This window comes from Salvia splendens, unplaced genomic scaffold, assembly GCF_004379255.2.
Source record: "Salvia splendens isolate huo1 unplaced genomic scaffold, SspV2 ctg230, whole genome shotgun sequence".
In the NCBI taxonomy this organism is placed as follows: Eukaryota; Viridiplantae; Streptophyta; class Magnoliopsida; order Lamiales; family Lamiaceae; genus Salvia; species Salvia splendens.
Window position 1 is genome coordinate 1 of NW_024598867.1, and position 58,413 is coordinate 58,413.

Consider the following 58,413-nt stretch of genomic DNA (forward strand, 5'->3'; position numbering starts at 1 on the left):
GACTTCATTTCTAGATTAACAGCACATTCGGCGACTAGTTCCTAATTGATCAACTGGACCTGCTTTTAACACAAGAATCCACTAAAATTCCATTAGTTTCCCTCGAATTATACAAGTGATCTCCTTTAAACCAGTGCATGGAAACCGATTCATCAGTATGCAGACATACTCAACTCGCAACAACACTGATGTGGTGAAAGGAACACATGACGCTCAACAAGACTAGAAGATGGCTATGGATATGTTTCTAAGAAATTATCTCAGATAGCGACTTCGTTGAGCGAAATGCGTGGGAGCGATTGTAATATCCATGCTACAGTTCAGCCACCCAAGAGGGCTATTATCAACCAAATAACTTTGAGGTCAGGCAAAGGATACCAAGGGCTCTTGAGGGGAGTTGATGATGGAGTGCCAAATGCGGGAAATGAGGAAGGTGACAACTTGACACGAGAACATGGTCAGACTATAATAGGAGATGTAGTCCAATTGGGTGATTTGAGGAAGTCACTACCACAAATGGCCGATCCTTTTTCCCTTGATTCGGAACAAGAGATTGCAAATGGGAAACAAGGAAGGATGTTGGAGAGTCTTCTTAGGGGATCCACAATAATGCAGTCAAGAGAGCTAAACTATTCTCATACCGAGGAGAAGCCAAGAAAGGGAAGGAAGCTCCTGTGGATTTAGCTGACATATTCAGCAACATAGAGATAAAGTTGTCATTCCTACAGGCTTTAAACTTCTCCCATTCAGCAAATTCATCTAGGAGTATATAGCCGGGAAGATTACAACTGATGGGAAGATTGTGATTGATGAAAACGTTTCTTCATTGACTCAAAAGGGAGATCCTCCCTCAAAGCGAACTGATCTGGGTATGATCACTCTGCCAATTACTATGGGGATGTGAAAATCGAGCATTGATCAATGTGATCCCGCTTTCGATTTATAATAAGTTAAGAGGAGTGAGTTTAGTGGATACACAATTAGTCATTCAATTGGCTGATCGGTCTTGCATTCGTCCAAAAGGAATACTACAGAATGTCATAGTTAAGGTTCATGATTTTCCTTATCCAGCTAACTTTTAGGATATCCGTATGAGTGAACCGGAATCTAAGGAGTCAAGTGGAGTACTTCTGGTAGAACATGTTAGAGTTTTATATACTTTAAATCACTTTCGAGTGGTTTTATATGTAAAAACTCTTATTCTATTTATTTTATTTCCCAATAAATAAAAACAAATTATTTATTCATAATGATTGCTCTGTTTTACATTTAATGGTTATCTTGCATAATTAAATGTATAAGAAACAAAACAAGTCAGCGGCTTTGATTGAGTAGATCGGTTGTGGGCGACGTTCACTTTAAGGTAACACGATCAGTTCTAAACAAATGAAAACAATAGTTCACAATCTACATAGACTTTGACTACCTATCGTGAAAGATTGCAATATCAGTCCGCATATTCCCAAGCCTTAACGGAATAAGATGACATTGGTGTGGTATAGCACTGAAACGGATCCAACAGAAAGATGAGTCTTTATGCTATCTACCGAAAGACGAGGTCTTGATAACAATATTTCTTGTTCAATATAGTTAGTCTTGATCATACGTTATTGATTATACATTGCTTTGATCTATCAAAAGGTGTGGGTTTTTCGAAATCCAAGAATCCTGTAGAGGAGCGAGGATTGCTATTATGTTGAATCGCACCTCTGGTGAGTCTGGGTTGAGAATATCCCTAAGAGAAGCTTGAAATAAAGTTTTATTATTCGAAACCTAGCTAGTTGGAATTTATTCCAGAATAATAAATGATTTTTCTTGTTGAGTCCTCTCTTGGAATAAATAACACATTATTTAATTATGTCCATAGCAGCCATTAATTATTTAATAGACGTTTATTTCTTAAGTGCGGGAAATAAATATATCAAAAGAGGAAACCCGAATTACTTGTAATTTCAGATTTAGATGGGTAATTCAATATTATTACTATAGTGGAAAAATAATAATATTCCATCTGGGCTTATATTAAATTGTGGGATTGAAACTGCACGATTCTCCCGCTCTTCGGTCGTCAGGCGGCTTGGTCAATTAGAGATGCCCAACTGATCAGTCTACCGAGTGTGTACCCTCGACCTGCAAGACAGAATCGATTTCTCACTCGTAAACCTCAACTGATCAGCTAGACATCGGACTCGACTCAACTGAGAGCTGGAAAATGGTATCAAAACCTTAACACACTACACTATTAACTAGCATAGGGAAGTAAGGATCGATCCCACATAGACGATGCGCTTCAGATTTGTTGAGAAACACTATAGAATAGCTGCTGACACGCCTTACAGTGGGTTAAGATTCTAACTAGGCAGGGTTGACTGACCCACCCACCCCTTTTGATCCAACTGATCAACTAGACTAAATCTGAAAGCGAAATGTTATTGTATGCGGTAAACAAACTGATCAACTAGAATCTAACTACTTTAACTTGAGTGGATCAAGTGAATCGACAACGCCTGCTCAACCGCTAACACCATATCTAACATAATCACCTAAACTCAGTATACATTCTACCTAACAATGGGAAGAAAAATGTGAAATCAGAGCAATTAAATGACCAGATATAACGAGACCTATATGAGACACTCAATCAAGTAATTGGTAATCACAATCCAACATGAACTAAGTATCGCTAACCCGAACAGAGCAATCAAACCCGGATCGGCCGAAAATGAAAACAGGGGTCTTATGCAGTAACAGATCAACTAACACTAGACATCTAATTCTTAAGATTAAGAAACAAGGGAAACTACTATATATACGAAAGCATGAAACTAACCGATCAACTAAACATGCTCACACCTCAATTTGAATTCAAACAGATCTACCACACGCATTTAATTCCACAAACACAGAACTCGTGAAACTCCCGATTAACACACAGATGATTGAATCACAATGAGATTGAAATTAGAATGGACAAATCAAACTCGATTCTGTTCTAATCCAACCATACTCTACACTTCCGATCAGATCTAAAACCATTAACTCCGATTCTCCGATCAAAGTGCACGAAATCACCAATCGGTTCAGAATCTAACACTGTGAGTTAGATCCACCATCGATCGGTGAAGAATTGCAACTACCAAACACAAATTAAACCATCAACACAAACAACAAAGCAATTGGAGATTGGATCGGCAAATCCAACTCCTAAAGTAAATCAGAGCACAATTCAGATCAACAATTTTGGAAGCAAAACAGAACATCCAACGATTCCCAATTACTAAACCAAAATCGAGATCCGAGAACACAAATCAACTTCAGATTCAAAATTAATCCGCGAATAGAACACCGAGCTAAGATGAGAAAATTGAGCTAAGATAAGTGTAACAGCGAGCTGAAAGCGATAAATCTAGCTAATAAAACAGGAACTGAACAATAATTCGGTAATCTAACTATGAAAGCAGTAAAGATAGACTAGTGATTGGACTCTATCGCCTTCTGGCTACCTTCCGAGCTATCTACCAGCTGATTTGAGAATAGGATAAGAGTCCCCTTTCACCCTTCTCTTCTTTCCTTTTATAGAGGCCCAAATCCCTAGGCCAAGTTTTCAGCGCCACGTTTTTACTGATTTGCCCCTTGCACTAGAATTTTCCAAGACTTCAGGATTTGGCTCTGATAGGCTAATGTCATGCATTGGTTATGGGGGTAAATTCGATGATTTCCTGGGTCTAACACTTGTTTTGAGCCAGATTGTGTAGAGGAATCGCCAGGTCGAGGAAATGAAGGAAGGAAACGACCAAGCAGGAGAAATGAGTGTAAAAGGGTAGAGGAGAGTGCAAAAACGCTAGACGGAGGAAGCTCAAGGAAGCGAAGGGCAAAATAGAGAATCCAGGAAGAGCCTAGAAGCAAATTCCCATCTATAAATACTGGGAGCATTCATTCTATCAAAGGCTTCGGTTTTTCTAATCCCAGCTCCGAGCTCCAAGTTCACTCTTTCTAATTCCTCTACACACACACTGCACCATGGGATAGTTCGAGAGGGGGTTCTGTCTTGCTATTTTAGCTGAAGTTTGTGTAACACCGTCCTTGTGAAGGGCGAAGAAACAATTTACTTACCGCTTTCCGTTAATTTCCGCTTCGAACTCTTAGATTCGAAGCTTACTGTTATTATTTTGTGTTGAACCGTCGTTAGTTGTTATGAAAGTTTCCGTTTCCGTTTTAGTTTGTGTTGATGATTTAGTTTGCGTTATATTTACTTGGATACTTTTCGCAGTTGTTGATTGAGTTTTGGAGTTGAGATTTGGACGATCGGAGTGATCGGTGCTGAATCGGAGCAATTTGATTTTGGGTTGTGTTGGGAATTCTCAGTACTATTGAACTATTGTTGGTCGGTGAAATTGGTGTTGAATTGGAGTTGTCGGAAATGAAAATTGTTGTTGATTGTTTCAGACAGCTTGGATCCGGAGTGGATGAAGTATCTGACGTTGAGATCTGTTGAATTTTGCATGGATATGATGTTTGGCTTCTGTTTTCTGTTTTACCTCGTCTAAGTTGTAGATCTGTTTAGAATTCCGGTTAATCGTAGATTTAATTTCCGATCGGTTAAGCTCTGTTTATTTCTGTTGTATTACTCTGTTTCTGTATGTAGCAACTTGGTTGTTGAAAAAGTTGAAGATCGTGGTTAGTTAGATCGGAATTTTCGTTTTGCTGTAGCTTTTCAACCGTACTGTTCCGTTTTAAGAAAATGGTCCCCACTTCCCTGCATGGTTAGGTCGAGTCATTTTGGGAAATTAGTTTACTAGGTCTAGGAGATTACTTGTTCAATTTTACTCCCTGTTTAAATCTCGGTTCACCGTGAATGTCAGCATCATGTTTTCAGTTTCTTAGATTCGCTGTTTGTTTAGTTCTTTTGCATTCCCCAAGTCAAGTAGATAGAATTTCAACTCAAGGTTGCGTGGAAGCAAGCCAAATTGTTCCACAAAGCATCACAAACACGTTTCAGTAGCACTTGAGTCCCTGTGGGATCGATCCTCTATTTTCCTATACTAGTTAATAGTATATGGTTTTGAGGTTTTGAAGTGAGCTAAATCATATCTGACGACCGGAATTCGATAGAATCGAGATCTCCTAGACCGTTTGATCTAGTGAATTCTCTGGGTCTATTGAATTATCGCACATATCAAGTAGCCGCAAGAAAAAGTAAAAAAAAAAAAAAGAACTCTCAGATTTGTGCATACTGTTGGGGTTGGCAGCGGAAGCATGCCAATAAATCAGAGACTAGATCTATTTAGCAGATTATTTAGACAAATTCTATTCGCGCAAATTATCACATGTATCATGCTCATAACTTGAATTAAACATGCTTTGGATTTAATTGAAACCTAAAACATGCTTTTCTACAGGGCAGAAGTTATACCTTCTTGATTCCCCAAAGAATCGCAGATAGCCTTGCTACTTCTCCACGTGTCGATCTTCAATACTCGACCACGGATCTTCTGACTGGTTCCCGAACTGTATTCCGATATCAGTGTGGGCTGATCTCACCGGAAGACTTAGGACTCGAATAAAGAAGACAAAATTCTCACGGAGGAGAGCTGAAGATTTTTTCGGTTTTTGTGATTTTCGAAAATTTCGAAATTTTTTCGGTCTTTGTCTCCTCTTTATTCTCCTATTTATAATAGTTCATATTGGGCCCAGTCAGGGATCTATGGAAGGTTTGGACAAGGCCTCACCCAATAAGCTTAATACTAATTAAATTGAACCCACAATTTAATATAAGCTTATATTGGAATATTATTTTACAGCCACTACAGAAATAATATTGCACTGCCCATCCAAATCCGAAATTACAAGTAATCCGGGTTTCCATTAAAATTAAATTATTTATTTCCCGCACTTAAGATACAAATGTCCATTAATTAATTATTGTCTGCTATGGACTTAATTAATTAATGTCTTATTAACTCCAAGAGTGGACTCAGCACGAAACTCTTATTTATTATTCATAGTGTAATCAAACTCCAACTAGCTAGGTTCCGATAATAAAACCTCGCTTCACGCTCCTCTTGGGGACATTATCAAACGAGACTCCCCTCGTGTGCGTTCCTACATAATAGCAATCCTAGCACCGCTAGATATTAATTATCACAACCCAATATACCAGGCTTATTGGGTTACGAAAAACCCGCACCATTTGATAAATCAAAGGTAGTGTATAATCAATATCGTATGCTCAATGCTAACGTATGTAGATTAAGAAATACTTATTTATCAAGACCTCGTCTTTCAGTAGATAGCATAAAGACACGTCTTGCTATTAGATCCGTTCAGTGCTATACCACACTAATGTCATCTTATTTCATTAAGGCTTAGAAAAATCGGACTGACATTGCAACCTTTCTCGATAGGTAGTCAACGCCTATCTAGGTTGTGAAATTCTTCTTTTTCTTTGTTTAGAACTGACCGTGTTACCTTACAGTGGACGACGCCCACAACCGGTCTACTAAAACAAAGACTTAGACTTTGTTAAGTCTGCTTATACATTTAAGATGTAATAAAACAATCAATAAATGTAAAACATAACAACATTATGACAAAATAATCTGTTTTATTCCTTGGAAAATAAAATAAGAGTTATTACAGTATACAATCACTCGAAACGTGATTTCTAGTATACAAAACTCTAACACATACCAGTCCACTAACAAGAAAACCAACACATCAAACAGTGTCACTTCAGGCTCCAAGCAGTCGACTTGATCAACTGGAATGCGCCCTTCTCTAGATTGATGCTAAATTGGGCAGCTTCACCCAACTTGATCAATTAGACCTGTATCCACATAAGAAATCTGCCAAAAACCGTGAGTTTCTCCAAGTTATGCACTTAACTTCCTCTATAACCAATGCATAGAAACGGACTCATCAATCCTACATACCAACCAAATCGGAAGACTAAATGCCGATTTGAGTACTATGATTCAACGTCGAATACTATCTAGACTAGGGAAGGGGGGTTTTGGTTTTTTTTTAAACTAAGAGTAAAAACAAGTAAGTAAATAGAGACAATTATCTAAACAAAGTAAACAAAAGATGGTTTTCACACAATGGAAAAGGATAGTGTAACGCCCCACTTTTTGAACCCTAATTTGTGAAGCATAAAATTTTTTGCATTAAATGCTTTCAATGCCGTGAAGTATGTGAATTAATGATGAGTGAATTAATTGCATGAATTCCTGTGTGACCTAATTGTATTTTGGAGTTGAGAATTTATTTGAATAGTCAAATCTGTTGAGTATATGACGTGGCTGTTGAATAGTCAAAGATGTTGAACATATGACGTGGCCGTTGAAAGGTCAATGTGTTGAGAATATGAGGAGGAAGTGAAAATGGTTGAAATTGTGACTTGTCTGTGTGAAAATTTGATGCGTGGTGAAATATATTGTGGTGAATTATTCCTTAAGGGTTGAGTGAGATTAAATAGGAGCATCACTTTTTATTTGGAATTTTTAAGACCCCTATTATTGTTGGAAAGGAAATCCTATTTTTCTTGGATTTAATTAATTTCTTGGGATATTTATCCAAATTAAATCTAGAGTCCGATTATTCCTTATTTTCTCCATAGAATTTTCGACCCTTATGCCTTGCACCATGGAGATTCGAAAATCTCCTAATTATGGGAGAAGGAATTATTTTATTATATTATTTGATCCCACATTTATTCCTTTCCATGAATAAATATAAATATTCTAGCAAATCTTACCATATCCTATTTAAATTAGGATTTGAATTTATTTCCTTGTGGGAGGATACATAAAAATCGCATACTCCATATTTTATTGGGAGAAATTATATTTTATTCTGCTCCATGATATTTTATTCTACTTCGTAAAATACCAAATTAAATCATATGCTAATTAAATAGCATAAGAATTCGAATCCCCCCCTTATTTCTCCCCAAAAATCACGCCAACTCCCTCTTCCATATCTTCTCAAATCTTTAATTATTCAATTTAAGATATTATATGTTGCACTCTATAAATACATGAGAAATCCTAAACTTAAATTACAAATCACACGCCTCCCTCTCTTGAAATTCACGCCTCCCACTCTCCCACTCTCTCTCAACTTGTTTTCTATTTTTATTCAAGAATTATTCATCTTTTGAGAAGAATTCAAGTTGAAGCCTCAAGAATTGTTGAAGAATCAAGATTTTACTTTGTTTCTACTGATCGTTTCTATCAAGAAGAGGTATTTGATCTATCTTTTCTCAGCTAACCGATTAAACGGTGTTCTTGAACCCTCATGCATATAGATCGAGTGAAAAGGGGAAACCAATTGATGAATGGGATGCATGTGTGTGTAAGTACCGACGTGTGTGTGGGCCTCGGTGTGCGTGCGTATGTGTGTGAGTGTGTGTGGGTGTGATGTGTGTTGAAAAACACTCATGCGTGACCATGAATTGATGATAGATCTGAAGTTATAGCATGAATAAATTGATGTGATGAGCATGTCTTGATTGTGAATGATAATATAAAACAAATCGAAAGGAAAAGGGAAACGTTTGGGGACATGCATGATTTTGAGTCGTTAATTGAGACTGATTTGTGATACACACTATTTAAAGGTGATAACTTACACTCGAAGTGTGATAGCAAAAGAAGAAAGTACTTGAGATCTAAGCAGTCGAGGTGGGCTTTATTTTAAAATAAGGACAACGCCCTAAATCTTTATTGATAAGAATGAAATTTGTGTTTATCATGCTGCGATTTGATTTGTCGTGCCTATCCCTTGTGGCTCTGCCACTATTATATAATCGAATTTGGATCCTTGTAGAGCCGCAAACTCTACTTAGATTAGTGTACACCAAGGTTAGACCGAGTGCCGGCATACAGGTTGGCCGGTCTAGTGACCTGGTTTGCGGCCGCATTCCTTGTCATGTAGAATGAGGATATGGTAAACGTCGATGAGAAAAATGGTTGCGCGACCTTGATTTTTGAATGAAGTTAATATTTTGGTGCCTCGGGCATTTCTAAAGATAAAACCCCGATGGACACTTGAAAATGGCATGATAGATAAATAATATGTTGATAAAACTATTTTCGGTATAAGTCCACTGAGTATTTTTATAGTACTCAGCCCTGCATGTGTTTTTCCTATATGCAGGTTCAGCGGCGACGAGTGGTTGGCGGTGTTGAGCAAGTTAATCGAATAAGATGGTCGTTATGAAACTCCGAGTGTAGTTGTGTCTTTATACATGACTTCACTTTTCTCTTGGATGCTTCCGCTAAAACATTATCTTCTTGTCGTTGGATTGAGTTTGAAACTATTTCATTTTATGTTCTTGAATGTTGAGACATGACACTAAACTCTGTCGTTTTGAGCATGAATCATGATATCTATTCTTCATTGGATTCCATTGCTAAGCCGTTACTTTTCTCGTGTTAATTATTCATTAATACTTTGGTCAAACCCTTTTTATGAAACCCTAGTCTAGGTTCTTTGTTGCATTTAAGTCTGCCTAAGTCGCGATCGCTGCATTTATTATACCCTAGAAGGGCGGTCATGACAGATAGGGAAGTGGATCCTGTTGGAATGGATCGAGGATATCATCTAAGGGCCATGCTCATCTATTGGGCCGCAAATGTGGTTAGAAAAGTCGGGAATGTCGGCTAGACCCTCTCTCGAGTGCATCTAACGCGTTGGTCAGACTTCTAATGTCGGAGTCTCCTCCCTACACGTCGAAGCCGACTCCTAAGTTCTACGGACCCAAGTCCTCTCTCTAGCGCATGCATCTCTCGATCACATGTATTGCACGGAGTTGTCAACTACACATCTATCCTAATCATGCATTTCTCAATGACACAATCAAGCATAAGATAAATCCAATTGGTAACTAATCAACTAGATTATATAAGTTCAATAGTCAACAAAACCAACAAAATGAGATAGATAAGCATTAAACCAAAGATCAATCCATACAATCCATTCAACTTCACCAATTCCCTATTCAAAGCTTAGCTACTCATGCTACAAATGAAAACAAAAGCAAAAACAAAGTAAATAGAAGAAAACATGGAATAGGAGAAAAATCTAGATCTCCCTATGGTAGAAATGAAGGTGAGGAGCCTTTTTCTTCAATCTCTTGTGGGAAAGAGCTCCAAAGCCTCCAAATCCTCTTCAAACCCTTGAATTCTTGCTCTCTTTTGTGTTGTGGGAGTTAGGGCTCGAAAATGGTGAAGAACCCTTTTATATCTAGAGTGAAAATAAGGAGAAAATGGGGAACAACAACAATCGCCCGGCCAGGTGATCTGTAAGTGGATACACACCCGACCGGGCGTTCTTCACTCTCATGGAATTCACCACAAACACCGGACCGGGTGTTTTGTCCTTTGAGGAACACCCGGTAGGGTGAACTCTCTGGACTCCTTCGCCACAAAACCGACCGCGTGTTTTCTTCCTCCAAGAAACACCCCGGTCGGGTGACATGCTGTCTTAGCCCGATCCGCTCGTTTTGCTCCTTTTAACCTGTTTTAGTTCAAAATTCCAACAAACTCATTATTTCATCTACTTGATAACTAAATGGGTGAAAACCTATAATAAACACCTTAATTCAACAAAACACATGGGTTAACACCTCTAAAACCATACTAAACTATGAGTTTGTCAGCTATAACCTAGCCCCATGGGTTGCTAAACCCAAGGGGAATGATTCAAACTCTCAGCCCTTTGTGATGGTTTCACTTGTGAGTGGGTACTACAACCTAGCCCCATGGATTGCTAAACCCAAAGGGCATGAATTCAAGTTCCTTTCAACATTGTTCTCTTCAATCTGTACATTATTTGTTGTTATGAATGTACATTATAAGATACTATTGATACATTATTTATTGTACCAGATCTAAAACATTTATTAAAAAATGAAATTTAATTCATGTGGTGGTACTATACCTAGCCATGAGTTGCTAAATCCATGGCGAATGATTCAAACTCCCTGCCGTTGGTGATGGTTTCGTTTGTGAGTGGGTAATACAACTGAGACTCGCATTTTTCCACTTTCTCGTGAAATAGGTCAGATCAACCCAGATTGAAAGATCTTAACCATCATACACTTGTGAACAGTTGTAAATAAAATGGTAAATATGCTCCTCAACACAAGACATAACGAAAAAAAACATTCCATAACCTTGAAATAAAACATAATCAAAAGCTTGAGCAGCAATATCCAACCGATCGGCGGAAACAAACAAAACAGATTCTCAAAACTAAAATACTCAAAATACGACAAACTACGGAAATATGAGAAATGCACGATGATGTCTGAGACTCGTGTTTTTCCACTCTCTCTTCGGTCGTTATGCGACTTGATCAAGTAGAACCTCCCAACTGATCATTCTACATCAATCCTGCCAGGCAGTGGCAGTAATTCGCTCATAGACCCCAACTGATCAACTAGAATGTGGACTCGATTCAAGCAAGAATCGGAAAATGGCCTAAAAACCTTAACCCACTACACTATTGGCTAGTATCGGGAAGTAAGGATCGATCCCACAGACACGACGCGTTTCTGGTTTGTTTGGAAACACTACGAGGCGGCTGCTGCCACGCTTCTTAAGTGGGTTAAGTTGCCCACCTAAGCTGGACTAAACCATAGTCCTACTGATCAACTAGATTTAACTAAGAAATGAAAACAGAGATCCTACTTCCTAACTGATCAACTCGCACTAACTACTGAAAACAAGTATGCAGGAACAGGGGAAACATCTATATCTACGAAAGCGATAAACAATTGATCAACTAAACATCTAATTTTGCTTAGTTCAAACTTAAACTGATCTGCTTCGGCAGTTCAATCCTCAACCAAAACAGATCCACATATATTCAGTTCCAACCAGAAAACTCACGATTCACACAAAGACAGTTGGATTTTGACGAAATCGAAATCAGAATGGTTAATCTAACTCGATTTCGTTCCAATTCCACCGCACTCTAACAATTCAGATCAGATCTAGAACCACTGACTCCGATTCCCCGATTTGAATGCACATCTTACCTCAATCAGCTCAGATTCTAACATATTGAGCTAGATCCGGACCGATTGTAGTGCCAACTATCAAAATCCACAAACAATTCACTTATACCAGCTAGAATTGAAGCTAATTCAACAAAGCGAAAACAGAGAATTCTCAATTTGAACACAATTCGATTCCCCAAACGTAATGGATAGTAATTCAAAATGAAACATAGCATTTATCATCCAAATTTCAACGTCTTTAGCTAATAGAATTGAAGACAAAGATCGCAATTACAGAATTCAGAATTCAAATCTAACTACATTTGCTGGAATTTAAATTCTAAGCTAGATCTAAGCTAATTAAAAGAGATTAAAGGCTGCGATGACTCTGTCGGAGTTGCACCGGCGGCCTGGGTCGGCGAGGATCCTCCTCCTGCGGCGATTCCCTCCTCCTTGGCTGAGAAATTTCGTGACCCCCACTCTCGATCGATCCCCTTTCATTTTATAGGGGCAAGGATGTATCTGGTAGGGTTTGGCCATGTGATTTTACGAATATATCCTTACTAGCACATCTCTCAAATGCTGTGATTTTCTCCCTCATTCTGCGGTCGACTTGATCAATATGGCATCCTTTTCAGCTTGACTGCCTTGTTGGTGATTAATTCCACTTGATCAACTGGACCTGCTTTTGACATAGAAATCCACTAAATTCCCATCAGTTTCCCTCAATATGCAAGTGATTTCTTGTAAACCAATGCATGAAAACCGACTCATCAACAACTTATCCCCATGGATTGCTAAACACTTTGGGGAATAGATTTAACTTCTGTCACACATTAAACTATGTCTTTCGTACATTTCAAAACCATATTCGTACATCGATTTCCATATGAAACCAAAACCAAATGATACAAACAGAAATTATATAAGATAATGTACGAAAATGATATAATAATGTACGTCGTTACTTTTAAACATAGTCATCATAAGGACTTGATGTATGAGTTGATATAAAGTTCTGCAAAAATAATTAAATTAATCAACTAATATATTCAAGATTAAAAAAGGAAAATAAATCAATGCAATATAATTACCAAATCATGGGAGGCGTGAATTATGGAATGAAAATAAATGGTCAACATGTCACCTTCGTTTTCTACCCTTTTAATAATATAAATAATTCAAACAAGCATGATTTTCAGCTATTAGATCAACAAAATGTGTGGTTGTGATGAAGCTAAATGTTTGAACAATATTTAACCGAGATGGAGGGAATATGAGTATGTCATCTTAACCTAGATGGAGGGAATATGAGTATGTCATCTTAACCGAGATGGAGGGAATATAAATCTCTATGTTCTATAATAAATGACACACATGAGTAATGGTGTGTTAAATGGGCTTGAGTAACAATGTGTTAAACAGAAAGAGAAAACAATATATTTATGTTAATGTGAGAACTTTTTCTAAAAAATGAAATGTGACATGTTTTGTGGAAAACTAAAAAAGAAAGAAATGTGACATTCTTTGGTGAAAAGCTAATAGGAAAAGTGATTTGTCACCACAAGTATCACGTAGTAAAGAGCTTTCTCTCTCTTGATGCGATTTCTTTCTCGCTTCTCTCACGTACTACCGCACCGTTTTTCACACAGTTCTCTTGCTTCCGTTTTCCCGTTTCCATTCGTTTACCGTTGGTCTGGTGGAAACGTGTTGGTGTAGTGGCTGGCTTCATGGAAGACCCTCCTGATGGGGCATTGGGGGTGAATCCGCTTATTGGGATAGAGGTGGAAATAGAGCCGCCGAAACAGTCATTACGGCGTAGCGCGGCCGAGAACAAGAGGACCTCTACGCGTCCGAAATCGGTCAAATCGATTTCGCCTCGGCTCAGATTGGTGGAAATGAAGAGAGGAGGCCTTCGGAGGCGGAAAAACTTGTCACCAGTTGCCAATGCACTGGGGAAGGACGACCCAGGTCTGTTACCTACTAGAAGATAGGGGATTCGGCACAAATCGAGACTGAACCCTATCCTAAAATTTTGTGAACAATTTGCAAAAGGCGCAAAGGAAGGGAACATTGAATCCCATGCGGAGGGGGGGGAGTAAGGAGGTATCCGGGGAGATGGAAATAGGGATTGTTAGTTCTTCTGATCAGGGTGGTAGATTGGAGGAGGACATTGGGGGGTAGATTGTGGTGGATTCCTCAGGAGGGAACGTTGACGATATGAAGGAGGATCTGTCGAGTAAGACTCCTGCAGATGATGCATATGAGGTGTATGTGAATTTGCCTCAAGGGACCTTGATTGATGTGGGCGCGTTGTTTTCGTCTGAGATTTCCTCAGATGATGAGAGTGTTGAGGCTCCGGTCTTGAATTCAAATGAGTCTGTGATAATCTTATCTGAAATGGATAATGCGTTGGACCTTTGTGAGGCGCATCCTTTGCAAAATATGGAGTTCTTAATGCCTAAGGAGATCCCGGATGTAGAGAAGAGCATTTTGAAGATCGGGAATGGAAATGGAGTTGGTAAATGGGCAACAGTAGAGGAGGTAAATATGCATGATAATCTTCCGGGGGAACAGATTTCAATTGAGGATTTCCCTCCTTTAAACCAAGGTCTCCTTCGATCTGGAAAGAGCAGGGAGGTGTTAGCTTTGGCTAGCCAGAAGGGAACAGGTGAACAAAATGTCTTAAATGGTAGATCTAGGTTGGAAGGTGAAAGCAGCTTCCCTTTCCTCTTGCAGCGTGGTTCCTACTCCTCAAGATCACTTCAAAACAACATCGAGAGTGGTGCTAGAGACAATCAAGGGGCAAAACAGAAGCAGTCGATTGCAAATATCATTAGGTCGGGAGAGAGAGAACCAATTTTCTTTGAGCCTGACAAGATCAGGAAAATTAGCACAGTGGGAAAAACCTCAGGCCTACCCTCTATCTATTTCTTCGGCTTAGATACATCTTTCCTGGCAGAGAAATTGGGACATGCGGTGGTTGGTAAATTTTCACACTCCATACCATCGGCACAACACATTCAAAAGGCGCTGCAAGGGATGAAGTTAGTAGGAGAATATTCATGGAGCTACATTAATGCAAAACATATCCTCGTTCAGTTCAAGGTGATTGCGAACTATGTTAAGCTCCTAAGTGGGCCAAATGGTATGCCAGTATGGTTCATAGATCGTCATCCCATGAGAGTGTTCAAGTGAACACCGGATTTTGATCCGTTTTTTGAATCTCCTATAGCAGTTATCTGGTGTAATTTAGTGGGTCTTCCAATCCATCTATTTGAAAAGTCAACTTTGTTTGCCATTGGGGGTTTGTGGGACAGAGTCCCACAATATTGCCAAGAGTGTAGACATGTAGGACATTCAAAGGAGGCTTGATATGCGAATGGAAAGAGTGAGAAGCCAACAAAAAAAGGACTACAACATTCCTCATGATAAATGGCAACAACCAGAATTGAAAAGAAAGGAAGAAAGTGGGAAACAAATTGAAAAGGAGATTCTGAAGGTTGAGCCTCAAATTGTCAAAAAAGACTTCGTGGTTATTGATAGTGCAGGGGAGGAGGGAACCAGGGAGAGTGTGGCGGCTGCGGAGGTAGGAGGGGAAGAGGTGGAGGTTTCAGGGGTAGTGACATGGGGAGGGGGATGGGAAGATCATCTTTGTTTGATCGGGGAAGAGGGGGAAAGTGGTTTGCTCAGGGAGGGCACGGTGGGAGTTCAAAAGGGTACATAGATAAGATGTATGTTAACCTGGTTCCTCAAAACCAGAAGGAGCTTGGAGAGAAGGTTGAGGACTTCACTCAGAGCTCTTTTTCTAATCCGAAGTTCTTCAAAATGCTGCCAAATGGTGACTTTGACAACGAAGTGTATGAAGATGAGAAGGAATGGGACCCGGATGAAGAACATGAAGAAATGGAGAGTCTAGAAGGAGGGAATCTGTTAGAGAAAAGGGAGGCGGGAGCTGAGGTCCAGAACAATAATAGTACGCACAAGAATGGGAGGTTTGAGACCTCAAGAGAAATTCAACTGTTTTGATATGTCATTTAATATCTTAATTTGGAATGCTCGGGGTGTAGCTAACAAAAGTACACATAGCACCATCAAATATTTAATAAAGGCTCACAGTATTTCGATCATGGCTATCATTGAGCCACTGACTAAACCAAAACCAGAATTCTTTAGCAGGATCTTTGGTCTTCTTTACAAAGGAGTAAATGAAAATGGGCAGATTTGGCTGTTTGCGGAGAGTGGGATGGAGGTCAATGAATGGAATATCTCGGAGCAAATACTTCATGCTCGGATATTCTCAGATGTCCTCTCTAAACCTTTTCATCTGTCGGTGGTGTATGGAAAATGTAGTAGGGAAGCCAGGCTCACTTTGTGGGATAAGCTAAGGGAGCTTGCTGTACAGATGGAAGGCCTTCCATGGTTAGTTGGGGGTGATTTTAATATTTTTCTTTCGGAAGAAGAGAGACAAGGATCCAACAAAAATAGAACAAGTGAAATGGTAGACTTTGCCAATGCTATAAGTGACTGCTAGCTTCTAGACCTTGAAGCTGATGGTGCAAAGTTTACATGGGCAAGATGAAGTATATTTGAAAGGTTGGATAGAGCTTTGATTGGTGAGGGCTGGCTTGACCTGTTTGCAGCAACGAGAGTCACTAATTTACCTAGGGTGATGTCGGACCATTGCCCTTTACTCATTCAGTGCCTGTTTCCAGGCCCACCAATCCGGCCCGCCGTTTAGGTTTCAAAATATGTGGGTCAGACACCATGCCTTCTGGAGTGAGGTCGAGAGAAGTTGGAAAGAGCCTACAGGGGAACAGGGCATGTTAAACTTACAGCTGAAATTGGGGCGACTGAAGAAATGCTTAAAGTGGTGGAATAAAAACGTGTTTGGGAATATTTTTGAAAAGGTTAAGCAGGCTGATCTAGAGGCACAAGTGGCTCTCAAGAATTATGAACAAGATCAATCGCCACACTTGAGGTCGGAGATGAATAGAACTGCAGCGGAATTAGTTCTAAGATTAGGAATGGAGGAAGACTTCTGGAAACAAAAAGCGGCAATCCGTTGGACGGTTGAAGGGGAGAGAAACACTAAATTTTTTCAAGGATGGGTCAAGCAAAAGAGGGAAAAATCCAGGATACACTCTATTGAAGATGAAGGTCAAATCATATCAGGTGATGAAGAGTTGCGAGCTTCGGCTGTCAAGTTCTTCCAATCCTTGTTGTTCTCTGATATTGATCAATTACAAGAACCGGATTTGGAGATTCTGTCTTCTTTGCCTCCTAATACTAATATGGAAGCTCTGGAAAGTCTACCTACGAAACAAGAGGTAAAGAGCGTGGTGTTTGGAATAAATGCAGATAGCGCCTCGGGTCCGGACAGTATTTCTTCGCTCTTTTTCCAATCTTGTTGGGATATTCTTGGGGCCGATGTTACCAAAGCAGTTATAGACTTCTTCAAAGGGTCCCAGATGCCAAAAGGAATTGCAGCAACTATGATCATCTTGATTCCAAAGAAGAAAAATCCTACAAAGTGGTCAGAATACGGGCCGATAAGTTTGTGTAATGTGTCGAATAAAATCATCTCTAAATTGCTGGCAACGAGAATGGCGCCTTTGCTCCCTGTTCTTACTAACCAGAGTGGTTTTATTAAAGGCCGCACGTTGAGTGACAATGTGCTGCTTGCTAAGGAGCTCTTTCACGAGCTTTGGAAATGCAACCCCTCTCCAAATTTGGCACTTAAATTGGACATGGCTAAGGCATATGACCATGTACAGTGGCCATTTCTTATTAAAGGTTTTGAGGAAGATGGGTTTCTCAGAGAGGTGGTTAGGAATGATTGAGAGGTGCGTAAATCCGTGTTGGTTTTCAATTCTGATAAATGGAATGTCGGTTGGCTTCTTTAAATCTTCACGGGGCCTTCGGCAAGGGTATCCTCTCTCCCCTTCTTTATTCATCTTGGCGGAAGATTACTTATCTAGATCCTTGGACCGCCTTATTTTGGGTAATAAGAAAATGAGATCTTGTACAACCCGGTAATCAATGAGTGTTTCCCACTTGGCATATGTGGATGATATTATTATATTCACACAAGCTAGAAGGGCCTCTCTCCGGAAACTCAAGGGATGCCTTAAGCACTACATGGATGTCTCTGGGCAGAAGATTAATGAGGAAAAAAGTTGCTTTTACATTGATAAGAAACATGAAGGATGGGCAGAGGGTGTTACTACGGTGGGAGGGTTCCAGCAAGGTAGTTTGCCTTGTACTTACCTTGGGATTCGCATCTTCCGTGGGAGGAACAAGACAATTTTGTACAAATTTATTCGAGATAAGATCTCACAGAAGATCCACTGTTGGTGTCATAAACATTTATCCTTTGGGGGATGGCTCACGTTGGTTAAAAGCGTTCTTGAAGCGATCCCGATACATATTTTTCAAGTCCTGGAGCCAACGAAGGGAGTGCTCAGAATGATGGAACAGATACTAGCTAGATATTTCTGGGGTTCTTATGACACAACCGCTAAGACTCATTGGATTAAATGGAAGGATGTCTGTAGACCTACATCGGAAGGAGGCCTTGGTTTACGGTGCATGGATGACACAGTTGAGGCTTATAGTTACAAACTTTGGTGGAGATTCCGGGAGAGGAACTCCCTATGGGTAGAGTATATGCACAAGAAATAATGGTCGATTACGTCAACATTGAACATATATAGGTCCAACAGGTTCATCCCCATTTGGAGAAGGATGTTCAAGGCTGGGATTAAGTGCCAAGGAGTTATCAGATGGATGCTTGGAGATGGCAAGGTTAGTTTCCGGGATGACATTTTGATACGACCCGGCAAGGGAGAGCCATAACGAGGTCCATGACGAGGAGTCTACAAGGGATGTTCACCTATTTTATCTAAAAGGTGATGCGGGAGGAGTCGCTGAAGATCACGGAGCCGAAGAGGAGGATCGCGCTGCACAACGAAGGATGACTGGATGGCGGGAAGGACCACCCAGCCGGGTGGTTAGAAGGCCCTAAATCCACCCGGCTGGGTGGAGTAGTGCAGCGAGGTCAGGAGGAGGCCTAAATTGGCCACCCGGCCGGGTGAGTTACATCACCAAAAATACACCCGGCCGGGTGGGAAACAGGGGAGCTAAGGGGTGTGAAGGCACCCGGCCGGGTGTGACTTGCTGGATAATTCTACCCAGACGGGTAGAAGATGCGGAAGTTAGTTAGAGGGCCCCCTTTTTGGGGATTGAAAACCCTACCTATAAATACTTAGTTTGCTTCATTTTCATATTTGGGTTTTTTGATTGACATTACAAACTCAAGAGAGCTTTGCTTACCCCTTTGAGGGCTTTTATCCAATTCCTAGCTTTAGGTTGTTTGCATCCATCAATTCTTAGTGTAGTATGGATCAAATATAGGTATGCTTCAAGGTTTGTGGAGGTCCTTGAAGATCTAGCCATAGCATGTATTAGCATGATGTGAGTCCTTGTGTTCTCATTTTCCATCAATGATATTTGCTCAATCTTCCATGTTATCTTTGTTTGCTTACTTTTCCTTTCATGCTTTATGGGTTGGTTATTGAAAAATTGAAAATCCTATCAAAAAAAATAGTTAGATCAAGCATTGGTTGGGTATTGTTCCTTGGGGATGGATCTCAAAATACATAGATCTTATCACATTTGGCTAAAGGACCAACCGATTAACACCTGTTCAAGGGAAGGAGCTCCAGATTTTGCAAGAGTAGAGGATTTCTGGTCTAATTTTGGCTGGATGGAGGAAGAGATCTTTGACATGCTGGATGAATGGGGAGTACCGAGGGAGGTTTGTGAGGAGATTCTGCGTGTTCCAGCAAACTCATGGGCTAAGGACATTACCTGTTGGGCCCTGACTCCACATGGCAACTTCACGGTGGCCTCAGCCTGGGAACTGATAAGACACAGAGGAGAAAAACTGGAAGTATATGATTTAATCTGGGGCAAAGGCATTAACCCCACAATCTCAGTGTTCCTGTGGCGTCTTTTAGACAACCGAATCCCAGTGGATGCAAAAGTCCAATGGAGAAGGGTCTCTCTTGCATCTAAATGGCGTTGTTGTTCGAGCTCTAATGTGGAGACAAGATTGCATCTATTTTTGAATGGTGAAGCAACTGCTGCAGTGTGGAAACATTTTGAGAGATAGTTCCCGCAAGCTCCGGAGTTTGACGGACGAGGGATCAACGTAGAGGGACGTGTGAGATGGTGGCAAAGACACACGGGAAGCAAGAATAAACATCACATATACATCCTAATTCCTTGCTTGATACTCTGGTATATTTGGACCGAGAGGAATGGGTGTGTGCACCTCGACAAGGTCTTCAAGGTAGATAATATGTGCAAAAGAATTGTGACCCACCTGAGAAACCTGGTGCTGGCAGGGCACCTCGGGCCAGAACAATGGAAAGAGTATGAGCCGAAAGTAGATTTCATGGTTGAACAAGTCATGCGAGGCAGAGCGAGAAAGGTGGAGAAAGTACAGTGGAGACCGCCCGACTGGCCTTGGGTGAAACTCAATACAGATGGTTCTTTCGAGGGGCTAACGGGTATGGCCGGGGGGGAGGTATTGTGAGGAATCACTTGGGGGAGACAGTGGAGACCTTCTGCTCTCCGGCGGATGCGACCTTGGGGTTTGAAGCTGAACTTAAATCCATGTTGGAAGGAGTGAAAATAGCCAAGAAACATGGAGACAAGTAGTGGATTGAAACTAATACTGAATGGTTGTGTTCAATTTTGAGGAAGGGTCAGTTAGGCCCGGTAGAAAACGGGCACACCATGGCACGGGTCATCATGGAATCAAAGGAGACACAATGGAAAATATCGTATATACGGAGAGAAGGCAACAGAGTAGCAGATTATCTAGCATTGATGGGAAAGGATTGCAACATACTAGAGAGATTTGAGGGGAGCTCAATCCCGGCCCGAGCAAGAGCTTTGGCGAGGCTTGACCAGCTCGGCATGTCGAGTTTTAGATTTTGAGGATAGGTTCTTTTTGCTTGTGATTGTTTTTTGTTACTGTTCTGCAGAGGATGATGAGAGTTTGTAAGTCTCTTTTTTTTGGGCCTTCCACTTTTGGGAATGGTCTTTGTATAAACTTTGTTTAAATGATATATATGGGATGAGGATCCTACTCAACCCTCCACCGTGAAGGTGTTTACTAAAAAAAACCAAGTTATATATGTCCCTAAGCTTGCGTGTTTCTAAAAATTCTTTATGTTAAGCTTATGACATAGATTCACCTTCGGGGTTTTTAAAACAAAAACAACTAAAAAACTATACTCACGATCCACGGACGTCATCCCCCCAAACTTATTCAAAACTACATAAAGAATAAGTTTGTAAAGTCAATTGGGACGCGAGTAATCCTAAGAAAGCAATAAAGATACCTTGGAATTTTTTGCGTAGAGGTTGGATGGGGCAGAAGTTTGAAAAAATTGAAAATTGCAGCTGAATTGCGGTGAAAAGTGGCAGCGGGTTGCTGCACACATTCATCGGTCGCTGACGGTGGTCAGAACCGTTCTAGCCGGTTGTCCAGCGGAGCGCTGAGCGTGAGCCAGCGGTCGCTGGTGAGAGTCCAGAACCTGCAAAAAATTCCAATCAAGATTAAATCTAGCTTAAAAACATAACAACAAAGAAAAACTATAGAAAAGACATTTAAACTCAAAAACTTGTAGTCACAAAGGGGAAAAAAATACAAATGCTCTTTTAAAGTCATGAGCTTGACTTTTTTTTTCATCACTCTTGAGAAGGTGGAGGAAAATGAGTATTAAGCTCGTCAAAGGCGCCAATGAGGTATGCAATCTCTCCTCTTACCTCGGCCGCCATCCTTTGGAGCTCAGCAATTTGTTGGCGTGTTTGCACGTCTTGAAGCCTCTGAGTATCCCAGAATTGTTGTTCCGCATTTCTCCAATCTTCTTGACCCGCCCAACCTTGACGATTGAAGGCGTTCTCATGCCTTTGCTCCTCCCAACGATTGTCTCAAGTGTCGGACATATTTTGCATGTAGGAGAACATCTCTCCTAGTTGGATGGAGGTGTTGGATTGGAACTCGTCATTGGGATGTGGCCTCCCACGACGGCGATTGGCTCGATTGTGGCGGCGGTGGCCTTCGACTTCCTCCTCTTCTTCTTCTTCATGTGGAACGCCCGCATGAGCATTGGATTGCTCCCCCTCCTCTTGATAATTTTCAATGGCGTTGAAGGTGGAATCCTCTTCGGGGTGGATGGCGGGGATGCAAGTGGGGATGTTCCGCTTCCTAAACTCCCCATGATCAATCCTCCGCAGCAGATAATACTACCGTCCTTCTTGGAGATGCGGTCGAGGTAAGTTGCGATCATGATGCACACATTGATTCCTACCTTGTTGAGAAGGCACCACATCACATCCAACTCATTTTGTGACACACTACCTCCATTTACCCGAGCAAAGAGCAATTGGGTCAGGGCTCGATGGAGGTATCTAAGGACAGGGTTGCGGATGGCGGAGGACTTGGCATAACCCAAAAGAAACTCTTCATCCTCAATGGTGAAGGCTCGCGATACCACGGAGTATTCATACTCCACTTGCTCATTTGGGCTGGGGTCGAAGCATTGGAAGACCTCACAAATGTCCACCATGGAGAAGGAGTGGTTGCGGTTGCTGAGACGGAAGTCAATCCTCTCGGGGAGTCGGGAACAGCGGTTCTTATGTAACCGGAGCGTGGAAAGGAACTCAAGAGTGAGCTTCCTATAGGATGGCCAACGCCCTTGGAAAAGGTGGACTAAGCCATTCCCTTATCCGATGTTGCAGAGTGCCCAAAAGTCTTCTACTATTCCCAAAGTCATCAAAGGCAACTCATGCGGATACCTAGTCGGCATCGTGACTCTTGTCGCAACTCTCTTCCACATTCCCTTTTTATCCTCATTAAGGAGGTGAACTCCATAGCTTCGTGCACTCTCTTGGGGTCCTCTTGTTGATGCCATTATTCCTACAAAAATATATATTGTCTTTAAAAAGATACAAAGAAGATGGCAAACAAGAACCCTTCCCCCAAACTTGTACCCATTCATATATGTCAACAACTAGCAAGGGTAAAAAAATTTCATATCATAATAACTTGTCTAAATTAAAACATATGAACATGTAAAACATCATTTAGAACAACAAAAATCCATCCCCCCACGTGAATTAATCCCCCATGCAGAAACGTATCAACATAATCATTGTAACAACAATCTCTTACATCTACTCAAGTATTACAATTCATGGAAGTAATAATAGGCTACAGTGCTATGAACATGATTGCAATATATGGCAAAATAAACTCAAGGGAAATTCACCAACACATATCAACAATCCATCACCATATTCAAAAGTATAACCATGAAAATCACATGAAAATCTCCCTACATTCATTCCCCATGCTAGAACATGCTTTTTATCCGAACAATTCATCCAAAAAGAGTAAAATTCATGAAAGAATTTAAACAAAACTCAGAAATTAAAAAGAGAATTCATACCTTGAATTGGAGTGATTTGAACGTGGAAAGCTTGAAATTGAGAATGCAATAGGAGAATGGGAGTGTAGGTGTGTGAATTTGGTGATATTATGTAGTGGTGGTTGTTTGCAAGGAAGAATTGGAGAAGAAGAGGAAACTTACCTTTTAATAGGAGTTTTCGCGACTTCTACACTCCGCCAGCGACCGTTGCGCAACAGCCAGCAGACCGCTGGGCGGTCCTGTTGTAAAACGGCTCTTCTCCAGCGGGCCACTGTGGCCCGCACTGGACCCGCCCTAGGCCCTCACCTGCACACTTAGTAGACAGCGGGCCGCTATGGATTTTCCAGCGACCGCTGCATAAATTTTTTTTATTTTTTTTTTAAATGAAAAGGATGAAAATAAAATAAATAAATAAAAAACTAAAAACCGTTGGGTTTGAAAATAAAATAAAGGCAAATTCCTCGATCACTGCCATGACATCTCTTCCACTCTTTTTGCATCCAACATAGCACAGATCTTTTCATTAAACCCATTATATATGATGCCTACCTGATGGTCCATGGAGAAACCATGGTTAGGGCACTTGCGGAGGAGAGCTTTGAAGCGAGCAACAGCCTCGTAGAGGGGCTCGTCATGTCCTTGAATGAACTGACATATTTCACTTTTCAACTTGAGAATAGTGCCTGACGGATAATATTTATCGAGGAAAGTGGCCACTATATTATCCCACGTGGAGACTCGATCTGCGGGCAGACACTCGAACCACTCTTTAGCAGAATCTATAAGTGAAACTGGGAAGAGTCTTACCTGATGGCATCATCGTCGACACCATTTAATTTTTTAAAGTTTTTGCAATCTCCACGAATTTCAGAAGGTAGCGATTGGCATCTTCGGTGGCCCTGCTTGCAAAATTGTTCAACCGTCTGAATGAGGGGCATTCGCAGTTCAAAATTGTTAGCATCTACACGAGGGACGGCACGAAAATTTATCATATTCTCGTGATTGAACATGTTCATCATGGGTACTATCTCCATGTTCCTTTTGTCTTGCTCCTCGAGGGAAGTTCTCTCTTCCATCAGCAACTTCACCTTGGCTTGAAGTTGTTCTAACTCGGTTCTGTCGTCCATGGCTCCTTTTCTACTCTTTAGTTTCCTACGGGTCTTCTCAAGCTCAGGGTCTAGTGGTTCTAGGATTTCCTTCCCATAGCGCGTTCGCATAAACCTGCAGAAGACTAAAACAAAAACTATAAACTAAAAATAAAAGCAAATAAAAAAATCCAAATTAGTAAAATGTTCCGTTTGAAGATATCAATCACAGAGTGATTTCTTTCCCTGGCAACGGCGCCAAAAACTTGATGCACTTTTTTTAGCACTACAACTACTTGCAAGTATACAAGGCAGAGATAGTATAGATAACGGTCAGTATCGGGATATTGAACACGGGGAAAGGAAACACCAATTGACTACCTCCTACTAGGCTTCAATTACTATTTGGATGCACAAATGGTTTGAGAAATTTTTGGAATTTGAAAACTTAAAGCAATTAAAATTCTAATGCAATAAATCACAGAGGTAAATATAAATGAGATAAGGGGAATTCCAGGGATGTGTGTTCACAGTTATGGTTATACAAATTCCTACTACAGTACCCTAAACAGTTTATACTTCGAAAGGACGAGTCACATAAGTTTTGCCCATGCGGCACAAGTGTAGATTACTAACACTAGGGTTGTCAATCCTGGATCCGTAACTCCTAAAAGTTCCTCAGACCCTTCTAAAGTCCTCACTCTCAATTAACAGTGTCGTTTTAAAGGAAGCTAATTGTTAGTGTCTATTAAGTCGATCTAACTCGCCAACCTCCTTTCACGATTATGTAACAAGTTATATTTGATTATGTACAGCACTTAAGAAAGAAACGAAGTAAAAACAAAACGGATATTAAATCGAAAACGGAATTGTATAACCAAAATAGTTACTAACACATCCCTAGAATCCTATGAATTTAGTTACACATGATGTAATGAGCTAAAAACATAGATTGAATAGAAAACAATGAGTTCATAAAATGTAACGCCCCACTTTTTGAACCCTAATTTCCGAAGCAGAAAATTTTTGCATTAAATGCTTTCAATGCCGTGAAGTATGTGAATTAAATGATGAGTGAATTAATTGTGTGAATTCTCTGTGACCTAATTGTTATTTGGAGTTGAGATCTGATTTGAATAGTCAAATCCGTTGAGTATATGACGTGGCCGTTGAAAGGTCAATGTGTTGAGAATATGAGGTGGAAGTGAAAATGGTTGAAATTGTGACGTGACTGTGCGAATATTTGATGCGGGGTGAAATATATTGTGGTGAATTATTCCTTAAGAGATGAGTGAGATTAAATAGGAGCATCACCATTTATTTGGCATTTTCGACCACTACTATTTGTTGGAGAAGAAATCCTATTTTTCTTGGATTTAATTAATTGCTTGGGATATTTATCCAAATTAAATCCAAAGTCTGATTATTCCTTATTTTCTCCATAGAATTTTCGACCCCTATGCCTTGCACTATGGAGATTTCGAAATCCTCTTATTTATGGTTGAATGAATTTTTTATTATATTATTTGATCTCATATTTATTCCCTTACATGAATAAATATAAATATTCTAGCAAATCTTACCATATCCTATTTAAATTAAGATTTGAATTTATTTCCTTGTGGGAGAATATATAAAAAACGCCTATTCCTATTTTATTGGGAGAAATTATTATTTTTATTTTGCTCCGTGATATTTTATTCTACTCCGTGAAATACCAAATTAAATCATAGGCTAATTAAATAGCCTAGATTTCGAATTCCTCCTTATTTCTCCCCAAAAATCACGCCAACTCCATCTTCCATATCTTCTCAAATCTTTAATTTATTTAATTAAAGATATTATATCTTGCACTCTATAAATACATGAGAAACCCTAACCCTAGCTCACAAAAATCACGATCCCTCTCTCCCAAGTTCACGCCTCCTCCCACTCTCCCACTCTCTCTCAACTTGTTTTCTATTTTTCTTCAAGAATTCTTCATCTTTTGAGAAGAATTCAAGTTGAAGCCTCAAGAATTGTTGAAGAATCAAGATTTTACTTTGTTTCTACCGATCGTTTCTATCAAAAAGAGGTATTTTGATCTATCTTTTCTCATCTAACCGATTAAACGGTGTTCTTGAAACCTCATGCATATAGATCGAGTGAAAAGGGGAAACCAATTGATGAATGGGATGTATGTGTGTGTGTGAGGACCGACGTGTGTGTGTGCGCGCCTCGGTGTGCGTGCATATGTGTGTGAGTGTGTGTGCGTGTGATGTGTGTTGAAGAACACTCATGCGTGACCATGAATTGATGATAGATCTGAAGTTATAGCATGAATAAATTGATATGATGAGCATGTCTAGATCTTGAATGATAATATAAAACCAATCGATGAGAAAAGGGAAACGTTTGGGGACATGCATGATTTCGAGTTCGTTGATTGAAACTGATCTATGAACATATTATCCAAAGGTGATAACTTGCACTCGAAGCGTGATAGCAAAGGAAAGAAAAGACTTGAAATTTGAGCAGTCGAGGTGGGTTTTCTTTTAAAATATGGACAACGTCCTAAATCTTTATTGATGAGAATGAAATCTATGTTTATCATGCCGTGATTTGTTTTGTCGTGCCTATCCCTTGTGGCTCTGTCACTACTATTTAATCGAATTCGGATCCTTGTAGAGCCGCAAACTCTACTTGGATTAGTGTACACCAATGTTAGACCGAGTGCCGGCGTACGGGTTGGCCAGTCTAGTGACCTGGTTTGTGGCCGCGTTCCTTGTCATGTAGAATGAGGATATGGTAAACGTCGATGAGAAAAATGGTTGCGCGACCGTGATTTTGAATGAAGGAAATATTTTGGTGCCTCGGGCATTTCTAAAGATAAAACCCCGATAGAGACTTGAAAATGGCATGATAGATAAATAATATTTTTGATAAACTTTTTTCGGCATAAGTCCACTGGGTATTTTATAGTACTCAGCCCTGCATGTGTTTTCCCTATGTGCAGGTTGAGCGGCGACGAGCAGTTGGCATTGTTGAGCAAAATAGATAAAATACTATGGTTGTCTTGAATTCCGAGTGTCGTGGTGTCTTCACACATTACTTCACTCTTCTCTTGGATGCTTCTGCTAAAACGTTATCTTCTTATCGTCTGATAGAGTTTGAAACTATTTCATTTTATTTTATTTTTTTTTGATATTGAGACATGACACTTTTTGGATCACATTAAACTCTGTCGTTTTGAGCATGAATTATGATATCTATTCTTCATTGGATTTCATTGCTAAGCCGTTACTTTTCTCGTGTTAATTATTCATTAAATACTTTGGCCAAACCCTTTTTATGAAACCATAGTCTAGGTCTTTGTTGCATTTAAGTCCGCCTAAGTCGCGATCGTCGCATTTATTATACCCTAGAAGGGCGGTCGTGACATAAAAACTAAAGCAAACAAACCCTAAAAGTTTAATCTTGTAGCCTTTGATGATCTTGATTCCTTCTTCAACTCCTTGCACAATGAAGAACTCTCAAAATATTACTCTGGATTTGAATGCAGAAAGAATGTCTCTTTTGAATTAAGCTTGAGGGACTTATTTATAGGGGAAGAATAATCCCTAATTAAATAAGGAAAAGAATTACAAAGTATGGTAAATCCTGGGAATAGATTTAGGGCTATCTTGTGCGCCGCGTTTTCCCAGTGGGCCGCTGCACCATGGACAACAGTCGCTGGCCAACATTCCGTAGCTCTTGTCTCTCTATCAGCGGTCGCTGCGAACACTCCAGCGGTCGCTGGGCGTGTTCTTCTCTTCTAGCACAAAATTCCCAGAGCGGACCGCTGCTCCTCAGCCGTCACTGACCAATATGCAGCACACCGCTGGGCGTCTTCAAAGCTCCAGATTTCCAACTTCATCTTTAATTTATCTTTTCGTGCTCGAATATGCACATTTCTCACAAAACATGTCAAAATATCAAAATATATCAAATGCATAAATAGTAGACATGTATTGCAACATTGATACTCAAAAGGGTCCAAATAATGGCCTTAAAATAGTGCAAAATCCGAACGTATCAGTCACAAATCAGAATCCTTTCATAAATTCAAGGAATTCAAGGCTTATGTTGAAACGCATCATGGCAAGACTATCAAGTGCAAACGATCTGATCGCTAAGGCGAATACCTTAGTGCTGAGTTTTTGGACTACTTGTCAGCAGCGGGAATTCAATCCCAACTGATTGGGCCTGGCACACCTTAGCAGAATGGCTTAGCTGAACAAAAGAACATGAGTATGTCATCTTAACCGAGATGGAGGGAATATAAATCTTTCCATTCTATAATAAATGACACACGAGTAATGGTGTGTTAAATGGGCTTGAGTAACAAGGATCCAGATCCTCTGCTGTGGCTTATGCCACAGCACACCCTACAGTGTCTAATACAACATTAAAATAATGCATCAATATTCAAATTATTTTATATTTTTTTATTTGATTATTTTATTTGGTGTGTCTAATAGCAGCTCCTGCTTTGCTATTTAGCACAGCAGAGGATCCCCTTCCGAGTAACAATGTGTTAAATAGAAAGAGAAAACAGTATATTTATGTTAATGTGAGAACTTTTTCCAAAAAAGGAAATGTGACATTTTTTGTGGAAAACTAAAAAGAAAGAAATGTGACATTTTTTGGTGAAAAGCTAAAAAGAAAAGTGTGATGCAAGGAGTATAAAATTTAGTCTAGAGTGCAATGATTTAAGTAATAACACGTAGTAATGTACTCCCTCTGTCCACGATTTAAAGAGCCCTTTTGCCATTTTGGTTTGTCCACGATTTATAGAACCATTTGCTCTATTCTACTTTTAGTATATGGACCCCACATTCCACCAACTTTTTACACTCACAATCCAATATAAAACTAATACTTTAAATGGGTCCCACATTCCACTCACTTTCTTTCTTTACTTTTCTTCACAAAGTCAAACAATTTCTTAAAACTCGTGTCGAGTCAAAAAGGTTCTTTAAATGGTGGACGGAAGGAGTATGAAGAAACAATAATGTATGAATAATTCTGCAAGCTGTGAGACAAACTCCAAAAGCCAATCTGGTTAGGCATAAAAAAACAAGGCAAAAATGCAATATTCAATAAATAAGGAGACAATCTGGTTAAGTACAACATTGATACCCATAGAGAAGGCATTGAAGTACCGTCAATGAGCTCGTTATTTTGTTTTTCCTTTTGTTTATCACAATTTCCAGATTCAAGGTGACGCAATTCACCACATTGATAAGGCCATTTTCATGCATAGTTTTAATGGGTGAAACACACGCCACTTGATCAATTAATGCGTGAATTTAGCTTAAAGTGTGCAGTAATGCCACTGGATCAAGGCAGATTAGATCAAACTGGTCAAGCAGCGGCCAGAGCAGAAAATGAAGAAATGTCGCTGGACTGAAGAGGGAGTTGATCAAGCAAAGTGAGGAGCATGGGACCACCTTTTCGCGCCCAATTGAAGTCTCCAGATTTGATGGGTACAAAAGATAATTCAACAAAGATTTGTCGGATCTTGGACGACTGCCTATAAAAGGAGGAGGGGTCACACCTCTGAAGAGATCGGTTACGCTTGGAATTTCCATTTTATATTCAGTTTTTGTTTTCGAGAGTTCTCTTAGTTTTAGCTCACTCTAGATAATTTTCCGAGAATTAGAAGACAAAGACGAAGATCAATCCATTGCCATCCTGGAGCTGTTCATCATTTCCGTCACCGCACATCCACTGATTGTCGTCTCGTGATTTTAGTTTACAGTTTTTCTACTTGTACTCCCAGTTGAATTTCGATCTACTTTCGTTCTGTAACTTGATTTCCGAATTCATCGGTTGATTTCATTAACTGAAGCATTTTACGATTGAGTTTTATTTTCCGAGTTGGTCTTACAGTTTAAATCTGAGTTTGCAAGTTGTTCAGCATAGATCTGTTAGTAGTTATGTACGTTTTGATGGGAGAAATCTTTGGATTTGATGTTTGTATTCGTTTGGTGTTTGCTACGCATGTTTCTGATGATTCGTCGTGATCAATTAGCTTAGATATTTGCGATTGGATCTATTAGTCTGATGTTTTCTGGTTAAGAGTGCGTGTTTGTTTGCCGTCATTCACATGTTTTCTGCATGTTCAGTTCGTTTCACTTGATCAGGTTAATTTTCTCTACGTCGCTGTTGTCTTTGTCGTCTACTTGATCAAATAGCATAGCTTTACTTTACCGCCTAGCTCAAAATTTTAGTTTTAAAATGCAGCTAATTTTTTCACTATATCTCAAAAGTTTGTTAACACATTCAACCCTGCACTTACCATTTTACTCGTTAATTTGAGTGTTCTGAAGTTGAGGGTAAATATAAATTTTGTTGAAAAGCTTAGGGATAGATACGTGCTCAAATCACACAAACGACACTTGCACACTTCTTTTGCCCCTTCCACACATTTACCACACATAGGCGAGGTTTGCTTTAACAACTTCTCAGCCTTCATTTTATCCACACCAAACAGCTTGAAGAGCTACTTAACGAACCTTTGGTCTTTTCACTGGTGATGGTGTCTGAACTTCAACAAGATCTTCAACAACAGCAGGCTTCTCAACAAAATAAAAATCTTCAATTTTCTTTTGCTTCTTAGATGATGACAATCCTGAGTATCTTCCGAAAAGACTTTGCTCAAGCTCTTCATTTCCAGCTGCAAATAACAGAAACAAATTTCAGCAACCTTATGCCATATGTAATGCATAATAGAGTAATTTGACACTTTTGATTTTGTAGGCCGTAACAGAGCATAGCAAAAATCACTAAATACTATCGAATCATTAATAAGTTCTTTACTACTATAAAAATCACTGAATCAATGAAGCTAATCTGCAATGAATCACAAACAAATTGAGTCAATACTGAGTTCATAATAAATAAAATAAATGAAACCGAAACGCTAAGCTGAAATGAATCGCCAACAAATTGAACAAATAATGAGTTCATGGCGAAATTCATAAAAACCAGCAAATTTTAGTGATCTAAACACCTACAAAATTAATCGCCCCCAACATGCAAAATGCTCACCTTTTGGAAAATATATGAATCAACATTATTAATTGAGAAGCCTGCTAAAATAGTCTTCAATTATGAATAGTAAAAAAGAGTATGAAACAGAATCAATGCAGAATCGTGTGAATATGGAATTGCGAAGCAAGATTGAAGAACAAATGGATTGAGATTGGGTTGACATGACGGAAACTGGAGGAAGATTTTGTTGAATGAATTGCAGAATCGCGCGAATGAATTTCACATTGTTACAGAACAAAAGATAAAAATCATAATCCACAATAATAGACTTCTCTTCAAAATATTTTTTCAATATTTAATGAAATAATATTAACTAGAAAATAAAACTACTCACCAATAACATTGACAAGGCAAAAATCATTTTAACAACAGCAACTAAAATAAATGATTTCTACGAAAACCGAAATGAATTAACTCTAATCATGCATATATTAAGTTGGCCACCGAGGTAGTTTCATGGCATAACATAATCTTGCTTACCGGTGGTGGTCATTTGTACTGCTACCTTCTCATCTAGTATCTGCGGGTGCGCCTCCCAGAAGCCTGTCTCGATTATGTTGCAATGTCCTACAACTATCCTGCCAGTAGCAACTTCTTCATTGTCCACCAGCTTCGACTCCTACATAAACACAGGCCTACAAGTTAGACTTGATGCCAGAGACAATTAGTAATCAAATGATGTTTCTGAAGCAGAGAGAGCCTTCACTTTGTCCCAGAAAACGGACGAACCCAGGCAGAACATAGGCGGCAATGATTTGTAATAGTTGGGAACTCCAGTGAGTCTATCAAGAAGTTCATTTTTCTCCAGAGTTTGAGTCCGCTGCAAATTAGAGATATGAACACTAAGGTATAAGAAAAGGTTCAAAATGGAGTGAGTATAGTCGAAACCTCAAACAGACACGAATAATCTGTGTGATCATTATTAATCATCACAATATCATTTTATACATCCGGAAACTATCTAAAGGACTGACTACCTTCAAATAAATTTGTGCTTCGCTCTTGCTCTTTCCGGACTTCACAAGCAACCAGAAGCAAGTATTGTATTGATTGTTGATGTGACCTGCAAATCGGGAGTAATGATTGTACCATAGATCTTTTTATTGGTATACATGGATGACTTTATAATTTTTTTATACATACATTAGTAATGGAGCTTCTATTTAATTAGAGAATTTATAGCAGAAATATGATTGAGGGATTGACAAACTAAGCTTACAATCAACTTGTCTCCATGCTAGATAATCTTTGACGATCTCACTGGATGGGTAGCAAACAGCACGGCCATCAAAATATGGTAGGTGTTCCATCTCTTTCTGGGGGAAAAACTCATTCCATCTCATCATGTACGTTGAAGTGAAGACAGATACTACAGCAGAAACTATATCACTGCACCACAAGTGAAGCTATTTTAAACTACATATACGATAATCAAACAGAGGCAACAAGATCGTAATAGAAGAAATACCATACCTGGCACATCTTTGATAAAGCTGGGAGTACTTATTCAAAACAAAGCTGGCGAGAAAGTACCAAATAACTTGTCAAACACATACACACATAGTTAAAAAGAGATGATGTGGAAACTGATTTATGACCTGTACTCATCACTAACACCGTAAGCAAAAACGATGTCCCTAAAATCTTCCAGTACAGCAACTGCACATGTATTCATTAGATTGAGAGCTTGTGCATCATTTGGCTTCTCAAATTCATGAACTTCAGAAAACCTACCATAATCCCAAACAAATTAGAGCCACTGAGTGCTATTGTCTGACCCAGTTTGGAGCTCCAATTGAAGTAACTAGTTACCTGTGGAAATGACAACCATCAATGCGAACAACAATCCAGGTGCACAACATCAATCTGCTCTCGTGTAGGAAAGATTTGATGTCCTCAGGTGTAGTTTTGTTCAACTCTTCACGAAATTGTGCCAGCTCACCTTTCGATAAACACCCATTTTCACTCCAAAATCTTTTTGATGCAATATTTGCCGAGTTAACTGTTAAAAATTTCCTCCCACATCTTTTGACATGGGAGTCATCAATATACTCCACCTAGTCACAAAAAGAGATAGTTTAACTAGTGTAAGTTGTAACACAAAAATCGAGCCATTCTGCTCATTTGAAAATAAACAAGCACAAAGCCGTAATATTAACAATTACCTTTGTCTTGAGAATGCATGTACCATGGCAAAACATCTCCGGGATATCTTGCTTGTAATTAATGTTAAAACACTGGTAAAGAAATTCATTTTTGTCTTGTTTAAGAGATCCCTGGAGCCACATTTCCACTTAAATGTACCATTTCAAAATTTCAAGAGATAAATACACAATACAAAAAAATTGAGAATAGAGAAAGTCAAACAGTCTAAAGTTTACCCTCAAAGTGGCTTGTGCTTCCTCTTTACTCTTTCCACTTTTAATCAGTTGCCAAAGACAAGTATCATACACATTATTTGTGTGACCTGCCAAAAGGATAATAAATTTCAATTTTCTACATAGCATGACCCGAGAATTATATATAGTTGAATGACAGCATTACAACATAAACAGGTGCCATTTGCCTGACAATATCTAGAAATTAATCACGTAAATTTGCACGCAAAATTTACTTACATTCATCTTGTCGCCATAAAATATATGCTTGAAGATCATCACAGCAAATAACTTGAGCCCGAAATGAAGGGACATATTTCAACTCTTTCTGAGGAAAAAGAGCCCTCCACTTGGAAACATAAGCGGATGTAAATAAAGACACAATAACAGAGCTTATCTTGCTGCAAAGTATACTTTTAGTCAGCAATCGTGATACTCATGATCTTGTATCATGCTTCACAATAAAATAGAATAAATAAAACTTAAAATTTTTATATTCTAAGTTCAAAATTTAGTATTCAGGGAGATCAAAGTCAAAGACACAGACTTTATTGTAATAACACAAAAAAACATGGAATATTGTAAATGAAACATCAATAAAGATCCCATCTTTTAGAAGTAAAAATTGTTTAGAATTTACCTGCTGCGCCGCTTGTAGAACTTGGTTTTCTTTTGGAATATGAAACTACAAACAACCAAATAAAAGTTTCATAGACCAAACAATGGAAGGAAAGAGATTTGTGTGTAAGATATGTTGTTGACTACCTGTGCTCACCAGCGCAACCATACGAGAATATAACATCTGGAAACTGCTCCATAACAGCAATGGCACACTCGTTCATTAACTCTAATGCTTTCACGTCATTTGGTTTCTCAAACTCATGCACTTCAGAAAACCTATATGATAGGACTTATTATCTTGAAGAAGTGTGTAAACTTGTTTACAGACTATGCTTCAAAACATACCTGCAGAAACCACGGGCATGAACATAGATGATGATGGTGTAGGGCCGCATGATCACATCCTGCACCTCAAATGACTTCACATATTCGTATTTGCTATTCGCCATTTCACTAAATTGCACTGGAAAGAAGGGCGGCAAACACAGTAGCGGCTAAGGTTTTGATCAAATTTAAATCATATAAACAAGATAATATCCAATCACATCTAGTATAGAACTAGAGGAAAATAACAATTCCAGTAAATCCCCCAAAATAAAGAAGAAATTCTCGGTTTATCATATTTTCCTACCAATTAAAGTATAGAAACAGCAAGGATTCGAATTCTTCACTTTAACATAGAAATTGGATTTGATTCATGCCAATAACCCAAAAGGAAACAAGCAAGATAAATGTCTACCTTGTAAAAATTGAGAAGGAGATATGGCCGTCGGAGAGATGAACAAAAAACGACTAATTTGCAGTCGCGGCTGGTTTCGCCGCTTCACTAAATTGAGGGAAGAGAGATTAGGGTTTTCTCCACTCCTTCGCCTTCGTATCTTTATACAATTCTTTCATTTTAATAGGTTATTGCACAATTTATTATTTTAGGAGTTTCATTTATTTTTTTACTACCAGTGTTAGCACCACGGACCAAAGAATTTTTCTGCTAATGAATACAAATTAAAAATAATTTAAAAAATTATCGTTATATACACGTTATAAAAAAGGAAGAATGATCCTCGTAGTCTAAAAAATCTATACGAAACAAAATTTAATACATTTGTAATTTGTGAGAAGAAATAAAATTACTCATGCAACTTACATTTTCAATAAATAATGTCTAGTTCATAAGTTATGGGGAGAAAAAACATACATTTTCATAAGTAGAAACAAATAACGAACAAAAAGTTCATAAGTTTTGAAACACTTCTTTGTAAACAACATTAACATTGGAATCACCACTGATATCGTCTTCATCTCTACAAACTAAAATCTTCAAACATTTATGACTTGTGATTTTATTTGTTATTATATACAAAGAGTACGATTACGACATAGAATTATTTTGTACAATTTTATCTGATGAATGCCATCACCCAAACATTATCATTTTGTGTAATTAATTTTTTAACGTTTCTTGAATATATAATATATAGTTATATGCAAGTTTAGGGAATTTGTTTATGATTTTCTCTAAAATTATAAAATTATACAAAAATTTTATAATGCTATCTTAATAACAACCAATAAGAAAAAACCAAATGTCTCAATTGAAAAAAAAAACTTAAATTGCAACCAATATTATACTCGTATCAAATTGATATTCAACACTACAGGTTTTGATAACTTTGTTAGAGTTTTGTTGTAACACCCCAAGTTTTCGTACACGGATTCGGAGTATAAAAAAAATTTGGACGAAGAGATATTTGGAATCAAAGTGCAAATAAATTAATTCAAGGATAAAGGTAAAAGATATACTTTATTAGAAAAATACTTGAGAAGTATTTTTACAAGAATGATGGAATTGCAAGTAGTATATGAGTACTTTGAAAGGGACTACACATATATGGATTATGTCATGTGGTACAACATTGGTGAGATACTAGTTAAATTCTATCTTCCTCTCCTTCCTCTTCCCTCTCGTTCCTTGCTTCCATAAAGCTCCAAGGAGACAGCTAGAGTACCTACAAAATTAACACCAAATGGGGGATCAAAATATGACTCATAAGTAAAGGGGAAGAGGGGCACAAGCTCAAATAAGAAAAAGGAATTAGTAGGCGAAATAGGGCAGCCAGGGGCTGGCATTGTAGGGCATGAAATCAGCCATTTGCCACCTTTCCAAAGTTTCACCAAAGTGGAAATAATGACAAGTGAAGCAAGAAAGATGAGCTTATCTTCAAACCCAAATGAGAGGAACCACACTCTCCCAAAATACAAAATGAGATCAGCTAAATAGCCTTCCAGGAATTTCACCAATTTAGGCATGGAAGCCTATTAAGAAAATATGAAAGGGGAGGCAACCCCTAACTGGATTTGGAGAATCCAGCTCCCAAGGATCAGCCCTCACTAGCCAAGGACTCGGCTATAAATACCACCCATCTCGATTCCATATACCTCTATGCCAAGAGGTCAATTGTAGTCTCCTAGAGATAGCATGAGTTGGCCTTTCGCCTGCCAAGGAAATTCCAAAAATGGTTAGATTCCTCCATCAACAAAATCCAAGGAAAAAGTTTATTCATGGAAATGGTAAGTAGCCATTTAAGATCTTGCAAAGAGCCTCTGCATTGATATCCCTCTTCCAAAGAAATAAACCACAATGAACTCATCAAATAATGAGCTTCCCAAGGCATACACCAATTTGGTATAGAAGCTTTTAAGCTCAACAAAAGAGAGATGAACAATTAGCTCAAAAGGGAATTTGGCATCTTCCACACAATGACCAAGAGATACGAGAAATAGCAAGTATAGAGGCTCTACAATGTCTTACACCAATTTAGGCATAGAAGCTTTAAGCTCAAAATCAAAAGGTGGAAGGGACAATAGATCAAAGTAGGAGTGGAAGCTCCCAAGGTCTGCCACAAAAGTCCAAGAAATTTAGCTATATAAACAGCCACAAACCCCTTTCTCTCCTACCCCTTTCGACACCCAATTTTTTTTATACACCAAGGATGTGCAGCAGTGAGGAGGGAGAAGGGCAAATAGTGGCAGCAAGCAATAGCCACAACAACTAAGGAATCACCAAAGCAAGGTAATTCTCCCCAACATCTTTTACGAAAATAGCATTCATATAGATCCCAACATAGCAATTATAAGATAGGACGTAGAGAACATAGAAGTAGCATCAATCAACAGTTAGTACCAACATCAAGATCAAGCCTTTAATCACAACCATGGCCCATGCTTCTAAGATCACACATAGTTGCTGCCGGAAACTCGAAAGAATTAAGTTTTAGTAGAAGTTAGGGGACTTAGCTTAAAGCCGAAGGGCTGCCCCACGACCTCCGACAGCGGCTAAGACACGAGGGCAGCCGCGCGGACTCCTCGGCGGTAGCAACGGCGATCACAAGAGCCGGCAACAACGAGCGGAAAGGCGGCAGAGAGCAGCGCCAACCGACTGCGTGATGCCGGGCTGAGCACAGCGACGGAGACAGCGATGCCGCTGAGAGGGAACCTGCCGCGTGAGGGTGCGACGGCGGTGGCAGCAGCGGCTCCTGGTCCGGCACGGAATCGCCACTGAGACATCGTCGGAGCTAGCTGCGGAGTCGCAGAGCGAGAGGAAGCTCGACGGTGAGAGAAACAGAGAAAGATAGGGAGAAGACCGATGGGAATCACCGGCGATAGGGAGCGCCGGCGATTCGATCAGTGATGGACGGCCGACGGCTGTGGAGCTGTACAGCGAGAGTGAGCTCGACGGGAGCCGGAGGCGGCGCTGTGGAGAGCTGGCGGCGAGGTTTTGAGAGAAAGAGAAATTGAGAATGAGAATTGGAGAAGGAGAACTTGAGGAGAGATGAGGAGATGATGGAGCCGCTGCTTCTTCATCTTGAATTTTAGGGATTTTCAATTTGAGAATGAAGATGGGGAATTTTGATGGAAGAGAAGGAAGTACCGATGGAAGAGAGTATAATTGGGGGCTGCTCTTTTAATTAATAAAGTGGGTTCCGTAATGGATTAAGCAAGTTGGGCCTTAACAATTAAATAGACAATTTGGGCTGCCCACTCTGGATTAATTGAATTCTGGGCCTCTAAAATAAATGGAGAAGTTGGACCATTTTATTCAATTGTAGAGTTTGGACCGAGAACTTTCAATAATTATTTGGGAAAGGAATTAATTTAAGGAATTAAGCTTGGATCTTAATTAAATTAATTTCCGAATAATTTGAGTTCGAAGATGGAAAAATTAAAGCAGAGACGCGAAGGGCCGACCGGCGTCGCCCCTCGAAGCCATGGGCGGCCTTAAGAAAAATCCGAAGAAAGGAATTTAAAGAGGGATTGCAAGAATCCATATTTTACTATTTAAGGGATAATAGAATTTCTCCAAGATAAGTAAAGCGAACAATTAAGTACTACCGCACAATAAAGCCGAGTTAGGATTTAAGGAAAAAATCCCATAACCCGAGACTAAGAGATAGATGCTTTCCTATAGGATGCATGCATTTTTTTTTCTTCTCAGAAAAATAGTTCGAGTACTAATTAGCGTGTTACGCTATTTATTTTAAAGGAGAATTTATACAAGGGCAAAGTAAGGCCGACGGGAGAATTTTAATTGAGGAGTAAACGTATCAGGTGGGCTTTCGTTTAATATCCAGCACTATAGTGTGGATATAAAGCAAATGTTTTGAAGTTATGAAATACCTTTTTGTCAAAAATGGAGATGTGATCGTTTCTTTTAAAGTTGTTGTCATGCCATAAAATGTTTATTTTGAGACCTGTCTGTGAGGGCTATATGCCGGGAGTTTGGCGATGCCAACAAAATTTGATAACGAATTCGGGTCTGAGAGTGGGTAAAATCCCAACACAGACTTACACGCGCGAGCGCTGTGAGCCATCCTAGAGAGAGGTTGGCCGGCGAGGGTGCTTGTTGAAGGTGGCCACCTACAACAGCACACTGGATTCTCAGACATGGTGGAAATATCAAGAACTTAGACTGCAGTCGGACTTTTAAGATCACAAAAGAATTTAGTATGCTCGGGCCTTTTAAGAAAACCCCCGTGTGATACTGTTGATGGATGACAACTTATATTGTATGTTTTGTTTTTGGCAAGTGCCCACTGAGTACTCATGTACTCAGCCCTGCATGTATTTATAAATGTGCAGATTAAGCAATAGGGTGGAGGCGTGCTGATCAGAGTCGATGCTACTTAAGTAAATAAGTGTGGATCTCTCGACGCTTCGTGTCTTCATACGCGAAGTCGTTTTCTGGACTTTTTCCGCTGCAGTTTGTTAAGAGAGTATAGTGAACTCTCATCATCGAAACTCTGATTCATTTTGATGAAATGCCATTGTTATTCAAATCCTTGTAATCGAATACTTGGATCTTATCTATCATATTGTTTGACTTTTCAATGTGCAAGTTCTATCTTCATTTCTTCCATATTTCTTTAAATCCCTTTATTAGTTGCGATTTATTCGCTTTTGCTATCCTTGGCAAAGTGCGGTCGTGACATTTGTATACTAGAAATCACGTTTCAGGTGATTGAATACTATAAAAACTCTTAGATCATTTTCCAATGAATAAAACAGATCATTTTGTCATAATGTTGTTACGTTTTTACATTTAATGGTTATTTAAATACATATTTAAATGTATAAGAAACTTAACAAAGTCTAAGTCTTTGTTTTAGTAGACCGGTTGTGGGCGTCGTCCACTGTAAGGTAACACGGTCAGTTCTGAACAAAGAAAAAGAAGAATTTCACAACCTAGATAGGCCTAGCCTAGACTACCTATCGAGAAATGTTGCAATGTTAGTCCGATTGTTTCTAAGCCTTAATGAAACAAGATGACATTGGTGTGGTATAGCACTGAACGGATCTAACAGCAAGACGTGTTTTTATGCTATCTACTGATAGACGAGGTCTTGATAAATAAATATTTCTTAATCTACATACGTTAGCATTGAGCATATGATATTAATTTTACGCTGCTTTGATCTATCAAATGGTGCGGATTTTTCGTAACCCAATAAGCCTGGTATTTTGGGTGGTGGTGATTAGTATCTGGCGGTGCTAGGATTGCTATTATGTAGAAACGCACGCGAGGGGAGTCTCGTTTGATAATGTCCCCAAGAGAGGTCGAAACGAAGTTTTATTATTCAGGAACCTAGCTAGTTGGAGTTTGATCACTCTATGAATAATAAATAAGGATTTCGAGCCGAGTCCACTCTTAGAATTAAATAAGAAATTAATTAATTAAGTTCATAGCAGATAATAATTAATTAATGAACATTTGGATCTTAAGTGCGGGAAATAAACATTTAATTTTAAATGGAAACCCGAATTACTCGTAATTTCGGATTTTGATGGGCAGTGCAATATTATTTATGTAGTAGCTGCAAATAATATTCCAATTATAGCTTATATTAAATTATGGGTTTTAATTAATTAGTCCTAAGCTAATTGGGAGAGGTCATATCCAAATCTTCCATAGATCTCTGACTGGGCCCAATATGAACTAATTATAAATAAGAGAATAAAGGAAATACAAACAAAACAATTTTCTCATCAAAATTTTCGAAAATTTTGATTTTTCTCTCTAGAGCTGGTCGAATTTTTTGAGTCTCCTCCGTGAGAATTCTGTCTTCTTTATTCGAGTCCTAAGTGTTCCGGTGAGATCAGCACACACTGATATCGGAGTACGGCTTGGAAAACCAGTCAGAAGATCTGTGGTCGAGTATTAAAGATCGACAAGTGGAGAAGTAGCAAGCCATCTACAATTCTTTGGATAATCAAGAAGGTATTACTTATGTTCCGTAGAAAAGCATGTTTTAATTCAAGTTATGAGCATGATACATGTGATAATTGCGCGAATAGAGTTTGTCTGAATAATCTGCTAAATAGATCTAGCCTCTGATTTATTGCACGCTTCCGCTGCCAGTTCCATCAATTGGTATCAAAGCCAATTTTTGGCTCTGATTATTTGGATTTAAATTTTGCGAAATTCATGTCTGCATGTTTTATTTTGATCTCGAAGCATGTCCTTGATGTTAGAAATTAGAATTACCTGATGAACACGAGAACTATCGAATCAATGAACTTGAATTATTCGAATTTGGGAGACGTGCGGTTCGTCGGCGCTTGCGCCAGGACGAATCGCGCAACGTGAATTCGAAGTAAGGTCATCGAAGTAGTGGGAGCTCGGATTCCCTATCACGGGGCGACGCGCAGACGAGCGAGGGCTCGTGCGCGCCGCCGGCCGAGACCGCGAACCAGGCGCCACCTACTCCGAGAGCTGCCGAGACGCCAAGCCGCACCAGTCCGAGCCCTAGGCGGAATAAGGCCGAGACCTCCTCGCCCCAGCGCGAGCAGCTAGCCGAGCCAGTGGGAGCAGGAGGTGCGCCGGGAGCCGAGAAGGGAGTGAGCAGCGGCCGAGAGTAGGCGCGCCTACGTGCGCTGCTGGCCGAGGATGTTCGACGCCCGACTGGCCGAGACGTCGAGCCAGGTTCAAGTTGCAGAACGCCCGACTAGCTGAGCCAGATCCGAGCCAGGCTGAGACGTGACGCGCCTTGCGCGACACGGGTCCTGCACACCTGCGTGCCGCCAGGAGATGCCTGCGCGCGTGCTTCGGGTTCCGGCGACGAACTCGCCGGATATTCATCGTCGTTGATTCGTGCGAACCTCGAACAACGAGATAACGATGGAGGAATATTTTAATTCAATTGAATAAATAAGATATCATTAAAATAATATTATTTAACAGATTTTGGAAGATTTCCTTAGATTTTAGGAAAAATTTTGATTATTGACTATATCCATGGACATAAATATATTAATTATATTCCTAGATGATATAGACAAGAATAATTAAATAGTTTCCTAAACATAATATATATCTAGAATCCTAATTAGGATAGATATATATAAGATTATATTAAATAATATTTATTCTCTTCCTTATCTTGAACAAGGAATTAATTTAAGTTTAATTATTCATGTCCGTCCAAGATATAAATAATTTGAATTATTTAAGATACATATTATAAAATACATGAATAAGAATTAAACTTTAGAAAATTAACGTAACTTCCTTAAACAAGATACCTAAAGATAATAAAAGATTTAATTATCCAGTCAATTGAATGCCAACAGAATTTAATTGAGCCTTTAATCTGCCCTAAGGCTTAGGATAATTAATAAAAAAACCATTACTAAAATATCTAAGCGATAATTACAAACTAAGTTTGTAAATGGTCTCCATCGGTTGGTCTGCAACATTATGACGCTTATTTCTAATATTATCGTCACTCATGCTGTGGGGAAATAATCCTAAGAAATAGCAAGTTCATATAGGCGGACTTCTCAATATAAATTGTTTGAACTAGAAATTAGTTTCTAATATTATCGTCACCCATGCTGTGGGGACAATAATCCTAAGAAATTACAAGTTTCAGAAGTTCAGACGGAATTTATGAGATAGCTTGATTTTGTTATCAACACATGAACAGTGTCATGGGAGTATGTTGTAGATATGAAATTCTGTAATGCTAAATCTGGTGGTCGTGCTTAGGCAACATTTGGCGACCAATCGACGGACCCCAACCCAGTTCCTGAACTGTTTAAAAAGCCTAACTCCATGGCAGAAGGAAGTTGTTCATGAACTAGGTTTTGGAGCTTTTGTCTTTCTTGTTCAGGAGGTGTCTAACTGATTTGAAATAGATTTGTAGGGTATTTTGTCTAGATTTATTACGATGTAAAGCAATTGGGATGGTTTGAATTCAATTTTCTTTCAACATTATTCTCTTCAATCTGTACATTATTCAATTTCCTTTCAACATTATTCTCTTCAATCTGTACATTATTCACTGATCCTAATGTACATTATTAGATACTATTGGTACATTATTTACCGTACCAAATCTTAAACGCATTAAAAATAAAATTTAATTCATGTGGTGGTGCTATAACCTAGCCCCATGGGTTGCTAAACCCAAGGGGAATGATTCAAACTCTCTGCCTTTGATCACGCTTTCGTATTTTGGTCGGTACTATACCCTAGCCACATGGATTGCTAAACCCTTTGGGGAATGGATTTAACTTTTGTCACACATTAAACCCATTGTAATGTACATTATTCAAAGACGGCGTATACATTATACAACTATAATCGTACATTAATACAATCTGCATTATACACTTAATATATTACATTATTTGTCGAAAGTTTACAAACTGTAACTTACGAAAGGAAAACACGAAAATCTGTAAATCAATGAACGAATTAATTAAATTACTTTCTTATTGTTGAAAAAATGAAACCAATCGAGGAATACTTCCAGAATTCGGGTTTAGGCGAGAAACTACACCACCAGACGTGTTCAACGTAGAAAATCGAGTTAGTTATGTGAGAGAAGAAAGAGAAATTATGAAGGAATACGAAATAAAAACAAACTAAAAAAACCTTCTTCCATAATTGAAAACACCAAAACTTATGAAGGAAATTGATAGAAGATGCTCAAAATTATGGCAGGGGAATGGAATTTGAATTTTGTGATTTGTAGCAATGTAAACCGTAAAGATGGAGGAGAGAAGAAGAAGAAGAAGAAGAAGAAGAAGAAGAAGAAGAAGAAGAATTAAATATGGAAAATAAATTAGAAAATATAACTACCAAACTTAATGGAGAGAATTAAGGAAATGAAATAAACGCTGCAAAAAATCACTCCCAACAATGCCCTTTTCCAATTAATTTAATAATATAAATAATGAAAACAATCTTAATTTTCGTCCATTAGATCATCAAAATCGTAGGGCTAGGATTTAGAAGGAAAAAGAACAATATTTAGAAAAAGGAAATGATTACATCCCTATATATATATATATATATATAGTCCCATTATCCACAAACCCACTCTTAAAGACCGAACCACCGAACCATACCAAATTAGGGCTTTTAGATCTAGTTTTTTATGGATGAGATTCACAAATTTATAAATTATTTTCTTCTTCATCACCAGTCTATTTTAATTCATCCGAAGGTAAATAAGTCATACTAACACGTTACGAAGATTTAACTTTATTCCAGAATATATTACTTCATTCCAGTAGGTTTTTACTTCATTCCAATAGTATTATTACTTCATTCAATTACGTAAATGCTGTTTCGCCGTCGCGTGCCGTTCTTTCTCTCTACAATATCTATCACCACCGCCACAACGCTGATATGGTGTAATAAACACATGGAATAATATAATAAATTATTTGAATGAAGTATGTGTAGAAGCATTTGAAGTCCTACTGGAATGAAGTAAAAACCTTATCCAATGAAGTAATAACGTTTCTGAATGAAGTAATAAACTCACTTGAATAAATTGCATTTTTTAATGTGAATAAAGTAAAAACTCATGTCAATGAATTCGAATGAAGCATATGTTGAATCATTTCAAAACCTACTTGAAGCAATTAAAAACTTGTTGTAGTTTCAATGTATTACGTACAGAATGAAGTAATAAACCTATACAATGAAGTAAAATTGGCTTGTAATGAAGAGCAAAAAAAAATTTACACAGCAGCATATCTCATCAAAAAACTAGATCTTATGGCCCAGATTTGGTCTCTAGTTCGGTCTTTAAGAAGGGTTCGACATTGATTACAACTCCATATATATATATATATATATATATATCACATCCCTATATATATATATATATATAATTTATTTTATTTTATATATCTAATAGAATATAAATATATATAATATAAATTAATAGAATATATATAATGCATATTATATAAAATATATTAAAGAATATATATTATATATATTATATAATATACTTAATTAATAGAATAAATATATAAAATATTATATTTGAAATATAATTCGGTTTTTCGGATTTTCGGTTTTTTTTTTCCATCCGAACCGAACCGAACTGAAAAACTGAAACTTTTGTATTTTTAAAACCGAACCGAACCGAAAAACCAAAAAATCGAACCGAATTTCAAAATTTTAGTTTGGTTTAGTTCGGATATTCGGTTTTCGGTTTTTTTCTCACCCCTGGAGATTCATCCCATTGTGGTTGCTCTTGGACTCTTAGCTTTATGGGTGTTGTGGTATGACATAGAAAAAGAGATGATAATAACGTGACGTATTGAATTGGCGACTTGGGAACTGGAGGGAGAGGACATTCTTAGTCGATAGGAATGTTAGTTCAACTCGATCCCGATAGACTAACCAGATTAGATTGCCAAAATTAGAGGGCTATGGCCGACAAATTACAACCTGATTAGAAATCAGGCTGCTACCATTCAGGCTGGAGGGTTAAGCAGGTTAGTCTTGCTGGTTAGGCTGCACAAAAATAAAATTTTGTACTTATTTTTATTATCATGTGTCATACCTTTTCATTCGAATTATTCTTTCCTCCATATTTTTTTTTCTTTTTCTCTAAACAATATATTACTTCTATGAAAGATGTGCAAAAGTTTATAACTACCTCAAACTAAAAAGGAAAAAGATAAATAAAAATGTTCTATATAAATAAGTGCTTAAGAAACTATTATGTAATTCCTTACTTTCTTAAAAATCTTTTTCTGTATCCATTTGATATTTTTATTTTTCTAATTTCAGTTGTGCTAAATATAATTTTATTTACTATGTTGATTTTGTAGATAATGTAGATGTGTATATTTTATTTTTAAGAAATATAGAATCTTTACAATTACTTAATAAATAAATAAGATAATTTTAATTAATAATCAGCCTGCTGGACTAACCTGAAATCCAAATGTTTAGGATTATGGTTGTAAATTATTAACGCGAATAAATTCTAGCCCGATTAATCTGCAACCCAAATAGTCCTATTGACATCCCTAGTTGTAGTTGTGCCCTAGGGCCTAGTCTCTTTTACCACATTAGTATCTCTTAATCGTATTTTTCCTCCACTATATTAATTTATTAACAAGGAAATCTAAGCATGATTTGCGCATTTATGAGCCATTTATAGTTAAATACAATACTAATATACGTGCCTTAATTTTTATTTACCAACACATTTACTCAATATTAGTAGTATTAAAACTAGTGCAAAAAGGAACAGTCATTTTTTTTAAGGATGAAGAGATTACGTTTAAAATATTTGTGACGCTATTTAATCAATAGAATAGGATTGAGATTCACCCGAGTTAATTAGTTTTTCAAGCCGAGCCGCACATAACTTGAGTGGTTACAACACAACAAAAGCTACATATGCTAATCATGAGATGATAGGGGGAAGAATCAAGAAATTAATTAGCAAAAATTGCATAATGTATTATAGAAACTTGAAGAAATCAAACACGATACACTTTTCGTTATACTCCACATTTTATGGAGTAAAAGATACTTGATATTTAGGGACATTATTAGGAAGAAAGATTCCCAATGCTTCTCAAGTTCAGGAGTTTTCTGATTCTCATCAATGAGATCAAAAATGTAAGTGTCCAAAGTCTTCTTTGGCCTTCGAGGAGTTCCCCTTTTGACACTCTTGAACAAATTCGAGTTATTAGCGAATGCATTGGATACGGTAGTCCCCGTCCCTCCGGCCGTGGGCCACCCCGTCTCCGTCACCACAACCTTGAGGCTGGACCCACCGGCCTTCTCGAGTGCCGCGTGGACCGAGTCGACCATGGCATGGAATAAGTTTTGGTATTGGTATGGTCCATCCCTAACCACAACCGATTTAGAAGTAAACAATGCATAGTCTAAAGGAATGTTGGTGGGGTCACTAGCATATGCAAAATATGGATACACATCAATTAGAAAATCGCTATGTGTTTTGAGAAGAAATTTGATAATTGGATCGATGAAGGATTCGCGGAATTCGGGTCGGAATGCCCCGGCCGATGGAGGGTAGGATACTCCGATATCCGACATGCTTAGGACCGCGGAGACCTTGATTCTCTGAAGCCTGGCCGCGGCCAGGGCATCGGAGATGCGTTGCATGGCTGTCGGTATGTAGGGTGCGATGTTGGGGTTGTCGGCCGGGTTCATCTCGTTTCCAACGGAAATGTAGCGGAAGTTGACGTATCGGTACTTGCGGATGTTGTTTTGGACCCAAGATGTCGCGACAGATGGATCTGTCGCGATGCCTTGGATCTCGTCGTTGGGCACCCCAATGATGACGGAGATGTTGGTGCCTTGAAGTGCTTCGAGAATTGCTGGATTAGGGTTGTATAGTCGAATGTTACCAATGTTGTTACCCTTTATTAGATTGACGATTTCTCTTGGTGGTTGTAGATTGTCGCCAAGGGTGCCATAGCACACTCCCGTTCTAGCATCTAAATTCATTTACCCATCCAAAAAAAAAAGAGTTAGTACTTATTTTATTTGATTTTCTATACAAATTGAGAAAGGGATAAAGCTGCAGTGTGGATGCAAAGCAAGGCTATTACCATTAGCATAAGGTGTTGCTTTGATGATCTCTTCATTGTGACTAGAATTAATTAAAATTATTTGTGACCACTTATTTATAGTGTTTGAGAAAGGGAGGAGCCTCATTTTAAAGACCATTAAAGTTTATTTATTATATTTTGCCATTTCTTAATCGTGGATATTTACATTGGATACATAGCCACATTGTCAAATGAGTTTTTTAGAAAAAGGAGTTGACCAATTAAGTAAATATTAATTCACAATGAATATATCGATATCCTTATACCGTTATTTTAACTTCATCAATTAATAGCTCTCCATTTTTGTCTTACATTTATTCATATTCTTATACCGTTATTTCCTAATTTTTTTTCTTCATTTGATTTCCCTTTTTTGCTTTGTTACTTGTTTTATTTTTTATGTTTTTATTATCTGAATTAATTTTAATGTTATGTACTAAATATCCTCTTAATATTAACTATTCGTGTGGTTAACTTCTCAATTACTAAACTATATGGCAGCATCCCTATTCTTTACGCATCAGTTCATAAGTTCAATATTCTTTATTTCATTATAAATGAACTATATATTTTTTTAAGCATCAATTCACAATTAGGTAATTGAAATCAACAAAATTAATTTGTAATTATATTAAGAACTTGCAAATAAGTCCATTTTAAGCGTATGGTGATTATATAATATATACCATCATGTTGTATCTTGATGGTCCAAGTGTGTTTTTAGGTACAATGAATCTTGATTAAATTAAAAATAGATAGATTAGTCAATATTATATTTGGATATTTATTTTTTTAGAAATATCTAATAAAATAACACTTTATGCATTTATAGATCAGTTATATGATTGATGAAAAACAAAATAACTGTGAAGTATTTATATGGGTTATTTGAAATTTCAATCTCCTAGAGTGAGTAATTGAATCTTAAATCAAGTGATACCAACAACGCCTCTTGTTTTTTCACTTACTGTAAGATAACATATCTAAACACCTGAACGACTAAATTAATTCATTCACTATAAAAACTTATTTGTTAAGAATGCAAAAATCGAGACACAAATACTTGCGTTGGAAAATTTTAAAAAAAAATAAAAATTAGGACGCAAAAGCATGCGTTCCTAAATTAAAGATAAATTAACTTAATTTTTTGTTTTTTTAGGACTCTTATTTTTTGGTGGAACCTGTTTTGGTATGGAATTTATGAAAAATATCTGTCTGGAATTATTTGTTGAATGATTTAATGCGCATAAAATTATGCCCTATATACATTTTTTAAAACTTTTATCTGACTAATATACCCTTATATTTATTTTCGTAATATTATTTCTAATTTGACTAATATACCCCTAATGTTAATTTAAGTCGATTAAAATCATTATTAGGACTGTTTCAGTTCACATAATATAAATTATATTCATACACTTCTTTGTATACTCTTATCAATCGATGGTTCTAAAAAATACTATACAGGTTTGAATATACTCTGTGTCAGCTGACCTTGACTTGGTCAGTTGAACTCCGTTATTCAAATTCGGCCCTTTTTCTACCTTTTTCTATGTCTCGTGCATTTTTCACATAGCACGTCAAAATATCAAATTGAATAAAATGTGCAATTGAAGAACTTATTTCACATGCATACATTTTAAACAAGTCAATCTAGACCTTAAAAGTGCAAAATCAGTATTTATCACATGTGTTTAAGTTTTAACCTTTCTTACAACTATAATTAATTAACACTCCCTTTGTTTACTAATCGATACTCAATAGTCTTGGTAGTTGATGATAAGAATTTTAATGCAAATTTATAAATAAAAGAGAGATGGATAGAAAAAATGTTAGTAATATTATTAGTGGAGAGTGAAATTCACCTCATTAAAAAATAGAGAGAAAAAACTATAAAAATGGACAAGACTAATTTTTGTGGAGAGCAAAAATGGAAAAATAACACTCTTGATTATAGACGAAAAGGGTATATTTTGAGTCGTGAAACAATTAAAACTTTTATACTGAAAATTAATCCAACTATCTAATTTTGTATAACTAATATTTTCGAACTACACAAAGGGATATCGTCAATCCATGTTCTCTTGTAACAAGATTCTATGCGATGATAATACTTTACTTCTCGCAAACAAATTATCACTATCCCGGTAAGTATCACTTATTTCACTAATCCTAATCCATTCCTATTCCACACTCACAATAAAATAAAATGAACCCACCATCACTTATTAAAATTACTCATATTTATAAAGATTATTTTATTTTGTTATGAGTGTGAAGTAGAAATGGATTATGATTAGTGGAGTAGGTAATCCTTATCGTCAATGTTCCAAGTTATTAAGTTGCAAAAACATCAAAACAAAGTATATTATTATTATTATTATTATTATTATTATTATTATTATTATTATTATTATTATTATTATTATTATTATTATTATTATTATATTATTATTATCATCATCATCATATAGTTAGAGTAATAACAATCATAGAGATTAGAGACCTTGTATTGTACTTGCATAATCAGCAAAGAATGAAGAGCTTATCATAATCTGAATTCAATTTCAATGCTGTAATCACGTTAGTATCACATAGGTTAGCAAGATACGCATAACATCAAACTAATGGTAAAAAAAATAAAATAATATAAAAGGTAAAAGAAAAAGAAAAAAGAAAAAAGAAAAAAGAAAAAATTCCTATTATTTTGAAATAGGTAGTATGCCACCTTTTATGGATGGATGCACCTTTCACGAGATTTGACTTTAAAATTTGGAATTCCTTATTCTATGCGATCTCATGGTATATTTGGTGGCTCAGAAATAAATTTATATTTCAAAAAATAGAACCGAACTGGAAAACTGAGAAGAGACTCATTATTTGGAGGCTAGGAGCATGGACTAAAGGATGGTGCCCGGAATTTCCTTTCTCACCAGGCCAAATGTGCGAGGACTTACTTAAAGCTAGAAGATGGACGGAGCATAATCACAAAAGCAACTCTGATAAACATAAAGGTGCATTATAGCTCGCCTTGCCTCCTAGTCAGTTGGTTGATGTTTGTTTAGTTTTTGTTTTCATTGTTCTGCTTGGAGGGTTGTTTTTCCTTTGCTTAGCTTGCTTTTTCTCTGGTTTGAGGTTTTTTTACTTGTTTTCTTGGACTAGTTTGTTGATACTGAACTTGGTTCCTTTGCTCACCGATCTCTAAGCGATCTGAGCCTTTTCTCTCTTATAAAAAAAAAAAAAGGTAGTGTGTATTTTTACCAAAGTCGAAATTAAAAAAACTCCCATTTTGGGGACTTAAATAATAGAATCACCCCAAAAGGTGAAAAAAACCGGTACATGTGATTTCACGTTAACAACTAATATTTATAGTTATACAAAATATTAAGGTTTTGTTTTTTTCCTTATAATACAAAATATTAGTTTTCGGTCAATCGTTGTCAAGCCAACTTCTAAATTTGATTAGTAGTATCATGGATTATACAGAAAGAAAGTACAAGTACATGGATTAATTTATAGCTAATTAACTCTCTATTTTACTAACAAAAAGTAATAATAGTACATTTAAGCCTCAAGTTGGAGTAGAAGAAGCTTTTACAAAATAAAATGGATGGTTAGTAAGAGTACTAGTCTATAAAGCGAAATTTGGATGGTTAGCTAGAGTTCAAGTCTATATAACATAATATTAGTAAACAACATCCATAATTCTGTAAAACAAACAATTGCGTTTGGGCCAAATATCCACATGGGATTACAATTTGATGGCTCGATCATTAGATTAGGGATGTGTTCACTTTCTTGTTAGGGAATGAACAAAAATAAAACATGCTCTGATTTACGTGGGTATGGCCCACTGAATTGAAATATGCGTATGTGTTCACTTTGCAAGAAATGAACCAGCTTTTAGAGCCGCAGATTGAGTGAGGACAAAAAAGCCCATATGAAAGAGAGACGGGAATAAGGGGAATTTAAAAAGAGAGGGGTAAAAAAGTAATCTTGCACTCAATTCTTGTTTGCAGTGAAGAACACAGATTTGAAAACCACCCCTTTTTGAGAGAAATGTATCATGCGTAATTCTGATGAACAGTGCGGGCCCTAGCTTCAAATCATGGGCTTGACAGTTTTAAATCTGAGGAAGTGAACAATGGATTTGCCCATATTTGAGCTCAAAACTGTCCAAATCTTGGAAGGTGAAATGTAGACATAATGGGAGCTCGATCATTAGATTAGATGTATAATGGGAGTATTTCATTTATAGACAAAAAGTGAAATGTAGTTTACATTTTATTAATAATGAATTCAAAATCCAGACATAACCACAAGAAATGAAAATATATAATGGGACAAAATATTAATCGTGAAGAAGATGTTTGATTTGATGGCTAATTATTAATCTGTGACAACATATATATGAATTATGATCCCTTTTAAGTTTTAACCTTAATCATAATTTATATCTTCTCGCTCTTTCTTGAATTTTGAGGAATATATTTGAATGCGTAGCTAGACCTGCCCAAGGTTTATCGAACCAACTGTTAAACCGAAACCGTAACCGCCGGTTACAGTTCTGAACCGAAACCGTGATAATATATCCGAATCGAAACCGTCGATTTTTAAACCGTGGTTCGGTTCAGGTTCAAAAATTTTCAAACCAAAACCGTACCGGAACTGCCGGTTCCGGGCGGTTCCAAACCAAAACCACAAAAAACTCCGGAAAAACCGTGAAACCACACTAGAACCGCAAAAAACGGCGGTTCGGAATCGTGAAAAAACCGTAACAAAACCGCCAGAAAATTGCCGATTCGGAACCGAAAACCGAAACCAGCGGTTTTGGAACCGGAACCGTAACCGCGAAACACCCTCGTGGTTCGATTTCAGTTCGGCAATCTCTAAAACCGTAACCGGCGATTCCAAACTGTAACCGCCGGTTCCGAAACCGTGGACACCTCTACGCATAGCTAAACTTTTGTCTCGGCCTAAATTCTGGAAACATAATCATAGATTTTACCACTATATTTGGAAATTACTATCGCAATCGCCATTAATGTAATATTCGTGGCAAATAAACTTGTTAATAATGGCATTTCTAAATTCTTTGGCCTCATCAGAGTTATAGAAAAACATGACATACGACTATAGTTTATAACTTTTTGTAGGATTTTTCAATTTCATTCCAATTTTACGAAATATTTACAAACAAGTCTTCATTAATGTAATCAATCTCATGAAAAATGTATTCAAGAAAAAATTAAAACTTATCCCGCTATATACAAGATGATCAAATATATTTTCTCTCTTTCTAGCAAAATAGAACCAAATTTACCATAATTGTCACTTCTAAATCTTTTTTTGAGTAAAGTTAATTATTTAAATCTTGATACTCTATACGAACGATAAAAACGAACCTTCCTTAAATATTTAAACAATAACTAGCAAGAATTCAGTAGTAAAATGTTAAGAAAGGACACAATTGACATTGTGCCTTTATTGTTTCCTACTTTACTAATCAATATTTCATAATGCCTTCTTCGATTATTATTCAATTTAATGTAATACTACGTTTTTAAAAAGTCTTGCGATGTGGATTATGGAACACTGGTTAATTTTCTGCTATTTTTTTTAAATAAAAAAAAGGCATATTCCCACAAAAAAAAAGTGAAAATTTTGCAAATATTGAGTTAACTTAAACATTATAAATCATATAAAAGCCTTAAATTATATATTTCAAAAATGGTAATATATTGAAAAAATTCATGCAGGGGGAAATAAAATGAATGGCCTCTATGATATCACGTATCGAAATCTTTTCTAGATTCCACACCATTGGAGATTAATTCGGACTTCAAGCAAAAACAATTATACACAATCACACATTAATTATTATGCAAAAATTAGTGAATGAGATTTTATATCTCACATCTCCATTTCAATTTTTTATTTTCCGATCTTGTGGCGTCATATCATATGCTATAAAGTCATACATACTCGTAACCTATATAATATCAAATCACATAGAATAATTGTGTATGCGATAAATTAATTAAGTTGTGAACATTGCATGCACAATAGGATATTAGTCTCTAAAACTATTAATTTTGTCCAAATTTGGTATTTCCCATGAACTTTAATTGGTTTAGAATATCACAAAATTTGCAATTTGTTTGGTATTTCCCACGACATGTCTATCACCATATTTTACTAACTTACGAGACTTTTTTTTTTTATCATACTTGACACAATTAAATCAATGTCATTTTCTACGTGACTTTTTATCCTACTTGTTATGAACTTAAAAAGTGGTTTAAATACCATAAAACGTATCACAGTTGCTCACATAAAATAAGATTTTGATAAAAATATCTTCTTTGGGTCAGTTTGTGAAATAACCAAACAAAGTGCAAAGTTTGTGATATTCTAGACCAATTTTAAAGTTCGTGGGAAATACCAAATTTTGGGCAAAGTTCATGGTTTTGGAAACCAATATCCCATTTTATATAGTGTGAGAAAAATCGTACAGTATTAAAATTAAATGTATAAACAGTTCGAAAAAATTGTCCGTAAACAATACGTACTAGTTCTTCTATTCTACTTATAAACTTTTCTTTTTGTAGAAATTAGTAATTGTGTTTTCTAATACATATAAAAATGCCTTTATAGATATTAGATTTTATATATAGAAATAATAAATATGATAAATTTTTTTTATCAGTTTCGTGATTTTCATAGTCTCGTGTTCTTTAACATTTACACATGAAAAATAGAGGAAAATATTATCACACTAATAACTTTAATATTATCATGAGTTGGAACCAAAATTAGTGAAAATAGGTTCTTTAAACATTTCATCACGAGAAGAGTGGAGAATGAAAGGAATGGCTTCGAGAACACTCCCTTTATCTATTAAAAGTTAAAACCGTACTACTTCTTCTTAACGTTTGATGGCAATCGTAAATTAATAAAAAATAAATACCTCAAATGTATTAACGAACACATTTATTTGATTAATTTCGACCCGTTACCTTCTAATTACGAGCATATATAATCACTTCACCATTTAAATCTATGTAACACGACACAATGTTTGTAACATTTAGTGGTGTTGCTATATTTCCAATGATGGGAATCGGCACTATAAATTGTGACGTGCAATCAAATCAATTCGTAAAAAATAGAAACATCACGAGAGAAGGAATGATAAATTTTCTACAACTTGCATATAATTCCAATTTAATGGAAATATGAAAGATGAGAATATAAATTGTCATTATGCTAGCCTATTCTTTTCCTAAAATGGGACTTCGCGGAAGATTGTGATTGATAAGAAAGTTTCCAAAATCTAAAAAAGATAGGAATGACAGCCACAAACAATTACTACATGATTTTGCCTCTTAACATGTAGGTTTGGGCAACCAATATTTCTTGCCTTTAATTTTTAAGTATTTCAGAATTAATATTAACGACAATAACAACTTAATTCATAACTTTTTTTTATATAATAAAAAAGTCGCAAAACACTAAGGTGGTGAGTGAAAGTCTATAAGACAACAACAACGAAACAAGAACCTAAAGAAAACAGCAAAACCAACCAACAAACACTATCTAGCCAAAAGTACAAACCAGTAAAAGAGCAAACAGCAAGCAAGACTGAGACTCAAGGGAAGAGGAGCAACACACCACTTCGCAAGAAAGGCAAGACAGATATATGTTGGGTTTTACACACACAAGGCTTTCACACCCTCTATAAGATCACACACACACTCACTGTTGTATGAGATCACACAATGCAGAAACACACACACTCACACTTTGAGTATTGAAGATGATAATCTTGGAGAGAAACTGGAAACTCTTTATTGATAAAACTACTAACTACTATACACGGTTTATGAGCTATTTAAAGCTTCTACAATCAAGTAGCAACTGCTACTAACTAACTACAACAAGAATCAAGAAAACAAGAAGAATAACCGCTACATCTCAGCTAACTAACTGCTGCTCCAACGGCTAGTTCGGCTAGGTTGCTTCTTCCTTCTCGGCTCAAGACCGAACTCCCTTCTCGGCTCAAGACCGAACTCCCTTCTCGGCTCAAACCGAACTCCCTTCTCGGCTAACTAACCGAACTCCCTTCTCGGCTCAAAAACTGAACTCCCTTCTCGGCTAGTTCCAGCTCAAAGCCGAGCTTCCTTCTTCTGCCTTCTCGGCTAGTTCCAGCTCAAAGCCGAGCTTCCTTCTTCTGCCTTCTTCTTCCAACTGAAATGAGCACTCCATTATTACAATTCTCCACCTGAGGGCTCATCTCAGTTCTTGCACAAACATTGATCAACTTCTTGCAATGATCAAACTTGTCTCTACCTAGAGACTTTGTTAGCATGTCAGCCGGATTGTGCAAGGTGTTAATCTTAATCACCTTCACTCTCCCCTTTTCAATCTCATCCCTAATAAATGCAACTTTATGTCTATGTGCTTGCTCCTTTCATGAAAACCCGGATTTTAGCCAAGCACATAGCTGAGCTGCTGTCACAATGAATCACCATTGTCTTTTGGTCAAAACCAAAGTCAGAAATCACTCCCTGAATCCAAAAGCTCTCCTGTACAGCTGCAGTGAGAGCTATATACTCTGATTCTGTTGTTGAGAGAGCAACAACACTTTGCAAACCTGATTTCCAGCTGATTACAGTTCCAAACATGGTGAAAAGATAACCTGTTTGGGACTTTCTGTTGTCCAGGTTTGCAGCATAGTCTGCATCACAATAGCCCTGCACAACCTCCTCAGATTCACCTTCCCAGCCATTGAAGACAATTCCCCAGCCACTGGTTGACTTCATGTACCTCAATATCCACTTAAGAGCATTCCAATACTCCTTCCCCGGGTCAGCCATGTATCTGCTAGTCACTGAGATAGCATGTGCCAGATCTGGTCTGGTACAGATCATAGTATACATAACACTTCCAACCACACTAGCATAAGGAATAGACTCCATCTCCTCAGCCTCTTGCTTAGATTTAGGGGCCTGCTCCTTTGAAAGCTTAAAACTCTGGGACAGAGGAGTTGATGCAACTTTTGCATTTTCCATTTTGAATCTCTGCAAAACTTTCTCAATATAGTCAGTTTGAAACATCCACAGCTTCTTGCAGCCTCTGTCTCTCTGAATGTGTATGCCTAGGATCTTCCTTGACTCTCCTAGATCCTTCATTTCAAAGCTAGACTTCAAATCCTCCTTGACTTGCTGAATTTCTGTCATAGAAGGTCCTGCAAGTAGCATATCATCCACATAGAGCAATAGATAGGCAATAGGTGTTTTGCCCTTCCTCTTGATGTAGATGCAATCATCAAACTCTGATCTAATGAAGCCAATCTTCTTCATTTGTGCATCAAACTTCTTGTTCCACTGTCTAGGACTTTGCTTAAGACCATAAAGACTCTTTTGTAGCAAGCACACCTGCTTTCTTTCTTCACCACTCTTCACATAGCCCTCTGGCTGATCCATGAAGATAGTCTCCTCTAGGTCTCCATTTAGGAAGGCAGTCTTCACATCAAGCTGCTGCAATTCCCAATCTAGCTGATTCACCACAGCCAACAAAATCCTAATAGAAGTGTGCTTAACAACCGGAGCAAACACCTCATTGAAGTCAACTCCTTCTTGCTGTGTAAATCCCCTTGCCACCAGCCTTGCTTTGAACCTGATTCTGTCTTTATCAGTGGTCTCTACCTTCTTTTTAAACAACCACTTGCAACTGATCAGCTTCCTCTCCTTTCCATCTGTATTCAGCTTGGATTTGTCCACCAAATCCAGGTTTGTTCTTGAGTAAAGACTCTATTTCTTCATTCATGGCCTCTATCCATCTCTCTCTGTCTTTGCTTCTCATGGCCTCTTTATAGGTGAGAGGATCAGCAATATCAATACTCTCAGCAGCACACAGTGCATAATAGACCATATCTGCAAATTTCTCAGGAGGCTTTGCATTTCTCCTTCCCCTATCTCTTGCAATCTGGTACTCTCTGGTAGGATCTGCTGTGGGCTCATCATTTCTTCTACCTTGAGCTGGAGCACCATCACCCTCTGGATCAGGTTCATTTTCTGAGTCAGTGTCTCCACCTGCTCCTAGGCCAACTCCCATAGGCTCCACCTTGAAGAAATCACTCTCAACTTCACTTCACTGGAGTCACTGGAGTCCAGCTTATCTTTCAGTATGGCATCTGACCCTCCAAGAACACCACATCCCTACTCACCACCACCTTCTGCCTACCAGGCTCAATACACCAGAGCCTATACCCCTTAACACCCCTCTGATATCCCAGCAAGATACATTTCAGAGCCCTAGCTTCAAGCTTTACT

General features: G+C 37.8%; 1 protein-coding gene, 2 long non-coding RNA genes and 1 pseudogene across 4 annotated transcripts; 2 read left to right on the forward strand and 2 right to left on the reverse strand.

Moving 5' to 3' along the window:
* Positions 1–30,896: 30,896 nt before the first annotated feature.
* On the reverse strand, positions 30,897–35,571 carry LOC121789395 (tRNA(His) guanylyltransferase 2-like). Of its 2 annotated transcripts, none has more exons than XM_042187868.1 (15): positions 35,415–35,571; positions 35,021–35,138; positions 34,820–34,951; positions 34,695–34,739; positions 34,295–34,455; positions 34,058–34,143; positions 33,842–33,952; positions 33,489–33,733; positions 33,275–33,406; positions 33,150–33,194; positions 32,896–33,065; positions 32,654–32,739; positions 32,383–32,496; positions 32,157–32,295; positions 30,897–31,299 (listed from the first exon to the last, which is right to left on the reverse strand). In XM_042187868.1, the coding sequence occupies exons 2-15, from the start codon at positions 35,122–35,124 to the stop codon at positions 31,130–31,132; spliced, it is 1,740 nt and encodes a 579-aa protein (XP_042043802.1). In that variant the 5' UTR covers positions 35,125–35,138; positions 35,415–35,571; the 3' UTR covers positions 30,897–31,129. The 2 variants fall into 2 exon arrangements, with proteins under 2 accessions (XP_042043802.1, XP_042043803.1); XM_042187869.1 differs by having other exon boundaries at positions 35,021–35,169; positions 35,415–35,547.
* An 878-nt stretch (positions 35,572–36,449) lies between these two features.
* Positions 36,450–40,088, forward strand: LOC121789393. The gene is made up of 2 exons (XR_006048039.1): positions 36,450–39,280; positions 39,812–40,088. It is a non-coding gene; the product is annotated as an uncharacterized LOC121789393 (long non-coding RNA).
* Positions 40,089–41,045: 957 nt separating this feature from the next.
* On the forward strand, positions 41,046–43,450 carry LOC121789394. Its single transcript, XR_006048040.1, has 2 exons — positions 41,046–41,447; positions 43,218–43,450. It is a non-coding gene; the product is annotated as an uncharacterized LOC121789394 (long non-coding RNA).
* Positions 43,451–47,007: 3,557 nt separating this feature from the next.
* On the reverse strand, positions 47,008–47,969 carry LOC121789397 (annotated as a pseudogene).
* Between the last annotated feature and the right edge of the window lie 10,444 nt (positions 47,970–58,413).

What these genes read in the sequence shown, in the direction of transcription:
- LOC121789395 (XM_042187868.1), bottom strand. Translation starts at nt 35,124, where the DNA reads ATGGCGAATAGCAAATACGAATATGTGAAGTCATTTGAGGTGCAGGAT. An exon ending in TTTATGGCGACAAGATGAAT is followed by an intron (nt 34,144 to 34,294) that starts GTAAGTAAATTT and finishes TCCTTTTGGCAG; the next exon opens with GTCACACAAATAATGTGTAT. An exon ending in CTTTATCAAAGATGTGCCAG is followed by an intron (nt 33,066 to 33,149) that starts GTATGGTATTTC and finishes CTTGTGGTGCAG; the next exon opens with TGATATAGTTTCTGCTGTAG.